The sequence below is a fragment of the Lutjanus erythropterus genome, chromosome 10, assembly GCF_056507025.1.
Source record: "Lutjanus erythropterus isolate fLutEry1 chromosome 10, fLutEry1.hap2, whole genome shotgun sequence".
NCBI lineage: Eukaryota > Metazoa > Chordata > Actinopteri > Lutjaniformes > Lutjanidae > Lutjanus > Lutjanus erythropterus.
Window position 1 is genome coordinate 22,286,907 of NC_139326.1, and position 60,948 is coordinate 22,347,854.

General features: G+C 40.0%; 4 protein-coding genes across 6 annotated transcripts; all 4 read right to left on the reverse strand.

Annotated features, from left to right (window-relative positions):
- Positions 1-20,977: 20,977 nt before the first annotated feature.
- On the reverse strand, positions 20,978-22,593 carry gadd45ga (growth arrest and DNA-damage-inducible, gamma a). 2 transcript variants are annotated; one of them, XM_084728687.1, is made up of 4 exons: positions 22,436-22,593; positions 22,223-22,324; positions 21,901-22,111; positions 20,978-21,774 (listed from the first exon to the last, which is right to left on the reverse strand). In XM_084728687.1, the coding sequence occupies exons 1-4, from the start codon at positions 22,486-22,488 to the stop codon at positions 21,661-21,663; spliced, it is 480 nt and encodes a 159-aa protein (XP_084584813.1). In that variant the 5' UTR covers positions 22,489-22,593; the 3' UTR covers positions 20,978-21,660. The 2 variants fall into 2 exon arrangements, with proteins under 2 accessions (XP_084584813.1, XP_084584812.1); XM_084728686.1 differs by having other exon boundaries at positions 20,978-22,111.
- Positions 22,594-28,048: 5,455 nt separating this feature from the next.
- On the reverse strand, positions 28,049-35,283 carry creb3l3l (cAMP responsive element binding protein 3-like 3 like). Its single transcript, XM_084728688.1, has 10 exons — positions 35,130-35,283; positions 33,208-33,348; positions 32,597-32,990; positions 32,309-32,418; positions 32,090-32,182; positions 31,591-31,697; positions 30,764-30,832; positions 30,570-30,654; positions 30,359-30,452; positions 28,049-29,731 (listed from the first exon to the last, which is right to left on the reverse strand). The coding sequence occupies exons 2-10, from the start codon at positions 33,346-33,348 to the stop codon at positions 29,325-29,327; spliced, it is 1,500 nt and encodes a 499-aa protein (XP_084584814.1). The 5' UTR covers positions 35,130-35,283; the 3' UTR covers positions 28,049-29,324.
- A 2,716-nt stretch (positions 35,284-37,999) lies between these two features.
- On the reverse strand, positions 38,000-52,179 carry nim1ka (NIM1 serine/threonine protein kinase a). Of its 2 annotated transcripts, none has more exons than XM_084729541.1 (7): positions 52,039-52,179; positions 44,675-45,192; positions 43,104-43,472; positions 42,563-42,675; positions 40,020-40,141; positions 39,763-39,909; positions 38,000-38,933 (listed from the first exon to the last, which is right to left on the reverse strand). In XM_084729541.1, the coding sequence occupies exons 3-7, from the start codon at positions 43,412-43,414 to the stop codon at positions 38,178-38,180; spliced, it is 1,449 nt and encodes a 482-aa protein (XP_084585667.1). In that variant the 5' UTR covers positions 43,415-43,472; positions 44,675-45,192; positions 52,039-52,179; the 3' UTR covers positions 38,000-38,177. The 2 variants fall into 2 exon arrangements, with proteins under 2 accessions (XP_084585667.1, XP_084585666.1); XM_084729540.1 differs by lacking the exon at positions 52,039-52,179 and adding an exon at positions 48,786-49,073.
- A 1,578-nt stretch (positions 52,180-53,757) lies between these two features.
- On the reverse strand, positions 53,758-60,681 carry zbtb35 (zinc finger and BTB domain containing 35). Its single transcript, XM_084728689.1, has 9 exons — positions 60,537-60,681; positions 58,402-58,549; positions 58,211-58,312; positions 57,670-57,814; positions 57,479-57,587; positions 56,506-56,697; positions 56,009-56,384; positions 55,736-55,866; positions 53,758-54,853 (listed from the first exon to the last, which is right to left on the reverse strand). The coding sequence occupies exons 2-9, from the start codon at positions 58,529-58,531 to the stop codon at positions 54,329-54,331; spliced, it is 1,710 nt and encodes a 569-aa protein (XP_084584815.1). The 5' UTR covers positions 58,532-58,549; positions 60,537-60,681; the 3' UTR covers positions 53,758-54,328.
- Positions 60,682-60,948: the final 267 nt, after the last annotated feature.

Genomic DNA, 60,948 nt, shown 5'->3' on the forward strand with positions numbered 1-60,948 from the left:
GCAGCCCCAGCAAATACCCGCTCATACATACTGTGACTTTTCCTTCAGGTCCAGGTGGCTGAAGTTGCTATAATCTAAACCTCCTTTTTACCAGTAGTGATTTCAAATACTCTACTTCCTTGCTAAGTGCATAAAACTACAAATAAACACACTTAAACGCGCTGTGTCCTGTTTACTTTGTAATTACCTGCTGAAAAGTTTCCGATTATATCTGCCAAAATATGAAGAAGGCCCCCACAAAACTTCCCTGACAGCTGAGGGTGGAATTAACCACCATTTAGTTATGTGTTTTGTGAGATTAACAGCAGCTGATGCACCTCTTAACAAAATATTAAGAGCCACGGATTCCAAATCTTGCTTTATTCAAGATCCAAACTCTTTAATACTTAAGCCTATGGGAAACTGTGTGACAACTTGTATCTCATACGAGTTTGAGAAGAGTGATCACTGTAAGCAATGTACAATCACGGAATAATAATAATAATAATAATAATAACAATAATATTCACAGGCAATATGTCTGTATTAAGGTCAGATCTGTCAAGAGGATGGCTAAGTCATAATTAGATTTGGATGTTTGGATTTCAAGTGTCATTTCCTGTAAATACACACTTGCATCTGATCCCGGTCATCCAGTTTCTTGTCTGCTGAAAGTTTCCTTTCAGCTGATTGGCTCATTGCTCACAGGGACACTCCAGATCTGGTCAGACGCCCCGGGCAGTTGCTGCTGTTAATATAACTTTGAACACATTCTCTGGCATCGTCTGAATGAGCCATTCACAGACAGTCATTATCCTGATCTCACTATCAAATCCCTGTGTGTAACACAATTTCAAAAATGCAAAAAAAAAGACTCATTGTTCTCTGTTTGCTTTCTCTGGTGAAGTTATGTTTTTGGACAAACGACTTTTTCGTTAGTGCTAATAGCAGCATGTGTAATAAACAAAGAGCAGACAAAGGCGCCGTAATTGAATCAACCGTCGTCCTAATTTCTGGGGCATCCCTCACCCTAATTAAGCGTCGCTCGTTGGTTGTTATGGGAGACAATGACAACCTGAATAGAGCTGTCACTCTGGATCAGACTGACGTGTTGCCTTGGCAACAAGGGTCAGTGGGTTTGAGTGCACGTGGAGGATGTGAGATGGGAGGTGGAGGGGGAGGAGGAGGAGGAGGACAGAAGTGTAGAGGGTGTAAAGAGAATCTAAATCCAAGAATCTGCTGGGAGTCAGTCTTGCATTAGCATCTGATGGAAGCACTGAAACAAAGCATGGAGACAGACTTTGCACAACTCTCTCTGAAGGTCAGCGACGCATTAGATGTGTCATATACTATCTCTCAGGTTAGACCTCACCTCATTTATCCTTTTTCCATAATTTATCACCATTATCTTGATTTTGCAAACATGACTCAATGCTCTTTAAGGCTTTTAACCTTCAGTTCTGTGTACTTTTCAAGCTCTTTCAAGGTAAAGGCTAGATCACACCAGAATTGGGGCTTTTGATTAACAGATTTGCATGAGTCTCACAGGCCCTCATCGCTGTGTAAATATCATGTTGTTGTGGAGCTCTGAATGTCTCCTCTGTGTCAACAAATTCTGGCTCTGTCCTGGGGATGCCATTGTGTCTAATTAAATCGACGTGGATGAAAACAAGGCAATAAACGGCTCTTTAGGTGGTGAAAGTCTGTCTCTGTCTCCCCTCCCTCCTATCAGTCTAGCCAGAATGCTCTTTTTATTTGCAGAGACATTTAGGGTGAAGTGTGCCGCTCTTTATGTCTTGGCAAGAGTCCACACCCTTCTATTTCAAAAGCTCTTTATTTTTCCTTCTTGCAGAAAAGTGGCCCCTCCATTCTTCATCACAGCCTTGTATTTTTTGAAAGGGCCTGGCTCAGATATCCTATAGGCAGGAGGAACAGCTGTCGCTAAGCCACCATAGCTGGCCCCCACTCAGCACCCAGTGGGGACCCAAAACTCTCCATGTCTGTCGCTGTCTCCATCCCACTGTCTAGCCTTTGGACTGGCTGTCGCTGGCTACTTTCACTGTCTCTGCCTCTGTCTCTGCTCTTTCTTTCCCTCTAATTACATTGCATCCTGGTTTTGTATTTAGAAAAAAAAGGCACTTCCTTTTGTTTTTTGGGGGATTACAAGACACAGAAAAAAAAGGCTATGAAAAAGAAAATGACACAGGACGTGAGACAAAGAAGGGGAGAGGTCCTCTCTTCCATTCATTGGCTTTAAGGCTACAGACAGGGCCACACGTCCCAGTGCCACACACACATACACACACTCCACCCCACCCCTGCCACCCTCTAATCTGCACTGTTCCACCCTGAGGGCCCGAGGCTGGGGCAGCTGCTACTGATGGAGCCAGAGAGCCAGCTGTCCTCGCACACACACACACACACACACACACACACACACACACACACACACACACACACACACACACACACACACACACAGACACCCCTCTACTCATTCATTTTGGGACAATGGAGCCAGGATAAGGGTGTGTGTGTCATGATTTTGGAGTGTGCCGTGGTCGTAGGGAGGGGGGCCTTCGCAGTCAGTAAAGTGGTTTTTATGGTTGCTTTGTGTCTCAGCAACAGTTGGCAGCACGTGTGTCAATGACACGCCTCTCTGCTTTATTGTCCATGAAGTCGGAGGGTTCGGGGTGACCTGGGACAAACACACTGACAAACTCACAGACAAAGGTGAGAAGAACATATTATTCATTACTGTACTTAAGTTTTCAGGTATGTGTACATTACTTGAGTATTTATTTTTTTGATAACTTTTTTCCTTACACCCTACATTTTAACATAAATATATGTACTTTCTGCCCCTTACATTTTCATTACTTTAGTTTCAGTGCATTCTAGGGGAATCATTGATTATCTTTATTTCGCCACCCAATAAGAGACCGATTTCCATACAAAAAAAAAGTCCTTAGAAAACGTCATAACAAGATGTAACAAGATCAAAATAATGTTAAAAGACATAAGAAGACAAAAATGATGTAAAAGACACAACAAGACAAAAATGATTGAAAGTCATAACAAGGCAAATACGGTGAAAAAGACGTAACTAGATGTAACAAGATGAAAAAACAATGTAATGAGACAAAATAAGATGAAAGCGATGTCAAAGACGTAACTAAACGGAGACAGCGTGACAAGACACAGACAACATGAAAGATGTAACAAGACAGAAATAAAGTAACAAGATGTAACAAAACATAACTGGATGAAAATGATGTAACAAGATCAAAATAATGTAACAATACAAAAAAATAACATACAATAGACAACACAATAGAGAAATACATGAGGAAATACAATGAAAAAGACATAACGAGACAAAATGACGTAAGAAAACAAAAACACTGTAACAAGTGGAAATACGATGGAACAAGACAAAAATAACATCAAAGATGTAACAAGGCGGAAACAACATAACAAGATGAAAAAAATGTGAAAGACACAAGACAAAAGTGACGTAACAGGACATAACAAAATTTAACTGGATGAAAATTATGTAACAATAAGAGTAGCACAACATAGCAAAACAAAAATCACCTAACATGATGTAATAAGATAAAAATTATGTAACAAGACATAACAAGATCAAAACAACATAAAAGACGTGACAAGAAGAAATAGACAGAGGGAGACTTGACTGTGGAGAAAATGTGAGGTTTGTTTAGTTTTGCTCAGAAACAGCCAGTGGAATTGTGCTTCAGAAGACTGCTTTTTACTTTCATACTTTGAGTAGTTGTGTAGTTCCGCTTTTACCTAAGTAAAGAAACTGAATCAGGACTCCTTCTTTTACCCGTCTTTTTACACAAGTATCTCTACTTCAATTTGGGTGAAGACCACCGCTGCTCACAGAAAGATAAAGGGATACATACACAAAAACAAAAAAGTGTGTGGGGATAGTACAGTAACTTTTTCGAAATTGTCAATCTGTCAAAGGCAGAAAAAAACAGAGACATACTGTTTGCTCTGCCTGTTTCTGTGATTTCATCATCTTGCAACATCTGCAGCAGACCTCCGTTTTTAGTTTTTCAGTATCCTTGAAAAAAACAGGGAGAGATTTGTTCTGTAACACATCAATCTTGTGTAAGTTTGGATTTCCCGGTGTATTAATAGCTACAAAGTTAGGATTACAAAGTAAGGGCATTGCATGCTTCACTATAAAGGAAAACTTCTTAGCAGAGCTTCAAAAACAACACATCAATTGATTCAGTCTACAGGTTCTGATTGGTTTATCTCTATCTCTAACTGCTTCAGTTTCTGGCTCCTGCTGTGATTGGCTATCCCTCTCCCTTCCCTCGGATTGGCTTAGCTGCTGATTGCATTCAGCTGCAGCCGTCTGATTGGTGGAGCATTAGCCTAGGAATCACTGTGATTTGCCCTCGGTTGTGTGTTCACCAGTTGGAGTGTTTTCTAAATGCTGCAGCTGCTTTGGAGACAGGGTGAAAGTGGGTGTGTATGTGCGTGTGTGTTTGTACGGAGGCTGATTTGCTTGAGTGGGTGCATAAGGTGGGTTAGGTGTGTAGTTAGCAACCAAAAGGCCATATGGCTGATGACACATACACACACGCACACACACACCTGACGGCTGCCTCACACCTGCTGCGCTGTCTATGGCTGAGTAAGATCTAGATCAAAGGAAACAAGCCCTCAGGGACTTGCATGTGCGTGCATTTATGCGTGTGTGTGTTTGAAGAGACATTCACTGCTTCTGAATCTTTGCCAACAAAGAGGATTTGTATTTGAATGAGAGACGACTCATGTCTGGCTTTGCTAAGATAGAGAGCTTGAGGAGCTGAAAGGATGTGGCATGAATGCTCCATGCTGCAGACCGAACACACAAGCACAACACTAGATATAGAAATATATAACACATTTACATGGACAGGGATAGTAGGAGGATGGCAGAATGAGAGGGAGGTGGCAAGAGGCAGTGAAATTACAAACTTCACTTTAAGTTGTGTCAGGAGATTCTCTACTTGCACAGTGTCATGTGACTGTACGTCTGTTTAGTTCTGGTCAATGCAGTAATATTAATGATTTTTTTATTAAGTTACTTCACTGTTCACAGTTGGCTTGGTAGATATTGTTAGTAGTATTTACCTTCTGTTTTGTATATGGTGTTTTTTAGCATTTTGATGATCACGTCGGTGTCTTAGATTACCATCAGCAACATTAGCTTGCTAGCTAGCTAGCATTGTCATTGTCATGACTCAACAGAAACAAAATATAACCCATCAAAAATGTCTTGGCTCATCTATCCACTGCTCCAACAATCACCAGTTCTAGTTCGGTTGAGATAAACCCTTAATTCACCAAAGTAGATGTGAAAATATTCTGGCTGTGCACTCAGCTGCTTCTCTGATGTCCAACCACCCTCCCACTCCTCTACAGCTGATAGTATCACATCTAACTTGGTGAATTAAAGGTTTATTTCAACAAAACCAGTGAACAGTGGAATGGTGAGTGACAATGTTTTTGGTGAATTTTATTTTGTCTCTGTGGAGTCTGAGTGAAGATGACAGAAGATGCTAGCTAGTTACCTAACACTGCTAATGGTTCCCTAAGACAGTGGTTTTCAAATATTTTGTGCCAAAGAAACACCAAAGAGAAAGCCAAAATCTCAAGGCACACCTGTATTTATGTTTATGCCAAGATTAAATTGCGTCTCTAAAAAACATAACTAATGTGTACTAGCTAGCCAGAGGCAGCAGAGTTCCTGGAGTGTAGGTGGGTGGAAATACAGCATTAATCAGTCAGGGTATTTGATGTGTCACACTAATAATGCCCAGACATTGAAAACAGCAGTTTGCTTTGACATAAGGTTTTTAATGGGTTTTTTAGGGTACAGAATTTGCCTCTGTATTGGGCACATTAAGTACAATCTGTAGTAAATAAAAAAAATCACTCACAACTTTATATATAATTGTACATTGCAATAATAATGTACGATTGTCAAAGTCCCATGGCACATCTGGACATGCCTCACTTGGCCCCACTCATCTAAGACACTGAGGTGATTATCAAAATGCTCAAAAACCCTCTATACAAAACAAACTGTAAATACTATTAAAACTGTGTGAAGCTAGCTGTGAACAGTAAATGTGATAAAGTTGAATTGAAGATGAATGTAATGTTACTATAGAACTGGCATGAAGTGCATTACATGATACATGTCACTCTACATTGTGCATGTTGAGAATTGTTCATTTTAAAGTGTACTGAGACAGTGTGAAAAGGAGCCAGGCACTGGACTGAAGAGAAAAAAGGAAACAAAGAAAGAAAGAATCATCGTAAATCAGGCAGTGGCATTATGACCTCATTAATAAGGCTAGACATACCCTCTAATTTGCTGTAGGAATTAAAGTTCCCATACGGTCATACACACACCCACCTTCCAACCTACATACAAACGCAGACATACGCAATCAAAGCGGGACGCTCAAAGGCAGGCTTCTTTCGGTTCGCCCACAAAAGCAACAAAGTCTCTCTTTGTCACTTTCCAAGTCAGACGTCAGAGAGAGTTTGCCTTGCTCTGGGGCTGTGGATAAAGCTTGCCCACACGGAGCCCCCATGTACTGTATATCTGCATGCTATTATGACCTCCCACACACACAAATACACACACTGCACACAGAACAACATACTGTACAAGACATTATTAAAGTAAAACAGCAGATGCACAACTTCCCAATTCCTCCCCCTTGCAATGCACACATACAGTTCATGCAGGCATCTGTGCAAAGGGCAGACGCACGCTCTGATACACAAGAAGATCTGCACAAACAGTCACACACATTCATGCAAACTGACAGAGATCCTCTTTGACTCACAAACCGTGTCAGTTCCTTTGTCTGTGGTTGCGTCCATGTCTGTGAGCACACATGCATGCCTGTGTTTGTTTGCAACATAAACACATTGGTTCAGTGTCAGCGTACAGTAGTTGCTGGGTAGAGTTGAGGAGTCTGCGGAGGATGTTGTGGTTGGCTAGCCCCGTTCTTTGTTTCATAAACTGTCTGTCTGGCACTCCGCTGCTCGACCGGGACAAAGGAGCCATGCTTGGTTCTTACTGACCTCAAGAAAGACAAAGTTTGTTGAGAGAAAAAGACTTTTGAGATTTTTAACCATCTAATTTGCTTTTTTCCAACAAATGCAGAAGCTGGACCTGGGCTCTGTCTCTCTGTCTGCCACCAGTATTATTCATGTATTATATTTGTCTGTGCATATTGCTGCTATGGATGAATTGTCACTCAATTACTACATCACTGTTTTCCAATGATTAGGCAAACATGATTGCACTCACATTCTTTGTGGGCTATCCAGAGACAAAAAGAAAAAAAAAATCTGATTAGATTACCTCCCTTCTGCCCTAGGGGCACATTCAGCTGAAGAGCTGGCTGTGGACCTAAGACAGAAGGAACAAAAGACAGACAGAGATGACAAAGAAGCCCTTGTTTTAAGGAAATAAAGTGTATAACACAGACAGATGTACACACTCACACGCTGTTATGAAACTACTGTTTACTTGCTGCAGCTGCATCCTGTGTGGCAGGTAACACACATGTACAAAGTCACGCAAAAGTGCAGACCACACTGACACTCTTTTCAAGCTTTACACATGTGCAAATGTATGAAAATGTTTGCAGATCACTGGTACTATCCCTTATGGAAAATATATTTCTAAAACTCACTAAATGTTTATATTTTTTATCTGTAACTTGTCAATACCCAATACAAGAGCCTGGTTTGTACAGCATGAAATTTTATATATAAGTGCTATATATGACAGTAACTCCACATACAGTATCCTCAGTCTTGTAAGTACTGTATAAAATGTTACTAGACATGCTAAATTTCACAAAGATTAAAAAGAGGCCACTTTCAAGAGTAAATCGTGCATGAGTGATATGTCTTATATATGTGATAAGTCTTAAAGTAAGACATACAATTCATATAAAACATTTACTATTGGAGAATTTTCTGGAATTATACTACACTATCTAAAAACCGTAAAATATGATTGTTGTATGATTGCTGTTTTGTTTTGTCTTGCCCTGCTTTGTTTGGTTATGGCTAGTGCTGTGTCCTCTCTTATATGGATCTCTCCCTTATTTTATAGCCATTTTATTGTTATTTTTGCTAACCCATTCAAAATCTATGAAAAAAATTTATTATTTAAAAAAATACAATTGGAAGCATTATGAAAATCTTATAAATGTTTCATTTGTTTTCCATATGGGACTAAATAATGATGAAAAAGACCTCAGTTAATAATGTTAGCCCCTGTTTAACTATACAAAATAAAATTAAATGAAAATTACTCAAATGAAATTTACATAAAAGTGGATCAGTATTCACCGCTAATTATCAAAAAATGTGAAACAAATTTGTAGCATGTGCCATTGCCATCCTTGTTAACATTTTTCTTCATCAGTCCACATTTGGCTTAAATTTTGTTTGTGTTCTTGCGTGTGTGCATTTACTTTATTTTATAACTGGGTAGATATCAAAGCTTCTGTGTTTTGTGTTCACAGTGATAAAGTGACTTCTAACGGGAAGATGACGAGATGCTGACGGGAAAGGGATCAAAAAACAGGTGACAGAGTCAGCAATCAACCTCTGTCATAACAATAACAGCTGTATAATGAAAACATGAGCACATGTACACTCGCCCATGTGCACAAACACAAAAACACACACTCGGGATACTACTTTTAGAGTGACAGTTGCTCATGCACAAACCCACACAGCCTCCACGTGGACCTCAAGAAAGGAAAATGATGAAAACCGTCATAACAAACAAAGATGAGAGCAAACTGACGAGTGAATTCAACATTTATCACAGCACACACACACACACACACTCACAGAGAGATGCACATGCACACACTCCTCATAACCCTTCATCAGGAGATTAGACTGTTGATTTTTAATTGGCTTAGCGGCGTGTGTTTGTTTGATCCTGGTATTATTGCCCAGTGTGTTTTCTTCCTTGAGTGAGCTGATTAAAAAATCTCTCCCTGTCAACACACTGCCAGATAGATACCACTGTTTGATTAATTCACACACACAAAAACACATGTCATAATCCCTGCCCTCCCATTGGCTACTGTGGGAACTCTGTTTCCAAAGCAACATTGGAATGCCGGGTGTGTGGCACCGCCCCTTTCAGGAAGGAACCACATGTAAACAAAGCCAGCATGTGCAGTGCTGTGTGCTCTCTCCATCTGACTACGTGGTAAACAGAGTGTGACTGGGTGCAGGCAGATTGAGGCTGGCCTCTAGGATTACACGTTACTGTGTTGCCTTTAAGGTCTTTGCATGACATGTTGTTTGTGTTTGACTTCATGAAATCATCAAATCTGAGCTCAAATTTACAAATAAAGAAACTACACAGAAAAACAAGCTGTGAAAATGTGTGTTAAAGGGATACAACGCAGCATTTTCCACTTGTTTGGAATCAGTTCTCGATGTCCAGCCCTACTTATTCTCTCATATATCGCTGTGTTCAGAATACTTTTGGGCACCAGCCTGTTTGGCAGTGGTGTGTAGCCCTAAACCAATAGAGTGGTCAGGTTTTAAGGCCAGGACTTTATGAAAACATAGCAAACAGCGGTAACATTGCATTCTCTGTCTCTTTCCTCTGCGCTCTGTCTGTGAGAGGTGCACAGACACACACACAGGCAGAGGTGTGGTCATGTTTATTTGTGGTTTAGAATGTAACTGCTGTGAAACAAACAGAAAATAATGTTTTATTTCTCTGATTCAGTGCTTTGTTCTTGCAAAAAGTTCTCTCATTCTGAGCCTTATTTGCTGACCCAGGAAGGTGGGGCCGGCTTTGAATGGTGTGTTTACAGACAACGCTACATATTCTACCTTTAAACGGTATATTCATTTATGTACATTAGATAACCAAAGGGGGAACTGCAAGTCAACAACAGGCCTACATCAGAGTGGGAAACTAGGTGCACAACATACTGTCAGTGACCTGTCTTTCAGCGTCACTTCTTTCCCCTACCTATGTCACTTTTACTGGATGTCCAGCCTTTTGTGCTGCTGTGTGTGTGTTTACTTCTGCAGTCTAGATAGCACAGTACGGCCTTTCCTCCACAGGCTGGCAGCTAAAGGTAACCAAAGTTCAGCAGGATTTAGCACAGGGCGGTACATAACAGCTCAGATATTTCACTACGGTATGGCCCCAGTGGCTAAACGCTGAAGCCCCCTCCTGTAAGTGGAAACAGAAGGGGGAAGAATAACAAGGTTATTAAAGAACATAACAGCAGATAAACACATTCATAACAGTGATCAAAATACCCACACATGAGACACCTATCCCATTGAGCAAGACCTCCCAACAACCAATCACATTTCTGTTACCAACAGCAACAACTCCTGTTTATGCCTGCCTGTAGCTAATCCTGCCCTCCGATTGGCTGGTGCCCGGGCCTCGGAGCACAGCCCCTCCCCCTCTCTCCCACTCTCCCTCTGCATGTCCCTCCATCCCTGCAGATTAAGTAACACCAGCAAAACAAAAAGAGCTTATTTTTGTTTTTCAATCAATGACACTGCACCCACACAAACATGAGATGCAAAGGTATCTGCTTTATGATGGCCCAGAGACATGCAGAGATACAGAGACAGGAGAGTGAGAGAGCAGGAGGAGGAGATAAACTGAACCACTGTTGCCATGCACCCTCAGTGTGTTACTAGGTTAAGTATGGTATGTTGCTATGAAAAAAAGCCAAGTGCAAGGAAGAGGGGCAATTGCATCACTCTCTTGAAAAGTCCTTGAAAAACATGTCTCTCGCCCTTTGTAGCCTGTGCAAAATTCTAATTGCACTTTCAAATCATCCTCTGGGAGGGATTTCAAATTGAAATTCTGCACATACATGGTGCTTCAGTGTGCAAACTTGTCAGTGTTCTCTCATGCATGAAAGAGACTCCAACTCAATCTCCTCTCTGTGTTGAGTGGCTGTCTCCACACTGGTGACAGCCGAGGCTGGAGGCATTATGTTTTTGGGGTTGTCCACTGGTCCCATTCTTGTGAACACAATATCTCAAGAACGCCTCGGTGAAATTTCTTCAAACCTGGCACAAATGTCCACTTGAACTCAAGGATAACCTGATTAGATTTCGGTGGTCACAAGTGACAGGTCAAGGTCACTGTGACTTCATGTGTGTCTCATTCTTGTGAGCACAGTATCTCAAGAATACCTTGATGTAATTTCTTAAAATTTGCCACAAACGTCCACTTGGACTCAAGCATGAACTTATTAGATTCGATGTCAAAGGTCAAGGTCAAAGGTTAAGGTTACTATCACCTCACGTCCATCCCATTCTTGTGAATGTGCTATCTCAAGAACAGCTGACCTCAGTTTCTTCCAAACATGGCACAAATGTCCACTTGGACTCAATAATGAACTGATTACAATTTGGAGGTCTAAGGTCACTGTGACATAATATTCTTCAAAAACACTTGAAACTTAGATTGAACTTACATTATTAATCTAACTTACTTAAATAATTTTTTTTCAAACTCATCAACATATTGAAGTCTGGATGGACATGGATGTAAATTGCAGCGTGACTGGTTGGATGAGGCATTCAACTGCAGGGCATTATTCAAGTTACTTTATCTCATTATTGCAAAGAAAGAATCATGATCTATGTTTTATCAGCTGTACTAAGTCTTGTTTCATTGTTTCTTTTTACTGCTGGCAGTGAAGGCAAAGAGTATGAACATGCAGCCAGCTGCTGTTTGTTTTGATCTGTCAGTGACTGTTCAGAGGCTGTTGTTGGAGTAAAGGCAACATTAGATAAGAGAATGGTCAGTCAGTCCAGATCTGACATTATTATGCAATACCTCAGTGGTTCAAGGAGCATGTTTTTAACTCCTAAGAAAACATAAGCAAGACCCACATGTGTACAGGAACTGGAAACATGTTGTTGTAAATTTAATATTTAATCCCAGCACCAAGGTTATCACGTGCCTTTGTTATCATTTATACAATGTGTGTGTGTGTGTGTGTATGCACATGCACAGTTTGAGAGTATTTATAATCTTCCACATAAAAACACACGGTCTTTCAAAGAAAGTCAACTTGTTTGTGCATGAGCAGCAGGCTGTCACTATGAGCTCCTGCATCATCGTTCCCCTAATAACCCTGACCTGTAATCGAGTGACGGCACAGCACAAGCAAACAAGGCCTTCATCAGGGATCCTCCTCTTCCCCTTTAGTTCTCTATCTGCTCTATCTCTTCTCTTTCCTTCAACTCCTGACATCACCTTTCACTCTTTCTCTCTTTTTCTCCCCGTGTCAAGGCAGGCCATGTCCCACCCTGGCTTCTCAACCACTCTCGAGGTTTCTAATTAGCATGTGCACTGAAAGCAGAGAGGCAGGCTGGCAGTCACACTGTTTACCCTGTGTTCTCTCTCTCCTCTTCTCTTTCTCTATCTCTCTCGCCCTCTTACTAAAAAAATGTCATGCTGCCTTGACACCTTTCCACTGGTTGTACCAAAGCACTATGAACAAAGAACATTGAGCTTGTTACTTCCAGTTCTTTTTTCTTTATTATTTTATTGCCAGTTTGTTTTATGCTTACTTGCACAGAATCATGATGCGGAAAAAAAAACAATGAATAATCAGCGGATAATGTCTTCCTGTTTCTCTCCTTTTTTTTCTGTGCATGTGCACGTGTGTATGCTCTAACACTGCTTTTGACTTAAAGATCCAGTTTGTGATATATCCAGAAATTTATTTGCAGAATATGACATAAATGGGACTATACTAATGGGACTAAACTATTGTTGTTGTTTTTTCAAATGCTAAAATATGTCTGAAAATACACATTAATATGAGTCTAACACATTACTAGCATTGCTTGCCAGCTTATTTAGCATTTCATTTACACAATATTGACAAAAGGCTACTCATCTCTTGTGCAATCATGTGAGCTAGTTAATCCACTAAATCCCTGTGTGGCACCTATTCATAATGGTAAACTAGTTAGCTACAAGAAACACAGCTGTATTATTAATAAAGTGCACTGTTGTGAGGCAAAATGGGTTTTCAAGCAAGAAACTGTGACATACCCTCCACCTGAGCAATCACAGCTGAAAAGCAGAGGGTTACGTTAATGCACCTAGCATTAGTCATGCTGCTGCTGACTTAGCAACTGTAGGTAAGTGCAAACGAGAGAAGACCCAGAAATGTTCAAAATAAATTCAGTAAGGGGTCCCTACTACTCTCTATCAGCTAAGGGGCCGTGGCCTGAAAACTTCTGCATTAAACAATTCCCACGAGTGAGAATGTGTGTTGCTATTTCAGAAACTACTCTGCTTAGCCTTAAACAGTCTTACACATCAGCGTGATGGAATTTGGAATTAATACCATCCGTGCAATGTGTCTGTCTTTTTCTTTTTACACTCTTTTTATCCCTCCTTGAATCAACCCAGTTATCCAGTCTGCCCCCTCTATCTGCATGCCAGGACAGAGCCCAGACTCACTGGATGAGCAAATCGTTTGCAACTTCCCCACATTTTATTTGTATGTCTGCATGTCTGTCTGTATCTCCCCTCCTCTTCTCCAGGCTGCACTTGTATGGCCATGCCTTCCGGCTCGCTGCTGCTGCTCTACATGAGGATTGCAGATTATGACAGGGGATTCCTGGCACCGCTTTGGGTACATGTGCTTCTGGAGGGATAAGCTCAGCTATGTTAGTAATGTGTCAGCCCCGCCGAGGTTACAGGCTGCTCCCCATATTTGGCAAATCACTTACCAAGCCCCTCTTCAGCCATTCTGGCAGCCACAGTAAACCAGAAAATATGAACGGAATCCAGATACAGACAGGGAGTAAGAAATGCAATGTATTTGTTGAATACCATAGTCGTTACAGAATGATAACACATACTTTTAAGGTATTTGATGCTATATTTAGCTGGTTTTCCATTTTCGTTTTCTATCCTCATTTTCCCTCTTGTTTTCTCTGCTGTGCCAGAGCAAACCAGGTTAGACTCTGAGACTCTCTGAGCTGAGCTTCAGTTGTCCTCAAATAGCTTTTGCCTTTTACAGTTATCTCTGCAGTTCATGTAAAGAGGAAAGCCCAGATGCCTAGCCTCATTTGATCAATGCATTTGGCATCACTCCTTGTGCACATTCTTGCTTTTTTTTAAAAAAAAGAGTTATCTCAGAGTGTTTCTTGCATGTTTGTTGTTATGGTGTTCCCTTCATGTAAAACACCCTGAGGTGGGATCAAAATAGAAATCTGGCACTTTGAACATGTAATCTAAGTTAAGCTATTGAAGTTTATGTAAGGTCACTGATATCATGGCTCATATAATATTTTTAGAAACCCCCAGCAGTGTTGGGCAACTTGAAAATTAATAATTAGTAAAAGTTACTAGATACTTCTCTCAAAAGTAATCAAGTTACTTTACTTTACATTAGTAATCAGTTACTAGGGTAAGTAACTTTTGTGTTACTCTGCTGTAATTTCCTTGAACATAATTATATTATCTTAGTATAGTTACATTCTAGTCTACATATATTATTTTACTGCAGCTATGTTATATCGGTGTAGTTACATTATTTGTGTAGTTATATTATTTTAGTGTAGCTAGATTATTCATTGCTATTACTACTTATTATTTATTACTTTTATTCATCATTGTACCCATTATCGCTAATGGGAGTTAATAATACTCCTGACCACCAGAGGGCAGCAACAAGTAGTGTCCCTACCTGTAAGCTACACTTTTATTGCCTGTGGCTATGTATATAGGGCTCACAGTCAGCTGAATATGATAACCAAGTGTTGAATAAATAATTCAGTAATTATATTATAAATATGATGAACAGTTTGTATTATATTTCGATGAAAAACAAGCTCACCTAAGCTTGAAAAACAAGCTAACCATAATTTCAGTTGACGTTAGATCATAGATTGGGGAGTAGCCTACGTTTGTCTGCTCCGTCTGCAGTTTTCTGCAGTGTCAGAAAACTGGTGTTGTCGACCATTTTCAGGTAAGACAAAGTAACAAGCCCATTTAAATTTCAAAAATTGTAATTGTGTTATTTGAGAAAAATAATGAGTTAAATGTCTAATTAATGCAAAAAAAAAAAAAGTTGTAAAATTACAGTATGCATGTTTGCATGAGTCATATAGATATTGCACTCATAAATCACATATTTCATCCAGTCAATCCATTCAGATGCTACCAAACAAACACCCTGATGCAATCCCAGGGCAATTTAAGCAGACGTACCAGTTCAAAAGCAAACACCCAAAAATGATTATATCCTGCACAAATAGTGGAGGGAATCAAATTTCTGCCCATCTGTTATTGTTATGATATTTAATCCATTTATCTCATTGGTTTTAACCAGAGAAGTAAGAGTAATATTTCACATTAACAGCAGTTAAGTGTGTGTCATGACCTCATCTACAAATGACCTGCTGTATGTGTGTCACTCTACCCCTATTCAGGGGACACGGTGGATCTCTAAGTGTAGGTCAGGTGTGTTTCTGTTTGTAACCTGCGCTCACACACAGCTGTTTTACTCAGTCTGATTATAGGTTATGTAGTAAGACAACCGCAATCATTACTTCTGAACTGAGAGGTTTGGATCATGTGATCTCATCCCTGTCAGTGTGATGCGGTCATCCCAGGTGCCCAGGTGTGTGTGTGTGTGTGTACATATGTGAGCTTCAATATTTACAGCTACCTGAGCCTTAACCGCAACCACAAAACTCAAAAACCACCACGTCAGGTCACACTGACAGACTTCTCACAAACAGCAGCAGCAGCAGCCTCACTGTGTGTGTACATGTTGTTGTACAGGAATCACCTTGGTCACCACAGCGATGAGAAATTCCCTGCACTGTGAAGCTGAGAACTTCTGAAAATTGCACATTGTGCTGGCTCACCACACGGCTTGTGAGTGGTGAGCTCACTGTAAGCTGAGCAACAGCAGGAGCAGCTAGGGTGCAGCCTATTTCTCCAGTGAGTGACACATACTTAGATTAGAGACACCCTACACCAGCCATCCATCTATCTATCTATCTCTCTCTCTCTCTCTCTCTGCTGCCTGCCTGAGCCAGCTGAGCCCTGAGCTCATCGTACCAATCTGGCCACACACAAGAGAGGCTGAGAGCAGGGTGGGGTGAGAGGGGATGTTGGCTGCCAGCTCATGGTGTAATCTCATCTCGCTGTGGTTACTGTAAGTGAGATGGAGAAGGGGAATGGGAAGAAGGGACCACAGTTCCCCATGAAAGTAATGTCTCTGGGAAGGGCGGAGTAGCAGCACTCTACCAAAGTCCCTCTGAAGCATTTAGCATTTACAGTTGAACCACAAGTCTGGGAATCATGTCCAAAGATGGAAACACATACTGTAACATTTCACCAGGGTTAAAATAGCCCAACAGTGAGCATTATGGGGTATTATAACACCACAGGACATCTAACATTGACAATTAACATTGTGCATTGTCTTTCCTCCCTCAATATGCTACATAAGGCTTACAATATTAGCATTTACAATGTCACGGGCCTCTGAAATCCTCAAGTTCAACTGTCCTGACTTTTCTTCTTTTGCAGGCTTGTTCAAGATTTGTGTGTGCATGCCCAGTAGAAGAAGGTTTAAGTGTTTGGAAATTTTGGTGAGCATTTCGAAAACAAACCTGAAAACATAAGAGCAGAAGGAATGGAAATTGATTTTTCAGATTTAGTCAGCAAAGCATGCAAGGCTGCAGCATCTGCTTCAGTAGACCAGTCAATAGGGAAAAAGCATTGCTCAGTCGAGAACTGGACCTCTGTGAATGTGACATTAACTTTGGGACTTTTTATTTCGCTTTCTACCTAATTTTGCTCCTACATACATCTTACAAATTGTAAAAGGAAAGTTCAATATTTTGGGAAATAAGTCTGTTCACTTTCTTGGGATTTGTAGCAATGCTGAAATGACCCAGTTGTAGTGATGTAGGCATTGCGGTTAATCCGCAAGTCGTGCGGGCCAATGTACCAACACAACTTGGGTACTGGCCATGAATATGACAGCTATGTTGGTGAAAATAGCAATGAAAGGTGCACTGGGTGGAAGGTAATGCCCATTGGCCGTAGAGATATCTGACTTCTGAGGTCTTCTGAATATAATGGAACTGCACTGCACTGGATAACACACTTTTGGAAAACCTCAATGGCAATGTCTCTTTACACAAATCATGACCCAGTTACTCAAGATAATCAGGAGACCTTGTGAGCACTTTCATTTAGGAAGTACTTTCTTTTTACTGAACTACAGCCACTAACTGTATCACAGAGCAAAGGGAAGCGTGCATCTAATCATGGACACAAGGCTCTTGCTTGTGATGGTGCAGGCCGTAAACAATGCCGTCCTCCTCAGCTGAGCTGTAACCTTTCCCATTGCTGTTTCTCACACATTATTTTTTGGTGCTGTGAGCACCACAAATCGAGTAGTTCCATTATATTCAAGAGAATCCAGAACTTGGCTCCTAACACCGAAACAAACTACATGCATAAATAGCACCACAGGTAAGAGGTAAAATATGCATGTTTGATTTTGGAATGAAGTATCCTTTAAGTAGTGAACTTTGGAGTTGATGGTAGATTGATTTTGTTACATTTGGACAGAACTGGGCTATGTACCCCTGTCTTTATGCTAAAATAAGCTAATCTGCTGCAGGCTGGCAAGCTTGATACTGACAGATATGAGTGTGGTATTGATCCTTTCATATAATTCTCTGCAAGAGAGTGAATAAATATTGAACATTTCCTTTACAAAGGTAATTAATCAGTTGAATACCCTTCAATCATCTAAGTGCATTTTGTGTCTGGAGTAATACATGCATCAGGGATAATCTAAATATTTTGTATGGGGTTGTGTTCCATGTGAAATGGAGGAAAACTCACTATGAGCACTTCATACAGGAAAAAAACAGTCTGAATAGCACTCGAGTGAACTCCTGCTTGATGTTTACCATCTTTCTGTGCCACAGTTGAAAACACTAAATGTTTCTAAGTCAGAGCGCACATCTGTCTGGTCTTGCTCCCTCCCTTTCAGTCTATCGTAGCTCTAGATCTCTGGCTCAGTCCTCGTGCAGACAGTCGAGCTGCCTCGACAGTCTGGACTGTTGCTCCAGGCTTTGGCACGACAGCCAACAAAGGGAGAAGATGTTTGTTCGCTCCATACAAATAGCAGCAGAAGCAGCTCTCTGCTGGCCCAGATACACCTGTAGCGTGAAAAAAACAGGCATGTTATTGTTTTTCAGTCTTGCATAGGGCTTGCATGTGTCGATGCTACAGAAATTAGGGTCAAAATAGCAGATAATGTAGGCCTGAGTGGTGCAGACATGGAGAAATGAGGTTGTAAAGAGCACAAGAAAACCCTGATATATCACGAAGACCATCAATGTGACTTATATACAAAGTAGGTCAAGGATTTAGTCAACAATACACTAGTACTTAATTGTAACTACCATACACTTAGCCAATGGTACTTTGTTTACTCTGAGCACATAATAAAACAGTCAACATTTATTTTCTGAGAAAATAGGTCTTATCTGGGGCATTAAATATTGCTTTTTTCCAAAAACAGGTCAAGATTAGACATAATTGCCTCTGCCATTGTTGCTGGTAGTCTCTTTTTTCATGGCAGGGAACACAAAGAAAACTGACCTGCATAGAAAATAAACTAATCAAAATAAATTAAATGTTAAATGTTGAGTGCTTTTGGAAACACTCCCTCTTTCCAGTCCTCTGTTGTTTAGAGCCTGAAACATTTCAAGTGTGTCTCAGTCTACCTTTTGAGTTGTCTGGGACTTTTACAGGTGATTTTCAAAAGATATTGTGATAGATGTTGTGAGATATTATTGAGTGTAGCAACCACAGACAAATAGTTATCACAAGCCACATTTGTCTTCATATCAGTATCTCATTAGGTGTCACTAACTACAGGTTTGATCATGCATGTAAGAAAATGACTAGGTTTGTCAGCATGTAGTAAGTTATTTTAGTCTCCCTTATGCCTGATTGTGCAGATAGTAATGCCCATGGAAAGTCCCATTGCTGCTTCTGTACATTTTTTTTTTTGTAACTCTGTCTGAGTAAAGCTTCCTTTGTTCTTAGAACGCTGAGCAATTACCTGTGATCAGTCTTGGCAGACAGAGAAGGACTGCCTCCTTTTCTTGTATGTGTGCTGCGTGTGTGATGTAAAAAGTCCTACAGGAATTCGGTGGAATCGACTAATGTCTTCTCATTAACTTAAAGGAGAAATCTTTATTTACTCGAATAAATCATAAAATGACCATGATATGTCATCAGAGATTATGGAAACATGCCAAGTGGAAATTCTCACTTCAGCAACAATGCTACAGTCATACAAACAATCTACTGTAACAGTTGTAAACAGCTAATCAGAGACTCAGTGTCACTTGCTCAAATTACAGTGTTGCGCTCATCTTGTGCTCCTGCAGCGTTTCTGCAGAATGCTGGAGCTTCCTTGAGTCTACAGGGGATGGGGTTAGGAGAAAACAACTTGCTTTAACCACAGACTGTATAATAAATAGGATTTCAGCCTATTTACTATACAGTCTATGGCTCCAACTCACTATTTGGGCTGCAGTACTCACTGTTGGACATGCAGTTCTTACATATTGCTCCTTTAATATAAATATAAGACTTTTATTTATTCAATCGACTTCAATCAATTCATTAAATTAAATTTCTAAAGAAACATACTGGCATACTTCCCAGCATGCATTGTTTGAGAGTTAAAACTTTTTGTTTTAATTTTCTTGTACAACTGAATTAAAATCAAGTTTATTTGACTAAAAAATGTATATGTTTTGAATCATTACAAAATGTCTTGTCTTTTTAAATTCAGTCAACTTAAAATTTGAATGCAGTCAAGACAATAACTTTTTTAAAGTTGAAATAAATACTTAACTTTTACAATGTGTGCGGATGTGTGTGCAGACACAGGTGCGCGTGTCTGTGCATATTTGCGTGCACTTGCACGTACACATGCAGAATATGGCCAGTGGTTGGCTGGTGACCGAGGTGCTACCAAGAAAGAGCAAGACGAGTTCCTCTGAAATCTCCTATCTCTTTGATGTGGGCCGTCCTTTACTGTCAGCTTCAGCTCCGAGCAGACCACAAGACACTCACACACTTCCACTTGTACCTGCAACTGATGATCAAACTGACCCTCATTCTGCTACAGCTCTGATTCCATTACATTTTCAATGGTGTGATTGCACGTGGATGTGTGTGCACGTGTCTATGTGAATACAAAATTCATAACTTTTCATCACTTTCGCCATGTGTGTTGCCTAATGAACTTTGCAAGCTATTGCAGGATTTATCAAAGTGGATATTCATGCATTAAAATAAGTGCGCAACACTGTAGATTTTGCAACAGTGCATCTCTGATATATAAAGTTTAACCTCAGTGCTCTACTGCAGAGCAAAACGGGGTTATTAACACCATGCAGTCTCCCACTTCCACATGGATGCACAAAACTACAACTAAGCACACTGCTCACTGACACACAGACCTCTGTAGCCTCAGCTGCCTGTGCACAGAAAACAAAAGAAAGCTCTTTCCTGCAAGCCCCCCAACCTCGGCCTCGATTCTGGCTGCAGCAATTGTGCAAGCTGTCACACAAAGCAGCTGGTCTACGAGCAGTAAGTGATCAGAGCACAAGCATCATTATGTTGCAACTACTTTTTGTCTATTTAATCTCTCTCACAACCACCCAACCTTCCGTCTTCCACCCACAGTTTAATCTTTACTACTTCTCTTTTACTTGGTAACTGATGTCATGCAACACTTCCTGATACTTCATTTCCCACTCTGTTGCAGCTTAGCTAACCTCAGCTTTGTGTCAATGTTAAAGAGAAATAACAATTATGACAAGAGATGGATGAGTTTGATTTCAAATGTTTATTCACAAATCATTAAAAATCAGTACAATTCAAATAAATATTGCATTGCTTTGTCTGCATATTTGAAAGTAAAAATAGTCCATGAACAAGTGTCACAGGTACAGACACAGCTCAAACCAGGATTTGCAAGCAAAGTCTCTGCTTATTCCAAGAACATCCTGTCGGCTGCACCATTAAAGAAAAAGTCCAGACATTTTCAGATACCCTCTTCCGGACCCACATCCTCTTTGTTCCCCTCTGTTGAGATTCAGTCCAGCCTCTGTACTTTCATATGTCCATGTCTTGCACAGTCTCCATCTCTGCGCCCTCAGTTCCCCTGTTGCCTTTTATCTAGGGCAGCAGTAACTGGGTCAAACCTTAGCATCTTTTCATGCACTATGCAGCACAGTCCAAAAATCATCCTCAGTGTCCATAAGGCTTTGTCAGTGTCCACTCGACCCGGTCCACACTTGACCTCTGAACTCGAGCCCCTTTCCTCAGGGTAATCCAGACCCAAAGCGCTGACCCAGAATGCACCGGAAGCTGTTGCAGGAGGGTTACAGCCACTTTTACAGCCTCTTAATCCAGACATGTGAGGCAGAAAGGCTCCCCACAGCTGAGGCTCAGCTCCTTGACTTTCTTTTCATCATCTTCATCATAATGTGAAGCAGTGGGATGTCACTTCAGCGCTCTGGGAGTGTGATGGCGGGGACCCAGTCGTACACACTGCGGCTCTCCTCACAGAACAGGCTCAGTTTGTCCAGAGCAGGGTCTTTCCATGGGTTTGCACTGGGGCTCTGGAATAAAAAAGGAGGAGATGTTGAGAATTTGCAGACATGCAGTAACCAGGCAGACAGAGGAATGATGCATGCATGATTCACTGGCTGAGTGGCTGTGTGGGTGCTCCAGGCATGGGAACGTACCGTGACAAGAATGCAATGCGCGTCCTTGGGCTCGCCACTCTCGTCTGCACCCACGAGGTCGGCCAGGCGCTCGATGTCATTGACGCGCACCACGTTGATGTCGTTGTCGAAGCAGAACGCCTGGATGAGCGTGAAGTGGATCTGAAGAGCGATGTCACACTCGTACTCCTCATCTGTGGCGAGGACGCAGAATGCCACGCTGTCTGGGTCACTGTGTAAAGCAGGAGAAAGCTGGTCAGAGCGATATTCTCTCATGCTCGTGCGTAAAATTAAAACAGCATGCCAAACTGCGGTTGAAAATGTCACGGATTGTTATACTTACACATTCATGACTTTGGCGGATTCGTAAACTCCAACTGTGAGGTAGTCCTGCTTCTTAGCAGCGACCAGCAGCTCCTCCAGGGCTGCGCCTGCACTTTGCACCCTTCACAAAGAAAAATACACATCATCAGGTCGCTGTCCACATTTTCACAAACAGGTGAAAGCATCAAACAAGCAGCTTGATTCATGTTGAATCCGTGCGTAAAATACCTACCTATCTGCGTTTTCCATTGTGTTCTCTTGTCCGTGGATCTCTTCCAGAGTCATAGTTATAATCCAAAGCGCGATCGGTGTTCAGCAGTGAACAGAAAAGGCTGTGTGTCTCTGTATGTAGTCTCTGTTGCGTTATTCTGAGCTCGGAACAGGCTGTGGGTGGATTTATAGCGGCTCAGCGTAGTTTCTCGGCAAGGGGCGGTCTTTTCCGCTCCTGCCTCCTACCATTGGCTCAGAGCAGCCGGGGAAGAGGAAAGCAAAAGTCCCCAGGCATGTTGACAACCCCACGTGGGGCAAGATTACAAGCTTTCAAGAAATCCCCCCTCCTACCCACCCTTCACCGATTCCTCCTTACCTTGTCAACATCCAACATCACCACAGAGAACAAAACTAAAAGTCCTGTTGACGATGGACTTTCAGAGAAAGAGTTTACTTACACAACAAGGCTTGAAGCCACTGTGGGTTCAGCTGACCTCCTGAATATATCACACTACAGTAAATAATATTCTGCCATTACATGTTTATTACCCAAATTTATATACGTGCTTATAAATCATGTGATATTGCACACAATTTTTTTTACTTTAAAAAGTCAGTGTTCGGACTGCCTTAAGATTAAGTTGGTTGAATTTGGAATGACAGGTTGAGGTCATTTTGAAATATTCCAAACAAATAAACTTCTAGTCAAAAAGACTTGATACGAATGATGTTCTAAAACAAATCAAATTTTTCCTTAACAGTATTGATTCTGATACCTGAACTTTGCACATCATTTGATACCGAGTACTGATCTGATACCAGTGTGCCAAAAATATATGTCATTTTTAATATTATATTTTAACAGCTGTATACTACTGACCCTGTATGGATGTGATATCATTGATCTGGCTCAGGTTAAACCTTTTGTAAAACATGAAGAAATACATACAGAGAATGAATAAAATGTCAGAATGGTGTACAGGACATAGCTGGGAAGTAATCAGGTCCAGTTTCAGTGGTTAAGAAAATACATGCAAATGGTATTGGATTGGTGCATAGAATTACATACTCACTGATACCAATACCAGCATTTTAGGCAGTATCAGAGAAACAACCCTACCTGACTGTGAAAAAAGCAACCATGATTTATCTGCAAGTGTACTGGAAATACAGTATTTGTCAACAATAAAGTCTTCATAGTCAATAAATGATCAAATTGGAATCACAGTAAATTGCAGTCAATCAATAAAGCAACCCGTATGTCTTCCCTGTTGTTCCAGCTTACAAAAAATGTGATAAAATGTAAAGTATTCTATTCCATCTTTTGTTAAGGACCCCTTACAACCCACTCAAGACCCCCTGTTTGAAAACCACTGACGTACAGTTCACTTACTCATTCAGCTCATTATTTCAAGTCAAAAGACTTCAAGTTAGAAGAGCTCATCTTTGCAAGTCCTAAAACTAATAACTCAAAATTTTAAATTATCTTAACTTGCATATTTAACTGAAGTTACTGAGAAAAGATTAGTCGATCTCACTAAATTCCTGTTTTGTTTTTTGTTTTTGTTTTTTGTACAGTGTATGATGATCACAGGTAGTTTATTCACCTGTTATTTTCATCAGTGAATACAGTAACTCTGTCTCGTGTTTGCTAGTTATATAATTGTTATGCCCAAGTGATGTTTTCTCATGCCAGTTATAAAACCAGTGGGCACAGCAGACCGGTACCTCTCAGACAGGTGATAATGTAACTGAATACGAAGATATTCCTATTCTGTGGGTGAAGCAGCGGTGGAACAAGTACTAATGACTGTACTCCATGATAAACTCCGGAACAGTCTTCAAAGAACTGGACTTCCCCAGCGTGGGGAATCACTGGCGCTGTTATATTTAGCCCATCCAAACTTTCCCTGCCGCAGTCTAGCCTCTCCATGCCCTTAATAAACAGCTTGTTGATTGTTCACCTGCGCACGCTGCATCCCATCAATCTGTTACTCAACTGTGTTTACTGTCTGCGCTGCCTGGTAGTTACAGAACTGCAGCCTGTCCTGACCCACATAGGGAGGAGATTTCTTGGTGTCGTTCTGGAGGAGTGACCAAACAGCTTGTGGCCGGCACACGCCAGTTTTTTTTTTGTTCGCCCAATGAAAAGGAAGCTTAATTGCCAGTCTGACTTGACGCGTGTCGTTAAAAAGGACGACTTTTGTGTCACAACAATACTCACGTCCTCCACCTGCCCCCGGCCCTTTCATGGGGCTGGGGGATGTGTGTGTGTGTGTGTGTGTGTGTGTGTGTTTTAATTACCCCACTCCATTCAGGACCCTGCGGCAGATGCCCGACAGATGCGTGCCCCCCTCCCGCACAGCGCCACGTGCCGCGGCCAGTGGTGTATAGAGGCCAGTTTATCTTATCGGTGACTGCATGTGTTTACATTCAACATCAGTCGCTTCTCAGACAGATGCTGAAGACTGGATGTTTACACGCTGTTGTTGCTGGTCTTGTCTTGACTTGAAAATTGCATCTACTAATATATAAATATTTGTTGTAGGTCCATCAAGGGATGATGATCCTACAACAACTCTTACTATAGTAAGAGTACTTAATTTAGCATACATGAACAGTGTTGTAAAAAGTACCCAAAAGTCATACTTAAATTGGTAAAAGAAAACATGTTGTGCTAAAATATTATTTTATTACAAGTGAAAGTTACCCATACAATGGTACTTGAGTAAAAGTCTGTAAGTATCTGGTATTAAATGTAGGGGAGACCGGGGACAATTGTAACATACTTAATTCCTCCAATCAGAAACAAGGTAAAGGCTGCAGCAAACTCACAGCCTCGGTATGTAGGATGAACGCTCTACCAACTGAGCAACCAGGCCACCAAAACAGCTTCAGTTTGAATCAGTTCACTTTGCTAGCCATAATGTATTTTTCAAAATAGTTTGTCGTGTCCATGGTTCATCTCCGACTTGCAAAGAGGCTCTCAGGAAGTGACGTGACACATGCCGAGCAGTGCATCTGAAAAGATACATAACACTGTTTGCACATGACCAAACCGCTAACATTTGTCTTGCTAGCTAGCATATGAGATTTTATGATGGCTGCAAGATTGGGGGCAGTTGTAACGCTGTTACATGGCCCAGCATAAGCACTTTGTTTGTCTGTGTAGACATATTTTTCTCATAGAAAATTGCCACATTTCACTACATATAAATGTGAAATTGCTTTTAAATCAGTTCAAATAAATAAAATCCAGTTACCACTATTGTAGCTGCCCCGTTTTCTGCAAAAGTAGAAACAGACTTTTGCTTTGAATGCATATGGAGCCGGACATCTAAAATAATTTAAACCATTTAGGGTATCTGTAGACCACAGAAGTATACATATGCATAAAACAGACATGCTCAAGTAAAGTTGGCCTACAAGTACCAGGAATTTGTACTTGCGTACAGTTTTGAGTAAATGTATTTAGTCACATTCCACCCCTGCATATAAATCAGTTAGACAAATTATAAAACTTCAAAAGTTATTATGAAGAAAACAGGCCCCCTTAGCTCATAATAATACCACAAATAGGGGTACAAATACCACAAAGTGGGCCCTCTGTCTTTTGACATTTTGTTTTCTTGTTAAATGATGACTCAGTTAACAATTCACTCTGACATTTGTTTGAATGCAAATGAAGGTGCCCACACAATTACCGCATGACCTTTAACCTAATCTGCACCATCCACAGAGCGCTCAGAGTCAGAAATCTGGACCGACACCGCCACCTGCTGGTCGTTCAGAGACCGTGACCTTTTCCCTCCTACATGACTAGTCTCAACATGTTGAATAAGCCTATGACTCATGACTCCAACCTCACACATGTGAGTCACCAGCCAGTTCCTATATGTTGTTATTCCCCAACAGCTGACCCAACAGACAAATACTGTTTGCCAGCTATGGAGCATGGATGTCAACAGGGGAAAAACAAAAAGAAAAACAACAAGACTCAATAAAATACTTAATGTCCTTATCAATATGGTTGATTTGAAGTTTGACAGGACAGAAAAAAGACAAAAATAATTAAACCACTCACTCATACAGCGCAAAACACAATTTATATAGCATAAAACAGATAATATCCAACCCACACAATAATCATAAAAGTATAAATAATGAATCAATGGGTGAAATAAAATCCAGAAGAGTCTGAGTGGACAGAATTTAAACTTGAATTGATAATGTGATTAGAACATCCTCAAAATGTTCTTTTCATTTAAAATAAATCCAGTGCACTCTGATAAACAAGCTTAGACAACTTGTTATAACTGGAACCTGTTGGACAGCTCTGAATGCAGTAAATAGTTTGGCTCAGAGCATGGGGGAAATCCCGGTCAGCTGTGAAAATCCCAATGGAGGATAAATTAAACATGACCCTGAGCAAAGTACCTAACTCCTCAAAACTATGGTGGTTAGAAGCTGTGCTAAACACTTCCAGACTGTGGTTGGACTAGTAGCTCCAGATTTGTATTTTGTCTGGATAGGGCAGAGGTAAATTTAATTGTAATTTAATATATGAACACAGTAATGAATGTTTTGCCTTGTTGCATCTCTTATGTATGGTAAATGTGTTCCTACAGGTACAAACGTATCCTGCAATATGTGGGAATGTATTGTTTTTATAGTTATATAGTTTTATAATTGTCATTATATAGTGCTTTATTTTTCTGTCTGTTTTGGATATTGTTTTGTTATTGTCTAATTGTTTTGTTTTTGTTTTTGTTTTTTTAATGCACATGGGGAATGTGATTGGTTGCAGACAAATAACCACTCCCTGTTTAAAATGGCTTGTCATTGACACAAACTACTTGTCTGATGAAGGTTTCGTACCAAAATCTTACAAATAAATGTTAGATTGAAAGTAAGACAGTGTGTGGGAGCTCTATTGCAAATTTCTGATGATTTTTCTGTTGAAACGTCACTAAAATAGCACTGTAGGACTTTCTTTGATAAAGAAAGATTATGCAAACTGAGAAGACAAATAAGCAATCTTACTAAGTACATAAGTATCCACACAAATGTATATTCACAAATATGTGGACAAAACAAAATATATGATCTCACAATGGGCTTTCTTTGAGAAACAGTAATACATATTTTTCACTATTCTCTGACATCTTATGGACCAAAAAATCAAATAATTAATCAAGAAAAACTTATCTTTAGTTGTAGCCCTAATTTCAATGGTCAATAGCCTCCTGAAGTTGAAAGCATTGACATATACAGTATAAAGCAGTGGTGCCCAAACCTGGTCCTCAGGGACCCCTGTCCTGCATGTTTTAGTTGTTTCCCTGCTCCAACACACCTGATTCAAATGATCAGCTCATCATCAAGGCTCTGCAGAAGCCTGACAACAGCCTTATCATTTGAATCAGGTGTGTTGGAGCAGGGAAACATCTAAAACATGCAGGACAGTGGGCCCTGAGGACCAGGGTTGGGCACCACTGGTATAAAGAAATGGACAACATGACAGTTCCCCAAAAGTGAAGCCAAAATCTCACCCTGGTGGCTGGCTGCTGGCTCTGCTTCTATTTTTAGTCTTCTATTCCTTCGTCAATAACACTGATGAAGAAAAACTTTTGAGACATTCTGATTTATAAAAAGTTTATTATAGAGGTCCAGACATGTCTTATACATAAAGAGTTCAAATGTACAGAAGAGCTACAATCATATAAGCCTATTTACATTCCCTTCTTGGACTACGTCAAATGTCAGTGCATTTGTTCAACATGATCAACATTTAAAATCTCATTGATTATAACAAAAAAACAGTTCCAATACCATTTAGATTCCATGTATTTTTAACAGTAACATAAGAATTACACAAAAAAAGAACAAAAATGCCTCACTGACAAAACAGGTCATTACATTTTTGAGTATATTTTACTGCAACACGGTTTACTGAGCAAATATATCAAACCCCTTGTTCTGTGCACATTTCAGAAATGTTTATAAAGGTAAGAACTGTCCAGTGGAGGGGAAAACATGGAGCTCAAGGGGTTAGCTAACAATGACAAAGTCAAAGGTTCAGCATCTTGTTTTATACTTTGCAGACATTATTTTTGTTTGTTTTACTGTACAACATAAAAACAAAGCATTCCAAAATTAAAAAGGAGCATGGATACCCTTGTTACAAGGGAAATACTAACAAACTTTACAAGTCCTCTAAAATGGCCAAATGTCCTGCAATGGCTTAAGCATTACGGTGGTCAACCACTTTGATCAAGCTTTATGAGAATCAAGCAGCCTATCGTCTACTATGCAATGGATGTTTCTGGCTAGTTTGCTGTGGACTAACTTCTCTTCACAATAATAATTTACTATGAGAGAGTCTCTCATGAGCAGCTTATGTGGTCATCTAGATCAAACAGACCACAGTCAAACAAAACTCTCCCTAGAATTTGGCGATAAATAATAATGCCATCAAGTAGTGCCTCTTTTGAAGCAATCTACTGCCAGTTCTTTATAAATTTTATTGTGGTGATGCTCACAAATTTACAAATTTTGGTCATTAGCACCACTTTGTACAATAAGTTAAGAGCCCTAAAATGGTGTTTGGCCTCCAGTAAAGCAAGCATGTGTATTACCATCTTTAGGTAGCTCACCCTGCTGAAATAGGGAAATCTCTCCAGTTCTTTTTGACCACTGGAACAAGGAAGTCAGTAAAAAGTGCAAATAAAATAACAGTAGTACATCAGAGGGTTGTAAGAGGGGAAAGGCGGGGACAGACTGATGATATATCTTGATAATTACTGGTATTTTCCCTTCCTCCGTGTATTAGTCTAAGTTTAAGCTTCCCTCTGCTACCTATAACATTAAGAATATGGCTCCCTCTGCTGGTCATATTGATCAACATCTTCCTACTACATCTCATCTGAGCGGTGCTGCTGTAATATGACAGACGGTGGGTTCCGGTCTATCCAGTTATCCTTAGATCCTGTGACCTCATACGCCACGGCAGAGGCCACTGCAGAATCGATGGATCCTTCCTTTAAGGCCCCTACTCCACCAGCCGGCCCCGATGTCATCTCTGCAGCCTGATTGGGACTGGGGAAGTCTGCCGATGAGTTGCTGTTGACTCCTGTTTCCGAGTCTGGCTGCTCCACCCTCTGGAAGTCAGGGGTGTGATTCTTCTGACCACCAGCAAAGATGGCTTTAGCATTCTCCACCTCAGGCAGTAAGACAATCTCGTCCTCTTCAGGGTAGGGCTCAAGGTAGGACATGGCATCAGTGCTTTCCTGTGGCACTGAGCGCAAGGTCCGGGAGATGACTGCAATGATGAAGGAAAAACAAAAGCTGAGCCAATAAAGCTGAGAATTTCATGTAATCTCACAAAGATAACATGAATAAAACAGAGTTATACTGGTTAGTGGTCAGTGAAGCTACTCACTTGAAAATAGATTAATGTATTTACTAGTGATGTAGCCAACTACACGGGAATGCTGATTGAATGAATAACTTTTTGTGGCACTTCCTATGTTGATATAAACAATGGAACTGAGTTGTGAGTATTTGAACAGTCTTATTTGATGATTATGTTATCCTTTGGCTTCTGTTTACAACTTCAAATAAAACTCAGGTTTTAATTGCTACTTTGAAACCTGTCTAGTATCTTTAAGGCAATATTGTGTTTTACACCTAACTGTAGATTACAGGGAATTTCAAAATTGAGAAAATAATCCCACTTTAGATCATGATTCTGATAATATTTTTGGCCAGACTATGTTATCATACTATGTATTTTGACCACTCCTATGTGATGTAGACTGCTAGTACACAATGAGAAGACATGCTGCCTTGATCCATTATATGACATGAGACAAAAGACATGACAAAAGACAAAGCAAGAAAGGTTGATACAACAAGGGACAGACTTTTTTATTTAGAGGTAACTTACTGGAAGACGGTGTGTAGAGCTCCTTCTGTTCTGTGTTTTTGCCAAATGGATTGACTGACGGGAAGATGATGAGACAGAAAGAGAGCAGGAACACCTGGAGGGCAAAGCCAAGGAGAGAGTGAGGAAAACATACTGCAGCACGACAAAGATGCTGACACATAATCTGATAAATATGATCGGGAGAGAAAAAGAAGTAAGTCAACAAATTCACCATAACACAAGTGCTGGTTGTGCTGGCCTTCATGGTCGACATCTTCACCATTGCCTGCAGTTTCCTCAGTTGCTCTATCAAGGAGCTGTGAGGAACAAGAGGACAAGTTTACTGTAAGAGATACCCATGGATTCAGAAACACTTTCAAGATGTTATTACTTATTAATGTGGTAGAAATATCTCAGAGTTCTTACATGTTCTGTTTCTGAAGCATTTGGACTTTCTTCTGTAGTTCCAGGTTGTGTGCAGTACAGATGGCAACCCTGTGGTAGACAATGATTCAGTATATTTACTAAAATATCAATTTGAGTATTTGACAAACCCTAATCAACAATGGAAATTAAAAGACATCCAATAAATCACTGCATTTTACTGTACTTCTTAAAACTTTGTTTCTCACTGCAGCTGGTATTTCGTCAGTGTAGGTGAGATTCTTAAATGACTGCAATAGCAACACCAGATGAAACTGTGTGACATCATCTTCAGCACAATAGAAGCACATTGAACAATTATAGTTACGCTTTTCTTTTTAACAAGAAGAATGTCTGCACTCTATCAAAAAACCACAGCGCTGTGCTGCAGGCTGCCTTTTTTGAAATCTGGGTCGAGTGAATAAAAAAAAAATGTGGTCGCAATTTGCAGTCAGTTCCAGTGATGGTTTTGTTTCTTGAAGATATATTTTTTCACTATTATTTGATATTTTATAGACACAACGATTGAGAAAATAATGAAAACAATTGATAGTTGCAGCTCTAGTTGGTTGTGGTGGAGTTCAAACCACAATGATAAAGATGGGGTTTTGAACAAAAATGCGTATTTCAAAACTTAGATATTGTGATACAGTGCACAGAGAGAAACTTCACAGATGTTCTATTTAAGTGCTGATCACATTAGTCTTAAATTATTTAAAATGTACAAGGAACGGGTCCCTGGAGTAAGTGATTATAGGGGGTAATCTGCCTCTGTGTTAAAGAATTTAATTTATCTCTCACTGGTAGAAATGTTGGTGTTTTCATCTCACCTGTTTTCAAGTCCATCAACATACACCTTCTTCTTCTTGCGGCTCTCCTGAGCAGACTGCTTGTTGCGGATCTTCCTCCTGACCCTCTTCAAGGTCCTCTCCTCTGCCTGTTACACAGAAAGGAGTTTTTTTTAACCACTTTGTTGACATGACAGATGGGAATGTGTATATAACAGCCCTCAGCAGCTGTGCCTCAGGAAGACCAAACAGAAGATCTATTTGAATATTCATCAAGAAAAAGTAGGCTATGAAGGCAAAAAAATGAAACGAAATGAAATTGATATCAGACTAGAATATAAGACAAAAATATTCACATATTGCCAGACAACAAAAGAGATTGCACTGTTCAGTTATTGTCCAGTATTTGCTACAAAAATGAACAATAATAATTTTGATGCATCAGCAGCATGTGGTCATTATTATATAAACAATCACCCTACAGTGCTGCTCAGCATCATGAAAAGACCATCACCTCAAGTTAATTTTCAGCATCAATTACCTTTGTGAGAGGCATGTGTGTGGGAATAGTTGCTCCCTCTTTCGACAAAAGCCGCTTCTCCTCCTCGGTGAGCACAATCTCTTGAAACTGGAACTAGAGGGAGAAAAAACAAAGATGTTAAAGCATCTGTTACACGTGTGGTTGTTCAATGAAACAGAAGATGTACAAGAAGCTCACCAATTATGTCACAAACATAAGAAATAAGGACAAAAAACTGACCTGATCTGTCTTTTTGGGATCAGTTGAATCCTGTGTTGAGTCCTCTATGTCCAAAGAGCAGGGCAGCTCGCTAGTGATGTCCTCCTCCATTTCCTCAGTCACCAAGTCGTCTGACACAACAGAAATACATTTGAGTTAAACTTAATCTGTTATTCTGATCTGCTAGGCAAGTAAGGGCCTACATTTGAATGTGCACGAAATCTATTAGTTTTCAAAGGATATCAAGTATCTAACTCTATGAACCTCACAAGTGTCATGAGAATCAGAGAGTTCCTGGACTACACATACCCAGATCAATGAAGACATCTGTATCTGGCTTCTCTGCCCTCACACTCTGCAGGACATCCATGTCCCTGTCGCTGTCTTGCAGCAAAGAGTAGCAATGATCAGCCTTGACTGTTAAGGCCTCCAGGCTCTCTGTTTGCACCTCCCCAGAGACCAGGGTGGGGTCAGAGTGTACAGGGCTGGGCTGGGAGGAGTAGGGACTGTGCACGATATCACTATCACTGCCATGGGGACTCGGGCATCCCAGAAGGTTGTTGTTTCCAACCCCAGTGCTGCTGTCATCAGAGATACCGCTGTCGCTGCCCAAGGGAGAATGAGAGGGACAGATAGTCCCCATTTCGTCCTCTCCTTCTAACAAGCTGGACAGGAAGTCTTCGGTGTCCATACCTGTTAGCATCTGGGAGGAAAAAAAACAGTGTTACAAACATAATGGTGAAGTGTTCAAACCCTTAAGATTTACCCCTACAACTCCATTTGCAGCAAGATTACATAAAGTTTGGAAATACATAACAGCAGCTTTTTGAGCAATGCAAAAATAAAGACGAACAATATAGCTCAATATTGTCTTGGATAGAATCTTAGTTTCTATTTATTCTCTGTGAATGAAATCTTACATCTTGTTCAGACAGCCAGGACTCGATGAGCCCATTCTCATCAGGAAAGAGAGGACCAGTACACCCGCCCTCTCCACCTTGGAACAGCAGCCCAAACAGGTCTGCTCCATCCATGTCTGGAAGGTCTTCAACGACTGACATCTGTAGCAACAAAGCGGTATACCGACCACAGCATTTGTTAAATATCCGTTAACGATGGCATTGATGTTCACGTGCAACATTACTACAAGTATGATGTCATAATGAATATTCAAATTTTGTAATATAGCTTAAATGTAATTTATTGCTCTTAAAGGCTGCATTACAGATTAATAAATTTGTTAATTGATAAATATCCATATATTTTTCAAGACATTTGGCAAAAATACCTGGTTGCTAATGATTGTTTCTGTTTTATACCATTCTAAACTTACATAAATATCTTTAATTTTTTCACTGCTGATTAGGGATGTAGCAATACCTAAAACCCAAGGTAGATTAAAAAAAAAAGTCCATGATATGATAACGCAATTTTAAAAAACATAGGAAAAATGATGACTTCAAAAATGTCCTTTGTTAAATAGTAAATCTGATGTGTACAGCATTTTTTGCTGGTATAAAATTTGTTTTTCCCTTTTCCTTAAAACTTGAACTTGAACTTCCTGGTTTAATAAAATTGAATAAAAGTAGCCAGACATGACATAAACATGTGCAAAAAATGGCATGCATTGTCTTTGGTCATGAATGTTTAAATTACGCATGTACAATTGCAAAACAAAAACAACCAGTCAGTACCAGTCCTTTTAAATAATAAAATTAATATCACATTACATATTGTTACAGTCTGCAGCTACAATATTTAATATATTATTACATCTCTTCTGTTGATCAAACAAAACAAGCAATTTACAAAAGGTCTCCATCTGATGAAATGTAACTACAAATATTGATAATGAAAATAATTGTTAATTGCAGCAGTTAAGCAATACATCTTCAGAAATAATTTCACAATTCTGGCTGACTAAAATTAAGAATGAATACCTCCACTTTCTTGACTATTATTTGACTGCTTATCAGCGATCCTACCACACACCTCAGCTATGACTTAATGTTGGAAAAGTCTAATTTGTCTCACACCAAAAAACTTGCCACGTTATACATTAAGTCAAATGTTGTAGTGAAAATCCCTTGTTTCATTGTCATACTGCTGTACAATCTGTGATGGTGAAATTATGGTAAACACTGAGGATTCCCCTCACACATTAACCTCCATGTGGAGACTGCAGACGCACGTGTATGTTCTGACTGTGAGGAGTTAAATGACCTCAGCGATCTCAATATTTAGGGTGAGGTGCATGAAAATGTTAATAGTTCCCCGCCAATGAGTTAATAACACGCATACAAAAGTGCCATGTAAACAGCTTCATATTGCATCATTTCCACGCTCCCACCATGACCTCATCTTGTTGTGAGCCCCGCCCCCACATGTCTTTGTCATGAGATCTGAATACAAGATCGAGTGTCAAAACAAATAAAGATGTTTAGCCTTTAGTCAATTCCAGGAAAGAACCATTTCTGTGATGACTTAGGTTTAAAAAAAAAGATGAATGCAGATCGGATGCAAAGAGTCTTTACTGTCTTGCAATATAAGAGTATTATCTTGCATCAAAGCCATTCAAGTCACAACCGACCTAGTTAACGTTGCAGTGAATACACACAAACAATATGATTCATGAGCACTGGCTAAAATAAATGCTGCATTTTAGACTTCAATGGCAGAAAGAAAGACATGCCTTAGGCCAACACCGACAAGCTAACCAGCTAGTTAACGTTAGCTTGATAATCCTGTCATGATTCTTAACTGCAAGAGGGCGTGGTGCCTCCTGACATTAAACACACTGAAAAACGTTAAAAATCATTCATACTGACAATAATTCTCTTACCTTTTGATGACAGGAGACAAAATACCATTCGAGTGAGTGTGTCCGAGGGTGTCTTTGGGTTTTTCTGCCTTGCGTTTCGTCAGTTACTACTACCGTCTACAGTCACAGCGCTTCCTACTGAAACCACCTTCCAACAAGGCAAAAATTGCGTCACCACGTAAACCCGGACATGAGTACGTGACCTTCTTGAGTGCTTCTGGGAAGTGTAGTAAAATACCCTTCCACGTACAGTATTGTACTCATGATCGTCTTGCTGGCAAACCTGACCAAATTAATGAAGACTACAACAAAAAACATTTCCTGTACATATTTCTTTTATTTTAGTTATATAATTTAGCAAGAACATAATATTGTTTCAGTCAGTTGTTTTTCCTAAAGCCTATAGCTTTAATTTTAATTTCAGATAACTAAAATGTTTTTTCACAACTAGTTTCAGATTTAAGTTTTGTTTTAGCCAACTATAATAACCTTGCTTAAGTGTTTTGTATGTTGTTATGTAGCACTTAAATACTGGCATCTGTATTACATTGTGATAATATTTAGATGGAAAACACAATAAATTTAATTCACCTTTAGAGTGTATTTAGTGTTAGATTTGTAAAATATACATATAAACTAGACTCGTCATGATAGCAGAATATTAAATTATGCAATAAATACATTTGATACCCCTTTCGATACCACAATATAAAGGGAAAAAAAAGCCCTAGCCACAAAAATAGGATAGACCTTCACATTTATGCTGCTTTACATTTTTTACAGATTTGTGGTACTGCATACTGTATATTTATCATAGCATGTATATTTGTTGTTCCTTGGTTACTTTGTTCTTTTCTCTTTATCTTTATTTATGTTTCTTGAATTTCTAAATCTGTCCTCACTTATTATGTCATTTTTTACTGTCATTCAGAGTGGAAGGCAAAGGGTGAATTTCATTGTATGGGGAACCTTGTTTTTAACTGTGCATTTGACAATAAACACTTTGACATTGGGTTTGTCTTGGCAATTTTTATTCTTTTTCTTATTAATAACCTGCACACAGTGCTGGTACAGAAAAAGTCAGTGATCTCTGTCTGGTTTTGCTGACAAATTTCGGGTAGGACAATTAAGACTGAATTGAAATGAGGCGAGCACTTGGATTTTTTCCTTAATCATTTCGGTAGTTTTCCTTCTATGAAATGTATAATTAACAAAGATTGTATCATTTTAAACGTGTGGTATCGAAGTACTGGTATTTTGGACAACCTTAACACAAACACAAAAGCATAACAAGCTGCATTAAAAAAGACTGATGCATTTAAATTTCAAATTTATTTTAATCAACACGTGAGCATTAACATGGCATCAGATAATTAAAAAAACATAATTACTGAACCTCATACCGACATCGCCTGAGTCTACACTGAAAATTGATTTTGCCACGTGAACAGTTATAACTTTGGTGGTAAATTGGTGTTGGTATTTGTAGTGTAATTACATTTACTGGCTTTTTCAGGCCACGAGGGAAATAGAGTGAGGTCATTCAGGTCAATCCATCTAACATCTCATAGAGATACATCACATGAGAAGGTAAGGTGTGAAATCTCAACACATATCATCACAAACTTTAAGGTGAAGAATGAAACCAGTATGTCTGAATTGATAGAAAACTAAGGCATAGAAGAAAAGTGCAATTAAACATTAACAACAACATTTTTCATGGATTGACTGCATGTTTTACCATTTTATTGTCTCAGCATAATGTTGTCACTTTTCCTTAATTTACGCTACATTGATTTCTCACAGGGTTTATTGGTGTTCCAGCACAACTGAGTATAGGATGGGTGTGAGCTATAAATAATCTGGCCTGCACGACCCAAATAAAAAGTTACGTATGCCATCTAATCATCATTATATTTACTTAAATAAATTACATTCCATAACATTTCCCAAATCTGATGAGGATTACAGGTCCCTGTCCCTGTCCCTGTCAAAAAATGAGACAATGATTCACTGACAGCGACATTCTCACAGAGACTAATTTTACTTGCTAAGAAAGATACTAAAGTCAGAAATCTCAGATTTCAGGAGCTGAATGGGGTTATATACCATGATTTCAATTTACGCTTCTTAAGTCCCGTCCCTTTTAGAACCTTGGTCAGCTTTTCCTGTTTCCTGTAACCTACTTAAATATGCTGTGCTATCAAGTCTGTGTTGAAAAAAAAAGAGAATTTTGAAGATTGTTAAAAGATATTGCCAAGAGACCTGACATCTGAGGTTAGCTAATGTAAAATACTAAAATACTAACTAAGCTATGACTAAAAAGATTTTTCCCCCATATGCTTTCATTGTGACGGATGCAGCTGTTAAACAGTAGCTACATTTTTCTGAGCATCACAATCCCCGAGAAATTGCTTGTTTCAACCTCAGAATTTGATTAATTCAGTCCAATAACAATTGGAAAGTCTAGAAGAGCTGCATTAAATCATTTTATCCCATTCAAATTAGTGGATGCTAAACTGGAAGTTAGTTGCTCAGCTGAAGGAAGTCTCTACTGGGCGTGCTTTATGCAGTGCAGAAGCTCAAACATGGAAGATGGCTTCATGCGTCACAGAGCAGCTCTCATCGGAATGAACGGAGGCCCGCCTCCAACCCTGTATCCAGTTCTTCTTAGTACATTCATCCATCTGATAATTAATGCTAGCAAAATGCTGGCTACCTCATCTACATCAATTGTTAGGTAGTGTTTTGCTAACGCTAGCTAAGTGCTAACTAGTTGTCTCCCAATAACATCTTTTAACCATCTTCAAAATGTGTTTTTCTTTTCAATACAGACGAGCCTAGCACATAGTATATCTAAGTACAGAAACAAGAAAGGAGAAAGTGTGAGGTTCCACTGGGTACCACGCCTGCTCAACCGGACCACAGAGTGAAGAGGGGTGAGATTTAGGAAGGGTCCATTTAAACTGCTGGATTGAAAAGCACTTTTTTTTATTTCTAATGAAATCCATGCAATCTCATCCCAGACTATGATGTATATTAATTTCCAGAGCGAAGGAAAGCATTTTGTCACAGAATCACGCAGAGTTTAGATGTGTGCCTCAAACTACGGTACACTTTTAGTCGTTCCTTTTTATTTGTAGTTGGTCCAACTACCTTTGTGACCACTGGTACGCTGTCAACAGCCCGTCTCTTGTGAGCACGGTGGAGCAGGATCCTGTAGACCCCTGTGATGGAGCTCCTGCAGTCTTTCCCCTGGTTGTTGAGGATGTGTTCGGCGGTGATTCCTAGCGTTTCCAGTGCTGCCTTTACCTCCAACTCCTCCTCCCCGAGTTCAGGTAGTTCACTCTCCGCTAGGTAGGATGGGTCTAGTTTAAAGGGCTCCATGGCACGTGGGAAGTCCACAGGGAGCAGCCACTCACAGCCCATCATCTGCTCCACTGTGCAGCGGTCAGACGGTATGGGTTGGAGGATTCCCCTGATCAGCCTCTGGCATGCCTCTGGCACCCACGAGGGCAGGATGTAGGCCCCCTCCAGGATGCATCGCTTCAGTTTAGCCACAGTGTCCGCCCTGAAAGGCATGGTGCCTGTCACCATGAAGAACAGCATCACCCCCAGGGCCCAGATGTCTACAAAGACGCCGACATAATGCTCATCCCGAAAGAGCTCAGGCGCGGCGTAAGGCGGAGAGCCGCAGAATGTGTTGAGTGTCTCACTACGGCGGCTCAGCGTGCTGAAGCCAAAGTCCCCCACCTTGACACAAGAGCTGCTGGTGTAGAAGACATTTTCTGCCTTAAGGTCACGGTGGATGATGTTGTTTTCATGCTGTGGTAGAACGAGGAGAAACTGCATTATGGAAATGCCACCCACTAACATGTTAATTCACGGTTTAAAGATTATCCAAACTCTGCTTATATTAATAGGGGGGCATAACTTTGATTTCTGACACAAAAAAAAACAAATTGCAAACTAATTGACTTAAATGTGTGGCTGGATTAAAGATGCAACCACGTGACTGTAACAAACTGAATCCCCTCCAGACAGAAATGAATGAGATGTGCAGTTTCTTCAGTTGCTACTGAAAATTCTTCGATTATTTTCTTAATCAAACCAGCCCTTTTATAGTATCATCATACTGTCTATCATATGTAAATATTTCAGGTATTAAAAGAATATGTTGTTTAATCCATCATTACACTTTGATCAGGATCTCCCTATAGTTGCTTTGTTACAATGCTGGTAAGTTTGAAGTCTCAGTTTATTATTTTCTGTTGTACTTATTTGTGAGTTGGTCTTGATGAATAGTGAATGTGTAGAAAGTGAATGTTGTATAGAAGGTTTAGATGTCATGAGTGATGCCTTCTGTATGTGATACGTCAAAACCAGCAGTGTGCATACAGTCTGCCCTCACAGAAACTGTTATATCAGATTAATTAGATGAGAAGATTTGATGAAATTTTAATGACCTCCCTTAATTAAACCGGGTCATTGTAGGAGCAGAGAGCAGGTGAAAACACATCTCATTTAACATATAGCAGACAGTATAGGTTACCACCTTAATCATCAATACAGCAGTTATTTGAATACTAAGATTGGAGTTAATCTTTCTCTTATTTTACTTTAACCACTGTAAAATAAACTCATACGTACTGACCATGTGTTTAACAGCAGAGAGGATCTGAGCAAAGACGACCTTGCTTTCAGTGTCAGAGAGTTTCCCTTCTGTAGTAATCTTGGTGTAAAGCTCTCCTCCCCCAGCGTACTCCATCACCAGGTGTAACCGCGACAGCGTCTCCACCACCTACGGAAGAGAGTATACCAGATGTCAACCGGATGTAGTGGTCATTGAAAAAGCCCTTTGGGATCACATGATGATACATAAATCAATATGAGTGTGTATATGAGTCAGACCTCATAGAGCCGTATGATGTTGGGATGGTGCAGTTTCTCCATGCTGGAGATCTCTCTGGACAGCAGCCTCTGGGTCTTCTGATCCAACTTGGTTTTATCAAGGATCTTTATGGCCACTTTGTCTGGTGATGCCAAGGATTAAAAGATCAAAATCAATGTTCTTACAGATTTTTGCACTGCTGCCATCTTCATGCCATGTGTCCAGATCTCCTGCAGCTCTCTCTTTGCACTCTTGTCATATTTAGGTGCCACTTGCAGCTCCATACAGCTCACTTTCTTCCACTGTTATATTTATATTGCCCTTTGCACAACCCTATTACACAGCCCAGACACATTAAACTATGTTCAGTACAACTTTGTACATATAATGCTTTTTGCACATACAATATGTTGCTCCTTTGTACTAGAATCAAACCCATATATCTAATGTCAATGGTCTGATATTGGCCTATCACAGCTATACTTGTCAATATCAGTATTGGCATATGTTGACCACTATGCACCTATATGATTTTCTTTGTTTTAACAGAACATAATGCAAATTCTATTTTGTTAAAAAAAAAGACCCAATTTTACTGAAAACAGAAGTATTAGATGCATTACATAAATCTTATGTAGATAAAGGACAGAAAATGTCAGCTTGATTCCCTCTTGCAAATGCAGAATTGCCCCTACAGTGACCTAGCCTGATGATCTGCTCTAGATAATTTGATGGAGGATTAGCTGCCCACAGAAACCAATTTTCTTGATTATGTTCTCCCAGAGGGTCAATTCTCACTTTTAGCCCTATCGTAGAAGGGAATTTGCTCTTGAACATGAAAGAAAATTGTTCTTTTTCTGTCATACTGCAGTGTCTTCCAGTCTGAACAGAGATAAAGGGTCAAATGAGGGTGGAGATTAAATATGACATGACACAGGGTGCTCCTGGAATCAAATTTAACATTCAACCTTTAAAAATTTGTTGAGAGGAAAATATAGTGCACATTTCAAAACGTAAACTATTTTACAGCCAGCAACGATCAAATACTTCACATATATCAAATTCAAACGACTGGCATCTTTACTGTATTCTGTTAAATGATTCATAAAGTGAAGTAAAATAGAGCTCAGGTAACTGAATACAGAAAAGTTCTTAAGTGGCAAAATGGTGTTGAGATATCTAATTGTGCGTCAGTATGCATTATTCAGGCTGGTATTAGGCTCCCTTTCAGCTGTGACATAGCTTTCAATAGGAGCATTCAAAATGCATTGCTGCACATATTGTTCTGGGAGGACTAAATGATACCACTTACATGTACATGCACGCACGCACATAGCATGGCATAGACAGTAAAGTACATAAAACCCTAAAAACACAGAGCGTGCACACTCGTTCTCCTCCCTCTCTTTAGCCTTTGATGAGGCATGCAGCAATTTTAGCCGTCGCTAAGGAAACTGGAGATCTCTGATCAATCCATCTGTTCAAGGGCAGCAGACAGTCTGTCTCTTTGTGGCTGAATCAGCCCCCTGGCCAGGCACACATCGCCTTCTTAGTGAATTGCTACATGAGGACACACTTGTTAGTGTTGTGGCCCATTGATGGAAACAGCTCATCAGCCAAATTATCACTTAAATCTAATAAAAGGCCAGAGCAGAGAGCAAGTGGGCGCTTAGCTATGATTTTTATCTTTAAAGATGGTGTTTAGACTTTTAGATGGGTTGCACCAATAAAGAACAATTTAATCTAAGATGAGTTCTAATCAGAGTTTAGCAAAACTATGTTTAAAATGAGTAAATCTAGATTTAAAATTAAGCAGGCTGTGTTGCGCAATTGAAAACTAATCTCTGTTTAGTAAATCTAAGTTTATTGAAGTGAACTGAGATCAAATAGCGTTGCTTGCTTACTCAAATTTAAATAAATAAAACAAAAAGAATTTGAGTGCTGTCAGAACCTGAAATGTATAAAAGAGGGAGGGGAACCATTAAGTTTTGGCTGTTCCGTATTATTTCACAGTTAAAAAAGTAAACAAAATGTTACATTGTTTGTCATTTAGCTGAAAAGTTAGTTAACGCTAGCTTAGTTAGCCAACACATGATGGCAGCATGACAATACAAAATTAAAACAAGAAAAAGAGACTGTGTGGCAGTAACTGTTTTAATGGCTTAACTATTGAAAGAGAGAGCCGGATCATAACACTCCAATAGGTTGAATCTGTCTCTTTAATTTCTTTGAAGAACTTGATTATTTTGCTCAGAAAGGCACCCATTTTAAAAGTTAAACCTCCTCAAGTGTAAGTTAAAAGTAAATACTAGATCAAATTTCAAATTATTTTTAAATCTGAATTTAATCTAGATTTAGACTAAAAACTAAACTGAGGTTCAAAGAGAGATTTATTAATTTTAAGCTAGTTTAAAATTTTGGTGCAACATAATTTAAAGTTGTATCATAATTTTAGGGTTAAAAAATGTAGATAATGTGATATCACAATCAGTGTGATGTTTTCCCTTACTTGAATGCAGGTGTTTTAAAAGTTGCATTTTACTGATGTTTTGTAGTTTCTTACCTTTAGTGAGGGCATGAATTCCTAGCTTGACATGGGAGAAATTCCCACAGCCTATCTCCCCTCGAATTTTGTAGAAGCCGATTCTTCTGCCCACTGTTAGCTCACGGACCACCCTGTGACCAAATTACATAATAGAGATGTAACACATAATATTCTCTGTGATTTTGGGATCCCCTCGAAAACGAGATGATACATCTCAAGGGGTTTACCCAAATAAATACGTTTTGATCATACTACAGCAGAGTAAGGTTGTCAAAAGGATCGATACTTCAATACATTTTCAATATCACGTTTAAAACTATACAATATCCATTAAATATTCTAGTTAATTATAGTACTGAAAGTATTGAACATATTTTAAAAAAATATATTTATTGTGCTTATTCGAGACTCCAGTTCAGTCTTTATTGTCCTGCCTGAAATTTGGCTTGCAGCAAAACCAGATAGTGTTCTTTTTTTTTTTATGTACCAGAACTGTGTACAGGATGTTAATTTAAAAAAAAATCCTATTTTGGATTACTGTTTCTTTTTGTCATGGTACCTTTCATCCTGGCACATGTCCAGGTTCAGCTTCTCCAGCGGGGTGAGACGGCGGATGATGGCTCCCTCATCGTCTGTGTTGATGTCCGAGCTGTCCTGGCGGCTCCAGCGGGTGTACCTTTGGCCTCCGGCGACCACAGCTGTGCCTCCCATTGAACTTCCGACAGAGTCTCCATTAGACTCCACGGTCTCGGTCCCAGAAACTGAGATGCTCCCAGTGGTGCCTGCTGCCCCCGACCCCTTGGAGCCTGCTGTCCCAGCCCCAGCTTCAGCCCCTTCTGGGCTGCTGTCGGAGGGGCAGACAGCAGTCATCCTGCAAGGGACGCCCAGGCTGCCGTGGGCTTAGCTCATGGCTGGGAGTGATGAAAGGCTGGGTGCACAATTGGAAAAAAATATTATTTTTGTGGTTCATTTTTTGCTACATTTCTGAGACAGATTGTTTCTGACAGGATCCTATAAAAAAGTAAAAAATTACTGGTGCTCCAACATCATGGTGTGCCTCAAAACCAGTAGGTGATTTGTTTGTTTTTAAAAAGGGTCCAGTGGGAGCACCCCAGTGATGTGAAAACCTTTCAACATGCTACAAAAATTATACATAGAAAGTTATAGATCTGAGACGAAACTGTGAGAGAGGTGAGTTTGAGCTTGTCCTTCCAGGATTTTATTGGCAATTTTCCCACTGAATTGGAGGGATTATTAATAATAAATAAAAATGTAATGCACTGGCATTTTCTGGATGAGATGTTGCAGCCCTAGATTCAAAATGGCAATTAACTTTAGTCTTTGTTGTTATTTGATTCTGTCAAAATTTAAAGGAGCAATATGTAGTGATTGTGCATCCAAAATGACGCACAATATAGTCCAAACAACAAGTTGGAGCATTAGACTGCTTATTAGACAGGTTGAATCCATATCTAATATACAGTCTATATTTGAAGCATGTTGTTTCCCCCCATCCTCTCTTCTCCAGACTTGAGAAAGCTTAGGCAGGCTGCAGGAACACTGCAGGAGCGCAACACGACCGCAAAACTATAATTTGACGATAACAAGCGAGGGGGAGACCCAACTTGTAAGTAGATCAGCTTTTTATGAATGTCAGTTGTCAAAGTAAAGCTAAGTCTGATATCCTGACAACAAAAGCCCACTGATCCAAAAATACACACGCCAGAGTCTGACTTCAGTAGCTGCCTGCCAAACTCCATTAACACATATACTCCTTTTCATAGATTATTAATATTCCTTACCATTCATAAACACTTACTCATTCAGCAAACATTAGGCATTAATTTGAACTTTAATTAATGTGAATCAGACAAGATATCATTTCTTTAGTAATATATTTTGTGCTGCGTCTATTTAACTGCATGATAAGGTATCAAACATTTACTTTTCTTGTCTGATCCTATCAGATTAACTATTATTATTATCTCCACTGTGAGACTGTTAGCTTAACAATTAGCCCCTATTTTTACATTGTGAACACAGTAGCGACAGTATTAGATTCACAAATATACAAAGCAATACATAGCAGCAACACATTTATTACATGCTATCATAGATCCAATGACTTACTTTGAGACATGTGAGCCATTGAAAGGGTAACTTCGTTCAGTGTCCTTGCTCTAATCTCATATCTATTTACTGAGGCAACAAACAAATGTTATGAATGTTTTTCCGTGTTTCAACAAAACAGGACAGAACCTCCAGTCCACAGATCCAGGCACACGATGCATCCAGAATTTCCCAAACTGTCCTCACCGCAGCGGAGTTTCAGGGACAATTTGTCACCTGAAGCTTGACACACTTGTAGAATTTCCAGGCGGCTGAAGCTTTAGTTTTCTTTAGCTGTCGAAGAAGAGGTGAGGAGGCTGGAGATCAGGTCGACCATGTGTTATCGGATTCATGCTCCCTGTTGTCTCCTGCTGAAGAGGTCTGCGGAGCTTTAATGGGCTGTTTTGAATCTTCAGGGTATAAATAGGCCACAGGTTGAGGAGGAGGAGGGGAAGTGGAGCCGGACAGGGGGGATGGAGGAAAGAGCTTGAACAGATGATAGTGTCAGGGTACAGCCATGGGGTATATGGTGAAACAACCTGGAATGAAGTACAGGGGAGACACAAAAAATAAATGTTATTTACGTTTTGGTGGCCATGGTAGTCCTCACTTTCCTTTTTTTACAAGTGAAACATCAGTGCAGAACCATGGTATACATGTTTTTCCACCTTCCGTGAGAAAGAGTTTGTGTGCACATGTCAACACAAGGGCGCCTGGGCAGTATCTGCTTGAGTGTCCGTTAATGCGTATTGTAATCCGTACTTAATTTAGTGCTTCAGCTCTGCTTCAAGGGCGATGCAGGCTGAGGTTGCCATGACAACCAAAACAAACAAATCAGAGGTTCTCCTCACTTTCTAAAACCAAGAAGATACTGACCTGACTAACCTATGTCTTATCTAATGGAGAGTATGAGGGGTGTGTGTGTGTGTGTGTGTGTGTGTGTGTGTGTGTGTGTGTGTGTGTGTGTGTGTGTGTGTGTGTGTGTGTGGTACAGTGCGTGTGGGTAGATTTAAGTTTGTAATTAGGTGATAACTGCATGATGTTCAGATAACAAAGCTCTAACAACGTCCCATGAGCGGAAACAGAAAGGTGACTCTAAGGATAAGGTGAACCCTGATTTTGCAGACAATTATGACATTTCAAATCAGATAAATGCAACAAATGAAGTACTTTTTATTGCCACAATACTCGGCAAAAGAATTGTCACTTTTTTGCTGTAGATTTTAAGTTTCAAAAGTAAATTGTAAATTTTAAAGGGACAGTTCACCCAAAAATGAAAATTCAGTCATTATCCACTCATCCTTGTGCTGGTTGGGTTTAATTTTTTAGTGCACAAAACCATGCTGGAGTTTCACAGCATTGCAAGCTTACTTAAATTTAGTGAACAGTGACCAGTTTTAAAACATTAAAAAAAAGAAGTAAAAGAAATATAAAAAATGCCTCCGTACAGCCTTGTGTAATCCAAGTCTCCTGAAGTCCTGACATGCTAAGTTGACTTGAAAGACATAATTTACTCCACATTTTCAGCCTAAATCTCCACTGTAGAGCCTTAGCCTGGAGCCGTTGTCTGAACTGAGTGTGTGTGATGTGATAAAGTCAAAATAATAATATTGGTTGTTTCAGTTTGTCAAGCCCAGAGGCCAAATCCTAAACATTGCTTAAAAATTAAATGACAGCATTTTGCAAGCTACAACCACTTGACTTGAGTGCCTCTGCTGGAAACAGCTATATGATAGCAGCTAACACCTTTAGTATGTGGATAACAAAACTGTGATGCATTCTGGAACATGTAGTTTATGGACACTGTACTTCAGTTGCATTGCACAGAATTGTATTGTGCAAATAACATTCTTTGCAAGCTCTCGCTTGACGTGCTGGACAAGATTTGAGTTGAAGGCCTTGAGTTTAAGTTTGACACAAGGCCATAGTCTGATGAAGGTTTTTTCCTGTATTGGAGGGTGGATAGTTAAGGTGCAATGTACAAACAGTGGCCTATGTCACCCATAGGTGGCCCTGCATAGGAATGGGAAGGTATGTGTCCTCCATGATGTTGCATGATTTGCACATGCTTCATAATACAAATATTTGAAATAAGGTTTTTCTTTCACTGTTGTCCAAAACCTATTGAAAACACAAATATGAGTCACATCACTGACATGTTTATGTGCCTCCATTATGATGAACATGTTCCCTGCACAGTAATTAATTTTGGTTCAATCCCACATTTTTATGTCACAGACGAGTAAAGAAACAAACAAAAAAAACATCACATTTAGGAAGCTGGAATCAGAGAATCTTTACTTTTTGTCTGAAAAAAACAGTCGGATGTATAACACTTAATTAGAAAAGACAACAGTATAGATTTCTGTTAAAGTAGCCTTATAATTAAACAGTCTACTCTAACAGGGTGTCCAGTGGAGTATAGATAGTTTCAGTTTTACAGCTTTTATCCAGGTGCTTCAGAAGAAGATGTTGTCATGACAAAGCAAGGAACAGAAATGGTTAACTTAGTGTAACATTGTGCTTTGGAAGGTGTTCTCTGATCCGTCCCTGTATTAAGATGAATGAATCTATATTAAAGCCTCGCTGGCGAATCAAAGCTCTTTTGTGAGGCCTACAGTCTCCAAACCTTCAAAAACCTTCCTGCCATTGCGGCATGAATATCTAAGCATTGATCTCAGGCGGCCTAAAAGGACTTGCTAAGAGAGGAGAGGCCTCCACTTCACCACACAAAGCAACAAGCGCTGAATACCAGCCTTTTATGTGTGTAAATAAAAAGGCTAGAGGACAACCGTGCATGAGATAAACACATCAACAGTGTGAGAAAAGCAAAAGTTTGGCAACAAAATTGCCATCAGTAAACTGTATTATATCAATTGTAGATGATGATGAATTGTTGTTGCTAAAGCGCATCCTGATAGTTTTACTAAATATAGTAAGAGGAGAGACAGAGAGAAGGAGACATTACGGTGGTGTTAAAATATCATAAATATCATACTTTTACTTTTCATAAATGTATTCCCTTTAACAGAGAGTGAGACACCTGCCATGTTGAGTATAGCAAGTTTAAATAACCAACTGGATCGGCTGGTAATTACTTCAAGTCCACACAGAGGGTCTGCAGCTGAGCAATAGTTAGGCAGATTGCTTTGTGCTCTGCTTCCACTGGAAAACAGATCTACCTGGTTGCTTGGTGATGGACACCGGCCGAGCATATTTGTTTGTCTTTTTTTCATGCTGAGGATTATGCATTAACTGGGCTGGCACTGAGTGACAAGAAAGGGAGCACACAGTGCCATGTTTACAGTGATAGAGCACTGTATTGGGCCTCAGAGTACCCATGTTAATTATGTGCCTGAGCAAACTGATGGATTTATACACAAACACAAAGACAGAGCACAACATAGCTCAAGTGGAAGAATTAGAAACCTTAGAAATACACAGTATCTTGCTCATACCGGTCTGACTGTGAATTAAAGCTGAACTCAACTGTTAAAGCACTTAAAGGCAGCACAGATTAACTGACTACAGCCTCATAAAATTGCTTAATTTGTTTTCGTCTGTGTTTTAAAATCATCTTTAATATATTTCTGGCTCCTGGTTAGACCAAGTAAGCAATCATCAAAAGTTTTAGAAACAAAGAAGAAGAGAAAGAAGAATAAGCTAAGCTCAACCACAGAAATATGGTGAGAAACTCAAACATCCAGAAAGTAATGTAAAGGAACCAGTTAAGGTGGTTCAGACATCAGATCAGAATACTGCCAGGGTACCTTCCTGTGAAGGTCTTCCAGGCATGTACGACTGCTAGGAGACCTTGAGGTAGTCCCAATCCACACTGTAGAGATTATCTGGCTTGGGAACACCTCGAGATCCCCGAGGAGGAGCTAGAAAACTTTGCTGGGGGACATCCAGACTACCTAGCTTAGCCTACAGCCACTGTAACCTTGCCGTGTGGCAGAAAATGGATGGAAGGACTATCCAGTACACCCAAATTTGCTGTTTCACGTTTGAATCACAGACAGATGTACCATTCAAAAACTCACTCAATTAATACAGTACACTGCATACCACAAACAGCCAGCCCTTCATCAGCAAACACTGTCAGCTTTGCCAAGTACGAGCCCTTACTCACCAGACAGTCAATCGTTTGTCTGAGGATCCCCAAAGAGAAGGAGGAGGAGCAGGGTTTGCCTGGTGCTGCTGCTGATCACACTGCTAGCATCAGCAGCCTCTTCACACACTCCAACAACAGAAAACAGGAGAGCCTATCCACAGCAGCCGTGGATCAAGAATTAGACACTCTGTCCCAGACGCACGTCTGTGCCTGTAGTGAGAACAGAGGAGCTATGAAACATCTATCTGTAAAGAGTTCCTTCTCTGTTTTGTCCCCACTTTACCTCTCATTCACTTCACGTCCAGTCCCTCACTCCGCCTGGGCTTGTGTCCCATTCTCTCTTTTTTACTGTCGTAATGCATTCAGGCACAAAGACAATGCACACACAAATTCACACACCCTTTTCCTCAAGCACAGTTGTCGTGTACATACAAACACACAAGAGCGCGCACACACACACACACACACACACAGACAGACACTGAGCTCTCCTCTCTGCACAAAGCTCCCCAGTGTGTTAATTGAGACGCACGGCTGACAAGAATAAAGAGCTCAACAGTGAAAGAGCTGCGACAAAGAAGACTCTGGGCCCTAGGAACAGAGAGGCAGGCCTCTCTGGAATCTATGGGGCAAATATTTCACATTTCCAAAGCAGTCCAAAGCAAAGCAGACACAATACCTAGCTGTGCACAGGGTCATTAAATACACGAGTAGGACACTATACTACCCTTCTCACCACTGATTTTATCTGTATTTTGTCTTACTATTATCTTAACTTAGATGTAGCATGACTTATTACTACTCATTCTGTAATTTAAAAAAAAAGTTGCACCAACTCAAAATTTAAGAGTGAGTTTAAATCAAAACTCAAAAACTTAGTGAAGGCAGTTTCCTTGTCGTTATGAGCTTTCTCAGCTTTTTTTTTTTTTTTTTACAGTTTACACAATCTTATTCCCTAAGCTTGATGATGTACAACATGTACAACTCTATAGTTCCCAGTACATCTTGAAAGGAGAGCGAGAGTCTCAAAGGCCTTAACAAAGTTACCATGACACAACTGTGTGCAGGGAGCACAGTAACACAATGCAATAGACACTGCTAATCCGGCATCTGGTGGTTCAAATCAGATTCTATTTGGTCAATTATTTCTTCCTGCTTTAAAGAGCTATCTGAGTTTGCATGTTGTACCCTGTCAGCACTTCAAAGAGGCGTGCATCAAAGAAAGAACACACGAAGCAAATGTTTCATGCGCTCTGTCTGATTGACCATCAAAAGAATAAAAACCAAGAACAAATTTCATTCAGGCAGATGTAACAGGCCACAGAAAGGGCTATTTTTCCTTCAAAAATATGGAAATATATTCAGCTTCTAATCCAGGTCAACACTGAGAAGAAGAGTTAAAGGGACAGTTCACCCTAAAATCAGAAATACATATTTTTCCTCTCACCTGTAGTGTTGTTTATCCATCTAGATTGTTTTGGTGTGGAGATATCAGCCATAGCGATACCTGTTTTCTTGTAGAAAACAGTAGTTTCAGGAAGAAAGTAGTTCTGGTATATTTTATTGTAAGTAAGTAATTCATATATGAAACTATTACTTATTACTTTAGATTACTTTAAAGATTACCTGCTTAATTCTGCAATAGACTTTTTTTCACAGCAGCCATTTTGGCATGAAATAATAGTAAGCATAGGTGTTACCAATGAGACTAATTTCCTTTCAGGTCAAACAGAGTCACGGTGCTGCAGTTGTGCATGTTGGCATTAATCTGCTACACTAAACTGAACAGGACTTTAGTTGGTATGATTAGTATCACCTGTGTTTACCCTATGGCTGTCATTAAAAAGGTCTTTTAGGAACTATATAACATCATTGTTTGTTTGTTTGTTTGTTTTTTAACAAAAATAGGCCGAAAGACACCATGATCATGTAATTAAAGACACAATATGGGGAACTCTGATGGTTCAGTTTGATAAGACTACATGTAAAGTATTCAAATCTGTGTGCTGAGTCATTCAAATCTCTCTTCTTTCTTTGCGATCAGCAAACAAAGAAAGCACACTATGCAAATACAGTCAGTGTGTATAACCACAATAAACAATTCTATTTTCAGGTCATTTCCTTTACCTTCCTCATAGCCAGGAGCATGTTTTTTAATAATCTGCCAAAGGTGTGCTTTATTTCCATGCTATTTTGATTATCGTTTGACCTTTTTTTTTTCTTGTTTCATTTTGCATTTTATGCACTAAACACCTAATGAATTGAATCCAATGTTGATATTCTTATTCTATTTTGTTACTTTAATGTCATTTATTGTGTTTTCTATTTTCATAAACACATATTACCCAACAATCATCATTACATAACTTTCTGTATATGACAAAAAAATAGCCTGTTGAAGAAAATAAGAAACAATTAATTTAACAATTTAATAATTTACCTGTCTTTATAGTTTATGTAGAATATGAAGCTAATTTTGCTATTTTACGGAAAACAAAAATCTAACATTAGTTCTAGTTTGAACACAGGCATATGAATACCTGCACTGTCTATATGTACACTGATACAGAACCATTATATCTGTCTGGCTCTAATAGTGATCCAATCAGCCAAACTATCCTTAACGGGACAAAAACAGAGTGATGATGGATGTATAAAGTCAGATTTATCCCCATCAGAGTGCAACAGGTGCCACAGCTAAACTCTGCCTGATTCCGTGTACACCGTGAGCTTTAACAGTAAAGGAGGTTAATCAGCGAGTCACATCCTCAAAGTTGATCTTAAATCGCGCGTGTGCGTGCGTAACCTCACGTGCGTGCGTAACCACCAAGTGATGCATTGTATGATCCTTATCAGAAGTGATGCGTTGAATTTATCGACTACAATAATCATAAAATAGGACAAAAATAGTTTGTTTGTTTTTTAAAAAAGACCACCAATTATGGACGATAAATAGTCGGTCCATTAAGATGCAAGGTCTACCATCTCCAGAGATTATCAAGGTGCTGCTGAGTCGACAACCAGGATAGACTATGTTTTGTGACTGAATTAATATACATTTTTTTTGCAAGCTTTCAAAGCACTAACCTGCTCTGGAGAGAATAAATCTCGCAGTGTGTCAATTAAGTGACTTGTTGTCTGTCGGTGTTCAATGACAGTCAACAGTTACATCCTCGCAGCAGCAGGCCGTTTCCTATGTGCCAGCAGCGCATTTCTCTTAATAATCCCATCAGCAGTGAAACAGCAGGTATGTTGCATTAGTAAATCTTACCGTGCTCAGTGTCCTCGTTGGTCCCGTGGCGTCCAGCCTCACCGACCTCTCTGCAAAATCATCTCCTCCGGTGCCCGGTGGTGACATTGAGCGCGCTGGTTTTGCTGCAGCTGCTCCCCGGTTCAGTTCAGTCTGTTGAGAAAGGAAATCCGCCTGACTGGCAGGTGACTCGGCCAATCAGCGCCGGGCTGAGGAGCCCACCGTGCAGCTTTCATCCAATGAGAAGCGGGAATTTACAGCTTTGCTTTGGTTCAGTACCACAGGAGCTGTCCAGAGTGTGAGTGAGTGCGGCGGGACTCACCAGGTAACCTGACCTGTGTGTGTCATGCACTGTGGTCACCTGCCATGCTGTTAGCACAGCAGACGTTCAAGGCGGGGTCAGAGGACCAGTAGGAGGCCTCAACAGGGTTCCAAGAAGGGTCTCAAGTTCACTTCACTATTCTCATGCGTGTGTGAGACCGTTTATTTTAATGTGCTGATAACTCATTTTGCACCTTTTTGTTGTGCCATTTTTTATTTTTTATTTTTTTGTTGTTGTTGTTTAATATACTGAACCTTAATTAGTATTATTTTAACACTTGTGTTTACCCCATTTCAAACCAAAATGGCTGCTGTGAAGAAGGTATATTACCTGCCAGGTAAAACATCATTCATTCGGTTATAAGCTGTCAGTGTTGATCTGGACCAGCCTGCGCCTGCCACAAAGCTGCTCTGCTCCTGAAATTTAGCTAGATAACTGCAAGCTAACTCCCAAAAACTGACAGTTTTTAAAAGACAGAGGAGCAGACAAACAGCCCAGCTGCAAAAAACTCCTGGCCGAATCAAACACTCATGTATGATGCAGTATACAGAAAGTATGGATTACCTGCCTGTTGCCTTTGCCATGGGCAGTGGAATATTTTAGATCAGTGTTCCAATTCAAATGATCAGCTCGTCATCAAGCCTCTGCAGAAGCCTGACAACAACCTGATCATTTGAATCAGGTGTGTTGGAGCAGGGAAACATCTAAAACATGCAGGGCAGTGGGCCCTGAGGACCAGGTTTGGGGAACACTGTTTTAGATGTTGTGATAAGTTTAGGATGATTTAATATTCTATTAATGCAATTACATTTAAAATGTAACTATGGTTCAGGAGCATTGGTCTGTATGATACAAATTTCTTCACACCTACACTGATCTTTTTAGCCACTTGAGGGCAGTGGAAATGCAACACTGACATAATCAGTCACTTTATAAAGTAAAAAGGGCTTGTTAGGGAACAGCTATCTATTTATACATCCAGCAGATACAAAGCAACTTAAGCATTTATTCTGATTAGTGTTTCTGGCCACCTGATAAATGTCTCTTCAGCTCTGGTCTGGTTTCCACCAACTCCTGTGGGAAAATTCTCTTTTGTTATGAAATGCTCCTTTGAATGTGTCATGCTTGTCAATGCTCATCACAGCTTTTTTTTTTGCAGTGTCTGTGAAGACATTGATGACAGCAGTGACTAAATCAAAACAATGAAGTTGGGACTATAAAACCAACACAATTAACAGAAAGACAAAACATAAAAAAAAAACTAGAGGGAACTGCAGAGTTGGGTCAGGTCATCAGTATTAGAGACTTCTTTCACAATATAGTCATTTAATTTGTTACAAATATCAAAAACCTAGACCTGACTGCCCTGATTTTAAATCATTAAGACCTCAGTAAATGTATGCATGACTTGAAGCCAATTCTGGAAACCAATTTTATTCCATGAGTTTTTCCTACAAAAACACCAAGAGTCAATATGAAAATCAGCTTGAACAAAACCATAGCATCAGCACTGATGGACATCAGCACCATACTGTACATCAGCGGTTTAACGTGCTGCAAGAAGAACATTTCATTCATTGTCAAATTGTCTTGGCAAGTGACCCAAACTAAAAGAACATATAAATTTGAGGTAAAATAAGGACACACAGAAAAAAAAACATGAACGTTGATTGATAAAGCACTGAAGAGTCACCTAGAGTATGTGATATGATGGCAAACAGCTTTAAAATAAATACAGGATCATTTGCAGGAATTGACACATCCCATAACTCTGTCCATATCTCAGAGTTCAAAGAGTGAGGGTGGTGGGAACCGAGTCATTCAATGTGATGGCACACAGCAGGACGTACAGAAGTGACATGCTTTATCCCACATGCAGGGTTCTTTATGGAAAGTAAGTCGTCAGCTACAGCATAACGCAGCTGTTCAGAACAGTGCAGGACAGACAGTGTCCAGCACGTCATTTAAGATGCAGTCCTTTTCACATTCTCATACAACCACTGCTTGTTCTGCCTCCTCAGCGTTCACCATTTCACCCTCCATCTCCACCTCCACCTGAGAGTTCACCACCTGCTGCCCATCCACTTCAGTCGTGGTGACGTGCACCACTTGGATCTGCACCCCGGCCTGCTTTAGTCTCTCAACGTCCTCCTCGCACATCTCTGCCACCCCTCCATCCTCCACCACGACTGTCGCAGTCTCCTCCATCTCCATCACGTCCACAGGCTCCACTGTGACGTGTTCCACCTGGATTCCATCATCCAGCAGGACCGTTTCAGCCCCCTCTATGCTCTGTGTGGCAATAGCAAGGGCGGCGGCGGCAGAGTCAGTGATGACCACTTCCTCAGTTGACTTGTCGTCATCAGTGGAATGGACGTTTTTGAGGTGGGCCTTTAGGTCTTTTGCGTGGGTGAACCACATATCACACATGGTGCAGTGGTTGGGCTTGTCTCCTGTGTGGCTTACAAGATGGTCCTTGAACTGGTCCCAGCTGTTGAAGACACTGCTGCACACCTGAGGGAATGAGGAAATTTTCCCATTGGTTAATAAACTTCTGTTATAGATTACACCAGACATTTCTCCAGACGCTCTCATTAATTCTTAAGATCTACTCCTTACTTTGGACAGAAATAGTTGGAAGGTTGTTTCATTATTATGTTTCAAGTTGCCATGTCCATCAAACATCCCTTACACTGACCCCAACAACTGTAGCTGAAATTCACAGACAAATTGTAAAGTAATGCTAATGTTAAGTACATGCCGATTGTAATTTTAGCCCCTTGTCAAGACTAGCTGGGTTTATCCAGGTTAGTCTTAGTTTTGACAAATCAGCACCAGCTAACGCTTTCATAATAACGTATTGAACAACTGAAAATTCACTTTTATGTCTGTGTAGACCCTATGACTGTTTGACAATGCTCTGATTATGTATAATGACCCTTCCAGTGGATTTCTGTCCATACAACCATATTCAGTTATCAAAGCAACCTCATGACTGACTCCTGCTGCTGCCATATGAAAAAGAGGTGGTGAGCAAATAATGTTACCCATTACCACAGCAAGCCTAGTTGCCGATTATTTTTCCATTATCAAATCCATACTGCAGAGGAGTGAGCAACACATGCTTTCAGACAATCAGAAATATTCTAAACAAAACATTTTCATCCAAATTTCTTAAACCATTTATCTAGAAGTAAAACCTACAACAAAGGACATAATCAGTCTGCAGACTAAAGGAGCCATATATCAGAATGTCTGTATTATGTCTTTCTGCATTAAGTGAAAAAAATGTATTTACATAATGTGAAATAAAATAATTGGAACCTCTTTTTTTCTACTATAAACACTACACGAGTAGTGGAACACTTTACAGCCTTGATTCTGGACAAACTGTACCTGGCATTCATAGAGTTTCTTGCGTCCTTTCTTGGCTCCGGCCCCGTTCTGACAGGCTGCCATATGGCACTTCAGTGTGCTGTTCCTTGCAAACCGCTCATGGCAATCTGGACATTCATACGGTTTTTCACCTGCAGAGAGACATAAAAAAGCCAAGTGAGTATTTCAATGCAAGATGTGTAACAACAAGTCAATAATAAATAACTATGAATATAATATGTTGATTTACACATTAAGAAACTGAACACAGTCAGCTTTATTGTTCATTCTCACCAGTGTGCTTCCGCAAGTGCTCTTTAAAATGGCCAAAGTGGTCAAAGTGCTTTTTACAGTATTCACAAATGTGCACTTTCTTCTGGGGTTTCTGGTTTCGAGTCAGCTCTTCTGCATCGAAATGAAACGTGCTGATGTGCTGCTTTAGTGCCCCTTCCCGTGTGTAGGCTTTGCCACAGTGACTGCACACATGCGGTTTTTCCAGCAAACCCAGGTGTGTTTTCAAGTGCTGCTTGAGGTGGTAGTACAACTTGAAGCTACGGTCACACTTGTTGCAGCGGAACATGTTGTCCACTTGGGAAATCTGGACCTCCACAACCTCAACGTTCTCCAGCACCTTGGAGGCAGTCACCGTTTCCTCCTGGTAAACCACCTCCTGCCAAGTACAAACACAGACAAGGCAGGGTTAAACTCTATATTCATAGCTCATACTTAACCAATAAATAAACCAAAATATCAGTTTAAATTAAGGTTTGTAGAAATGCAATTCAATATACCTCTTCAATTCCTCCCTTCTTAATGACCTGTAGTGTTGACTCCCCTTGCTGATACTTGCTGGTTATGTCAGCAAGAAGAGCCAAAGCAGAGTCATCTGACTCCGCCTGAGCATTCTTTGCTGCATCGACCACCTCCTCCAGTCCAGACTCCTCCACCTCAATGGCCCCATCCCCTATCACCTCAATCTCCACCTGGAGAACATTGAAAACAGTCAGTCTTGATAATTAAATGTTTGAACCATAGTCAGCAGAATGAGGATGGAAAAAAATTGATCTGAGTTTTGGGAGGCAATCTTGGTCACAACTTTCTCACTTACAACTAAACAATACACTAAAACATGTTTCTAAAACATTTTAAGCAAGAAATGGGTGATGCAGTAACAGAATCTTTATCCATATTTGATCAACACTACCTAATTTGACAGTTTGATCCGAGTTCCATGAGTCTTAATGCTTAATTGTCTATTGCAGAGACGTTGAAACTAACAACTGAGACCATATACTCATTAGAAGACATTTTACTGAGGTAATAAATCAAGTGAGAAGCTCCAAAAACTGGAGATGGCTGGAAGTGAAAGCTCCAGAGTGCACTTCCAAGTAACAGCTGCAGCAACACACCATGATTAAATTACTATGCACCAGAGCAATTCTTTTTAATTTGAGGCCCAGTATTTTTCTTATCTGGCATCTGACAAATAGGGTTAAATAGATTTGAATTTTTTATTAATTTTAATGTCATTTTAAAATAGAACACTATCATCTAATGTGATTTTTGTGTTTATTACTCAGGATTATGATTGACTAAAATATTGAAAACAGTAATAAGACAAGTTTATGATATTTACATTGGGTATTCATTGTTATATTAATTTATTAACAAAAAACTAGTCATTAGATTATATGACCAATCGAAAAAATAACTGTTCTCTGCTCTGCACACACTGATAACACTGAGTGTGACCACTATTCGTACCTGTTCCCCTTCCACCGAAGGTAGCGTTTCTGTAATCACATTCGATGTCTCAGCAATTTTCCTCTTTTTACCTTTCCTCTTTGCTGTCAGCGAGGGATTCTCATGTATCCTACAAAAGAAGATGAGCTCATAAAACTCTGATAGTGACACAAGCAGAGATAGATGACAGGTCAATTGTATGCAAGTCTCACTTATTGTTGAGTGCTTTGATGGCTTCCTGCATCTGGAGGTACTCAGCAGCCTTCCAGACATCATAGGCCTCCTCTTCTCCATCTACAGCTAGTGTTGCTGTGTAAGTGAAGTCCATCAGCTGGCGAAAGGCTGTGTTACTCACTCCTTTCAAGAGTACAACAGAGTAGCAGTGGTGAGTAAAAGCTGTTCTTCATAACATAGTTACAAACACGGGGAAATATATTTGTAGGGGCAAAAGGACATGTTTGACATGTTTGTTCCTATCAGTGAGGATAACATTTTTATTCTGTTTCATTGTTAGGAGCTGGAGAATATGATTATTAGAGAAGTAACAAAAGTAGAGCAAGCAAGTAGCCTCCAGAGAAGCAAACATTACATGATTGCAAACAGTTAAGATATGCTCTAATCAAAATATTGACAATAGACAGTTTGAGTAATAACCCTATAATCTACATTTCCCCTTGTATAAATATGAATGGTTGTATTTCCTCTGAGTGGGAAGCTGTCTGATTTAATTTGATAGTATGAAACACAGAATACCTTCTATCTCCACCAGTGGCTCCTGGGTAAAATCCTGGAAGAATTTATGGAAAAATTGACTGCATGCTGCCAAAACTGCTTTATGGGCTCTGAACTGGTGTCCTTGAGACAGGAGACATGGAAAAAAGAAGCACCGCTTAGAATTTTCAATAAGACATCATAAAGATGACCTATAATGTATGTCTACTTACCATCCACTATCAAGGTAATGTCTGTGAACTGGTCCAGCTGTCGCTGTTCATTAAGTTTGTCCATCATGACTTTGTAATGTGCTGGGTATTCATTGCTTGCTTCCAACTCAACCTCCACCTCAGCCGCCATTATTGACCTTATCCCTCTCTGCATGGAAAAGAAGAAGACAGACACACAGTTCTTAAAGGACAAGTGTTTAGGCTTTTGTGGCATCTAGTGGTGACTGTGAACATGTTGGCTCCGCTTGGGTGATAAAACACAAGTTATATGTATCTGCAATACACACATCATTAATAGCAATAGGAAAATAGTTTGACAGTTTTGATAGTTTGCTAGTTTTGCTTGAATGCATTAAATCCAAACCAACATGAAAACACAAAACAGGTATACCCTGGTTCATAAACAGCCTATCATATCCCTAGGTGTTATGCAAACAGCCAATCATTTAACAGGTGTGTTTGGTTGCACAATTGACATACTGACTTACAACAGAATCAAGGTAGGATGAGCAAATGAGTGCAGGCTGAGAGGAAATTGTGAATAAGTAGGGGCAGGTTTTTTTTTTTCAGTCAGACAACTATTAGAAGGTGAGGAACTCGGTCATGCGTGGGGAGTTCGGAGTAGAACCACAGCTGGGAACTCTGTGGGATCCCCTAGAAGGAGCTGGAAAGCTTTGCTGGGAAGAGGGACGTCTGCTTAGCCTGCTGCCACAGCTACCTAACTTTGGATAAGCAGGAAAAACGGATGGATGAAAGTCAACACCGTTGTAAACTGCAGGAATACCATGCCAACCAAGACTGTTAATATAACAAATTCATTTTATCATCTTGGCAGCTTCATCTTTCGGAGTACATAACATGTTGTCAGTCACAACCTACATGACCCATAATTATCAATATCAATCAATATGAAACTTCACTGTCATTATAGACTTTTCACCTTGTGTGTAGAAGAAACTATGGTGTCCACAAAACTCGTGTAAAACGTGAAAAGATGTATCTAGAGCCAGGGTTTGGTTTGTCTGTTCTGTGCTACTGTAGAAACAAAGCAGAGCAACATGGCACCTTCTATGGAAGAGGATCCGCTCCCTCTATAGATATAAACATATCATCCCAAGTTAATGAAAACACGACAATTCTTATTTTCAGGTGATTAAAAACTGCAAACATACCTGACCCAGACACAGGGTTTCTATCATTTATATAAGGTTAGATATTTTCCATCTACATCACACCTATAGTGATATTCTTTTTGATCAGATACATGCCTGAATCATTGAGACAAATGCTGCCCCTCCATACGTATTCCCACGTTGCATTTGCACAATCCTATATCGCATGTCTTACTTTCTCTGGTTCCACTTTTGGCAAACACAAGTAACTAGCCTGACATTTCCATGTTACAGGTGATATCTGCTTAATAACTTTATAATTAATAGTTGTTTGTTTGTTATCTGGTCCGTCACTTCAGGGGTCCAGGAAACCAGTTGAGTATCGTTGTAATATACTGTTATGTTTTTATAAAAAACTTCCTTTCGTTGTCTTGCACACAACCGAGAAAACTAAAAAGAAGAACGAGGAAGTCAAGATGAGGGCCCTAACGTGGATAAACTGGGATAAACACTGTAGTTAGCATAAACTTCACATTAAAGCGTACAAACAATAAACACAACACACCCTGATGAACATTTCCTGACGCACCACACGACGTGACGGGCGGACAGTTCAATCAGTGATCCAACGCATGGTTGTTCATTTGGCTAATATCTACAGCTTTGCTAACATTAGTCCAGCTAACTAGATGTTAGCTGAACTAGCAAACATACGATTCTGCCCCTCAAGAGGATATGAAAGAGACACTTAACACACCCGAAAAACACACGTAACTAAAGCCCAACTTACCAGGTCTAGAAACACCTGTGTAATCGTCTCGATACGTGAACATGAAGGAGATAAACATAGTACAACCCAAGAGTGCCGCAGGTAACGGGCCTCTTAGCACACTCGCCATTTCGCGTTTGACAATCAACATTACGTCATCAAACCGCGCATTAAAATACACTTTTCCCGGACATATTTCCCGATTATAACCACCGCGTCTCAAAATACACGTTTCAAACCATCAGTACACATACCTCAAGTTAGGTTATGCTGCTTCAGAAAGTTGTTTTGCGATAATATTTCCCTCGACGCATGTACCGCTGTTCTACACTCGTAGCTCCAAAAAGGGCGGTCGTTCAAGCGTCGGGCCTCGGATTCCCAGAAACCCTTGCGAAGTCAAGGACGCCGAGGAGCGTTGCTTAGTGACAGCGGTGAGTGACAAGAGTTTCTGGGACCTATCTAATTTTATTTTATTTATGCTGATCTAGGCGCTAGTTTAATTTTAATTAATGTCTGTAAAAAGGAATACAATAAAAGAACCGTAAAAGCCATGCAAATATAACTGGTTCTGTTTTACACCTTGAAATTCTGTTGTGTTTTATAATTCATTATCATCATCATCATTATTAGTGGATGATTGTGCCAAGTTTGAAGAAATTCCCTCCA

Excerpts from the sequence above, each read along its gene's own strand:
- zbtb35 (XM_084728689.1), bottom strand. The coding sequence starts at position 58,531 with ATGGCGGCTGAGGTGGAGGTTGAGTTGGAAGCAAGCAATGAATACCCA. Across the intron at positions 56,385-56,505 it reads AGAAGGGAGGAATTGAAGAG|GAGGTGGTTTACCAGGAGGA; the intron begins GTATATTGAATT and ends TGTACTTGGCAG. Across the intron at positions 54,854-55,735 it reads AGAAACTCTATGAATGCCAG|GTGTGCAGCAGTGTCTTCAA; the intron begins GTACAGTTTGTC and ends TCATTCCCTCAG.
- creb3l3l (XM_084728688.1), bottom strand. The coding sequence starts at position 33,348 with ATGTCAGTCGTTGAAGACCTTCCAGACATGGATGGAGCAGACCTGTTT. Across the intron at positions 30,833-31,590 it reads GTTGATGGACTTGAAAACAG|GGTTGCCATCTGTACTGCAC; the intron begins GTGAGATGAAAA and ends TGTCTACCACAG. Across the intron at positions 30,655-30,763 it reads ATGCTTCAGAAACAGAACAT|CTCCTTGATAGAGCAACTGA; the intron begins GTAAGAACTCTG and ends TGTTCCTCACAG.
- nim1ka (XM_084729541.1), bottom strand. The coding sequence starts at position 43,414 with ATGACTGCTGTCTGCCCCTCCGACAGCAGCCCAGAAGGGGCTGAAGCT. Across the intron at positions 40,142-42,562 it reads AATTCATGCCCTCACTAAAG|ACAAAGTGGCCATAAAGATC; the intron begins GTAAGAAACTAC and ends TGGCATCACCAG. Across the intron at positions 39,910-40,019 it reads ACATCATACGGCTCTATGAG|GTGGTGGAGACGCTGTCGCG; the intron begins GTCTGACTCATA and ends TCTCTTCCGTAG.
- gadd45ga (XM_084728686.1), bottom strand. The coding sequence starts at position 22,488 with ATGACTCTGGAAGAGATCCACGGACAAGAGAACACAATGGAAAACGCA. Across the intron at positions 22,325-22,435 it reads ACAATGGAAAACGCAGATAG|GGTGCAAAGTGCAGGCGCAG; the intron begins GTAGGTATTTTA and ends TTCTTTGTGAAG. Across the intron at positions 22,112-22,222 it reads TCCGCCAAAGTCATGAATGT|TGACCCAGACAGCGTGGCAT; the intron begins GTAAGTATAACA and ends TGCTTTACACAG.